The 72,089-nt window shown below is 35.9% G+C and overlaps 1 pseudogene across 1 annotated transcript; it reads right to left on the reverse strand.

The window, feature by feature from the left end:
* Nucleotides 1-20,223: 20,223 nt before the first annotated feature.
* On the reverse strand, nucleotides 20,224-21,583 carry LOC149234792 (AT-hook motif nuclear-localized protein 20 pseudogene; annotated as a pseudogene). Its single transcript, XR_016268230.1, has 2 exons — nucleotides 20,594-21,583; nucleotides 20,224-20,432 (listed from the first exon to the last, which is right to left on the reverse strand). The product of XR_016268230.1 is annotated as an AT-hook motif nuclear-localized protein 20 pseudogene (transcript).
* Between the last annotated feature and the right edge of the window lie 50,506 nt (nucleotides 21,584-72,089).

Here is a 72,089-nt window from a genome sequence, read left to right on the forward strand (position 1 = left end):
TGAAAATAAATAATCTAGGTATATTTTCCTCAACAAGATTTTGGATGATATGCTCAAAAATTTCCACCAAGAGACTCTCAAATAGAATAATCTCTAGGGTTTCACTAAATCATACATACCCAAAAAAAATAATCAATTCTATGTAATATTTCTATACTTTCCATATTCTTAATAGCAACAAGGGCACAACATTTTGATTAATGAGCATCATTCTCTTGAACAAATATGCTAATTTTTTCTGTGTTGTAGAAAATATCATATAATACCTTAAAACAAAATTTTGGAATAAATTATGGACTCTATAACCATTTTCATATAAACTTGTGAATAATAATTTATAGATTTTATTTCTTCATTGAGAGGGGCCTAGTATTTTGCTTATTGCATTCTAATAATTTGGAATTAGTGGATGAAATTAAAAAAAAATTCAAGCCACATATTTGTATTCTCTTAAAAATTTCCAATATGATTTTTTAATTTTAGTACTATGTACATGCCATTAGTAACATGCCTAGTTTTCTTAGATTTCTAGAGATAGAGAATTAGTGTTTTGCCTTGCAGATATTCATTAAGTAGAGTTATGCTATTAAAATTGGATATATTTTGTAGAATTAATTAATATTTCATAAAAGTAATCAAAATTAATTTACTTTAAGTACCATGACAAAGATCTTCCTAGTTCAGAACACATAAACAAAATTTGTTAGGTTTCTATACAAACGAGGGTGTAGCATTTTGGCTCACATTGAGCTAATACTTGGAGCTATGCTCCTAAATTTTTTAGATATTGTATGAATAAAGTATACCTTTAGTATAGTGTTTTATTGAGTTTATCATTTGCACTTGAGCTAAAAACAAAAACATTACACTAAACCATTCTTCCACATGCTTATTTTTCAAAATTAACCTTAAATATCCAAAAATAGACACTTAGGCTATATTTGAAAGTTGGACACTTAGGCTATATTTGAAAGTTGAGTAGATAAATATTCAAATAAATTAAGTTATCCAAAATGTGAAAATACTCGGAAATGAACGAGTCATGGGCCCATAGCCTATGTGGAAATTGATGTAGTAGTAGCCTTTAGCTCTCTATTAAAAAAAAAGGTTTGACGGCATTGGATAGTGATTCTAATACAACTACACTAAATATGCTTATAGAACTATGTCTATGTTTTCATATTAATTCTTTATGGGATGTGCATTCCATATTATTCTTTGTTGAGTGTGTCGTATTTCACTTCTATAATAAGTCTAAATATAATAATAAGTAACTATTGTAAGTAAATTAATGGACATCACACCCACATGAAAAGATGTGGCCTATTTATTCCATATTAACTAGTTTCTTATTTAATGATGTAAACCATGAAATTAATTATTCAATGTAATTACTATATTTGCAAATTTCCCATTGTTGGCATGAAAATTAAGACATCTTAAATTGTTTGGATACATTAATAAAACTACATTAACTGTGGATACATATAATGGCCATTCACACAACTTTAAATATACAACAATAATAGGAAAACTAAATCTATTGTTTTCCCCAGCTCCAATTTCGAAATTGCAATTCTAGGGGAATAGAACTACGTCCTGTAGTGGAAAATGCAATAAGATAGAGTCAATTATCAATTATTACTAATAAAAATACACAATGTATCTGTTGGAAATAAAAGCGGTAAAGATTTTCACAGAAGAGCGACGATAGCGCAAAGGATTGGTTTCTAACATAACAGTATGGTTGATCTACAAAACATATTTATAATATTTTTCAAAGGCATTGAAAAATACAACTTCAATTGAATTAACTACATAATCACCGAAATAGTTTCATCCAAAAAGCTCGTAGAAAATGATTGGTCAGGGAACCCAAGATTTTGTTTTACATTTTTATTTAATTGAGGGAGTATAAAGAAACAAAATATCTTTAATATTTTGATAATATCAGGAAAAGATTATAAATAAATATAAAGCCTTACTTTAAAATGGTAAAAATATCATACTAGAGATCTCACACCAATGATAGCTTCACTTGTGAGGAGGTACTATAGAATAACTAATCAAAATATAAAATAAGTCTAGTGCCTAGTTCAAGATTTATCTCGCCTTTTTTATAATAAATCAAAATAAGGTCTTATATTTAATTCTAGTTATAGTAGTAAGCAAAAGAGATGGCTCTTATGAAATTTATACCAATGATGATGGGTTAAATAGTATTACCATCAAATATAATTTTCCCATCTAGATTTTGGATGAATTATTTGATCAATTCCATGGAACTAAATACTTCTTGAAACTTGATTTTAAATCTGTTTATTATTAGATAAGAATATGAGAGAAAATTATTAGAATTTGTTTTTTTTTACCTACTGTGGCCTGCATGAATTTTGTGTTATTCGATTTGGATTATCCAATTTCCTACCTAACCATTCAAATAGTAATGAATGATGTATTTTGTCCACACTTATGAGGCTTTGTGCTTGTGTCGATCAATGATATAATTATTTATCTAATTTTTACACCTTAAGTATGTGGAGATAGTGTTAATATTAACATAGTAAAATAATTTTTAAGCCAACAAATCAGAACATAGTTTTGAGAGAAGAGAGATAGAATTTCTAAACCACATGTTATCAACAGAAGAAATTGGTAGATTAAAAGAAGAAAGAGGTAATTATTGAGTGGATTACTATAAAAAGTAACACATATTTATGAGGATTATAGGTTCAATGTGAAATTATAGAGGATCATTAAAAAACTATGCAAATACTGTTGCTCCATCATTCATATATTGAAAGAGGATTCCTTTAGATAGAATTGTGCAATTGAATACTATTTGAAGAAGATCAATAATTTTGGACAAGTAAGGATGGTTTCTTTCCATATTGAAATTTATTTCTTCATGCTCTTCCTTTTATTTTTCTTTGCAGATTGTCCCCTATATATTTTCATTTATTTATAAATTTTATTTTCGAGGTATTGCCTAATATAGTCTTACATCAACACTTTATACTACCTTGTTCAATCTTTTCATGTGACAATTGTAGGCCTTGCCTCTATATGCATAGCCGAGAAGGATACCTTCATCTATTGTAGAATCCAACATGGTTACTTATTGTAACAACAATGGTTGATTTATCCTATGTTTTTATGGATACATTATTGTTTGGGACAACCATGATTTCTAGATGTCTCTTATTTTTGGAAAAAAAAATTGTTTTTGTTTTAGATGACAAGTTAGATTTGTAATTCACTCTTCTAGTTAATTGAGAGAGTCTTATATACAATAACCTTACAATAAAAATATTCAAGATGTAATATCATTTGGTATGATAATACAACTAGGTCTTACCATAAGTGTAAAAATAATTGTCACATGTATTCTTACACATGAAAACAAATTGCCACATGTATTTTTACATTCCATATTTTAAATAACAATCGTAAAATACTTTGGGGATTGATCTTCAATACCAAACCTACCTTATTTTCTATTAAACTTAATAATTCTCTATCCCAATTACAAATTAATTAAAACTTTATATTGTTATAATGATTACATTCTCCTTAAGTGTGAAGTCCAACACAAAAAAATAAATATAAGTTTATCATACTAATTACTAGTGTGTTATCCTAAATAAAAAAGAATATACACACATTCTTTAGTTAAGATTAAAAATAATAAATTAAATGTGAAATTAATAATTATCAACAATTATAAAATAAAATAAAATAAAAACTTTAAATTTTTTGACAAATTATAAAGAAAATACCCACCTATACATTTAAAAAAAAAGTATTCTATAATTTGAAATCTAGTCTTATAGAACTTTTAAAATAATTTGAAAAAAAAAAATAAAAATAAATATATATATATATATATAAATATAAAGAAATAAATAAAAAGTATATCCTTCGCCTACCAAAAAAACATGAACGAAATAAACATGCAAAGAGATATCCGCACCTATACATTGAAATTTCAATATTTTTTAACACATAATAAAAAGACATTAAACCAATGTACATTTCATTAATAATCATAAAAAGACACAATGCTCAAGCTCGAGGTGTCGACAGATGGGCGTACATAGTTTACCACATGAAAATCTTTTAAAATGAAAGAGAAAACATTAGATTGAATATAAGGTACACCGAAATGGCCTTTGAGAGAGAAATTCATGGATCGGTGGAAATGAAAACCCGTATAATTACAGAGAAATTGTTTAGCAAGAATGGTCTAACAAGTGGGAGGGTTTCTGAGTGAAAGGATGATTCTGCGTTAGACTTCAACTTTTCAATGCTTTTTTTCTCAAGGAGTTAGCTATAGTGAGTTGTAAGTTCATATAAGGATTTATATATTCCTAATTGTTATAGTTATTCTAAACTAATAGTGTGTGTGCTTCATTACTATATAATGGAGATTTTCTATGTACTTTTATTTAATTTTGTTAGTAATAAAATACACTTACATAGCATGAGAGGGTGTTTCCTCCCCTTTTTAATTATTTTTTGGAGTCTAGTAATCTTTGTCCTTGACCATTTCCTGTCAAGTTTTGTTTTTTCTATCTAAATGGAATTTCTATTTGAAGGTCCGGTTTCCAATTTGAATGCAAAAAAATATCAATTCAATAGGTTATGTGGAAAACTTCGTGGTAGCATCATCATCACGAATAGGAGAAATTATAGGAACATCCTCAATGGATGCACTAAAGGCTCCCTACACATTGGTCATACGACGAGCAAAATCACCCTTTTTTCCTTTTTAAATTTTCTCACTCTATATTTTTTATTTAGAAAGAAGAGAGAAAGACCAACATTTTTTACATGAATGAGAACTCAGAATCAAATCCCAAGACATCTAGTTTTGAAAAGCATACTATTAGTATTAGGTACTAATTGTTCAACAAAATGGGATATACTTGACGAGGAATTGGGAAGAATGGATAGGGTACCATCGTTCCTATTAACCCTATAGTACAGACATCAATAGAATATCTTGGACATGATCTTGTTGTTGCCTCATCACTTGCATCTATCTCTATTAAGACCTGTGAGGTGTCATTTGCTGCTCAAGGAATTCAAATTAAGGTACTACAAGAAAATGCTTCTATTGATTATGATAAACAAATTGATGACATGGTTTCTAATGTCATTCGAGATGGCAGTTTTGTTGCACTCAACTTTTACTTTCTAGTAGAAAAAACATATCCATTTCAACCTCCTTATATGGATAATAGGAATGAACCTAAATATTAGCATTATTTTTCGCGTAGTAGCCCTACATTTAGATAGTTGTAGAAGAGACATGAAAGAATGAATTGTGGACATGTTCCAACCATTAGGCTTGATTGTGGTTGGACCAATGGATGGCCATGGCATCGTTTGAACATATTATTGTGTATTATTATCATTGTATCTCAATGACTTTGAAGTGATATAAAGTTTATCTTTTTAGTTATCAGTTTCCATTTTTTCCTCGGTTCTTTTTGAAGAGGGGAGTTTGTTGATGATAGAGAGTGTTCATTACCATTCCTTTTGAAATTTTGTTTTAAGGGGGTAGTTAGATAATGACATATTTTTGTTTCTTTGTTTAGTGTGATGCGCTGGTGTTCATATTAGTTCACGATTTTTTGTACCGTGTTTGAGTTACATTCTTTTATACTTACAAGACTCATTATTTGTTTGTTGCTTGATGGTGTTTCTTATGTTTGAAGCCTTTTGTACTAGTTATTTACTAGTTCCTATTTTCTCTAACGCTGTTCTAGGGAAGTTGATACAGTTTTCCACCTTTGTGCCTCTGCAACATTTCTACTTCAAATATCAACTAACCTCATTGAGGTTTCATGGTTGTCATCTTTAAATTTTTGGTACTTCAACATTTCATACTCAAGGATTGGAGCAATCCTTTTTTCCTCCCATTTAGTGGATTGTTACGGAATCCACAACTTTAGCTCCATGCTTATTTTAGAATTGGCATATTTCTCTCTTTTTGGGAGGGAATTTTTTCCTATAGGTTTTTCTCCATTTATCCACTTATAAGAGGTTCTACACGGGTACCTGTGTATGCCTTGTTGTTAGAACCCATTCTCTATTTTCTTTCTTCTTTATTTACTCCCTATGTATTTATTAATGGGGTGTGTTATAAAAGAGACAACCAAATGGTAGAGGTAGCATACCAAATTAGAAAACTACACAATAACCTTCATAAAATATAAATTTGTCTCTACAAAAATGGATCTAGATCAACAAACCAATGAACCAATGACCAAAGGTTTTCTTTGTAGATATATTGACCCCACGAATCCATTTATATATCCTTAAACATATCTAAGTTCACATAATGAGCAGTTGATCCAGCATGTCCCTGGCTGATACAACCTCAGTTGAGAAGGTATGAAACTAAATGATAAATAATTCTATGTGTTAAGTGTATGTATTTTACATGTTCCATTATCCTAATAAAATTAACATTGTGATCAATTTACCTATTGAGACAACTTCATGAGTGTTGAGTTTGCTATAGTTAGAGACCTCATTGTTTGTTTGTTGGTTGATGGTGTTGATTATATTTGAAACCTTTTTACTAGTTTTTTACTAACGCTAATTTTCTTTAAAGATTGTTTTGGAAGTTGATAGTGTTTTCTTCCCGTGTGGCTCTATAACATTTCTACTTCAGAGATTAACTAACCACGTCGAGGTTTTAGTACTTCAGCTTTCTGTATTTATTCATTAGAGCAAGCTTTTCATTTTGCGATTTATTGGATCATTATAAGATCTATAGTTTCAACTCCATGTTTATCTGAGCACTCACATATTTCTCTCCTTTGGAGAGGAGTTTTTTCCTATGGGATTTTCTCCTTTTCTATGCTTATGAGAGCTTTTACTTTGGTACCTTATCATGCCTCTTTGTTGGGACAAAAGTTTTTCTTTATGTTTACTCCTTATGTTTCACTTAATGGGTGGTGTTGAGTTTGTCTTTTCCAATGCTCTATTTCCTTATGGGCTACCTATAATGAGTTGTAGGCTCACATACTGATTTGTATATGCCATCTAGGTCACCTCCATTGCTACGTAATGGAGGTTTTCTATCTACTTTTACACAATTTTGTGAGTACTAGAATACTCTACATTAACAATGGAAATTTACAAGTAATTTATCATGCAGATTCTTATCTTGTAAAATAGGCTTTGTTACAAAACAATTGACAAATATCATGGATGACTAATACCTAAACACCACTCATGTTCATATGACATTATTTTAATTAATCAATTTAATTAAAAAGATGGAAAGAGCATAACTATAAAAATAAATTTCAAATTTTTATTTTTCACTACTCTTAAGAATGTTTTAAAACATTATTTAGAATTGAAATCCCTCCCATCCACTTAATACTTATTGATAGTTAAATTAAAACTTTGAAACATATATTATTAATTATAAAAAAAGAATTTATATGTCAATCTTATTGATAGTTAAATTAAAACTTTGGAAACATATATTATTAATTATAAAAAAGAATTTATATGTGAGTTAAATGTGTGTGATTGTGTGTAACATGATTATTGACTATGAAGTTTACATCCAATTTACCATAAATATCTTTAACTTGTATTGTAAATAAACTTTATTACAATATCAAGAATAAATATTATAGAATACTAATACCATATGCCAAAAAAACCAACTTGTATAAAACATATTTATATAATATTTTTTTAATTAATTAATTTATATATATCTATATATATATAATTTTTTATTCCTATTAAAAATATAATACTTATGGCTAATTAACTTAATGTTTTGAAAATCTTAGTTCAAAATAAACTTATTAAAACAATTATCCTACTCATCCATGCATATAATAAATTAATAGCATGTAAGTGAAAATGAAAATCAAATGGATTACGTATAAAATATCTTTAGAGTGATTTTGAGGCTACAAGTCCAATATAAGGTTTTCCTCTGCAAATATTCATATTTTGAACTAAAGGCTAAGGAAACCTCTCACAGTTTGAACAAATATTTCAGATTTTGTACGTGTTTTAATCTTTGAGCCACCTGACACCTCCTTTGGCTTTATGTCACATTAACTTACCAATAAATCCACTGGAACTCTCCCCCCTCTTTGCAGGGTTGAATAGCTCCAGATTAATTTCTCTCAGGTTTGATTAGCTCCATGTATGGACACGAAATACATCTACATACGCATGCGGAGTAAAAGTTCAAGGCCATAGATTAGCTTTAATCCATTTTTTTATAGTTCTCACTCATAGTCAGTCACCAACTACGTACAAGGTATCTATTTCGCAGAAATATAATGAGCAATGTCGATCCTGGTCAGTGTTCAAATAAATTGGAATCAAACAAACATTCAAATACCATTGGAAGGTATGAATTTCTCGGTATGTGGATTGGATGTGTTTTTATTATCGACAAAGATTAAATGCTGAGAATAGATCATTTTTTATGTTCAGTGCGAAAGAATAAGAGAGACACCCCTGTACTATTGCAAAGAATTAAATTGGATTGGAACTCTCAATTACATGTTGATTTATGTGATGTTGTTTTATATGGACGCAGGCAACTTTTATTGAAAGCTAGAGTTATAATCAAATATGGTGGTACTCTAAGAAGTTTTTAAAACAAATTATTTTAAAATTGAATTGAGCACAAAACGTGGTAATATTATAATTTTTATATTCATATAAATTAAATAATTTATAAATATATAAATATGTAGCATAACCATCAAAATTTATAAAATTTAATTTAATTATAATTTTATTGTTAAGTATTACTCATATATTATTATATAACTTAAACACATGCATATTTAATATATATAATTCATACTAATGAAAAATTATAAAAATTTACAAAATTATAATTTTATTTTAAAATATTATGAATAATTTTATTAAATAAGTTAAACTTATATATATTTAAACATGCATTAAGATTCTTAGCTACGAAGATCATTGAGATTCTCAACCTATAAATAGTTGTGTTCATTTTATTTTTTTAATTAGATTGATTTTTTTGAACGAGTGTTGTATGAAATGAGTTATATGAATTTTTGTTGAGTATCAAAACAATTTATCCACGATACATCTCACATTGAATCATTGCTAATGGATTCAATATGCCCAAAAAATCATAACAAAACTATAGTTGTTCATATTTTTTTTAATTAATTAATATAACTACAACGTAATAAATAGCCTTTTCATTTTGGAGACAAATCCAAACCTTTCATTCCTGACTATTACTGATAATATTTTAAAATATTATATGAAGGTTAAATTCCAACCATCCACCTAATAATTATTAATAATTAAATTAAAATTCTGAAAATCTTATTCCAAAATAAGTCATGGCCTAATTAATTCTTTTAATAACTAATGATAATAATAATAATTTAAAATTAAAATTTAATTAATTCACATTTTTTATATATTCTTTTTATTTTCATAATCCAAAATATATCATAAAATAAATGTTTTAATGTTTAAAATAATTTGATTTTTATTCACATATATTATCTATTTAATTTATATAATTACACTAATAATAATTAAAATTAAATTCTAAAAACCTTACTATTTGTCACCTATTTGTCGCCAATTTCATTTGGTCCCAAACGCTTCTATATATGGTGCAATAAACATATATATATATATAAAATAAGTATTAGTAATCTCGATAAAAATTTATCACCATATATATTCATAAAGCTATATAAAAGTATTGATCAAATCTCTATATCATTCATGAGGTTCCCCAAGTTCAATTCCCTTCTCATATATGCTGCTTCAGGAAAAGTAATGATCTATTTACCTTTTGGGAGGAGGAAGACATAATTTTGAACTCTTGTATTTAGTAAAATAATTCGACAAATAAATGAGTAAATATTGATGTAACTATGATTTGAATGTCCTTAACCGTATTTTTTGTTTTTTTTTGAAAATTTTGAAATTACAAACTGAAATTTGTTTTGTATTTCTTTCTAAATGTAATATATATCTTTTCTTTTCCAAAAGTATATATATATATATAATAGAAATATATTTTCTATATAAAATATTTTTATCTATTTAAAATTCAATAATAATTTTTTCAAATTAATATATGTAATAATTTTAAATTGGAATGTTTAACTAATTTTTAATAGTAAAAACTAAAAGTAATATTAAATAAACAAATTTGAGAATATTTTTATCAAAATAATATATTTTTGTAGATGTCCTTGAAGTCCTAAACCATGAAAAGTATGGCATAATAGTTTTGAAAATAAATAATGAATTTAAATAAGTATTTTTATGAATTTAATTATAAATTTAAAAATTATGTATTATTATGAACCAATTTTATTGTAATTAATTTTTTAAAATAATGTTGATTCAAAAATATTAATATTAAATATGCTTTTAGCCAAGTTGTGTAGTCATTTAATCTAATACAAGGTGTCTTCAATTAAAGGAAGATATTAGTCTTTAGAACATATCTTGAAACATTTATGGTGTGATTTCCCACAATCTCCCCTCACATGATCTAACCGTAGGATCTATAATTACCCTAATTCCACTTCCCACTATGTTTGATACATCCTCACATATATTTTCTCTTTTAAGGTTAAGAAGCTTGTATTAATATTCAAGAAAAAGAGATAGCTGATTTTTTTTCTTTTCTAATTTGAGAAATGAGATTAACAATAGATATTCAAAATTTTCATATTACTAATTGATGATACAACCAATTTGTTACTTAAACTAAAAATACAATCAATCCATTTACATGGCCAACTATTGACGAGTATAATCAAAGCATAGGAAATATTGAAGTTATAAAAAAAAATTATAAACTAGAAAGCTAATTTGCTTCACCATTTCACCTTGTGGGAAAGGGAAAGTCCACCAAGATTAGTGGAGGTGAGTGACTGTCTTGATCTGAAAGGGTCAAGGTGATGGCTACTTTATTTTTTGACAAGACATAGGCTTTCCTCTCTAGCTTGTCAATTTTGTTCAATATTTATGCCATGAAAACTAGGATCTCTTGTCATGTGTCACATTGTTTAATGAAGATTGTGCTACAAGAGCTTCAATGTGATAATATAGATTTACCACTTGCATAAAAGATTTTTTTTAAGACTAGGTAGAGGTTCCTATTTTAGGAATCCATTATTTATTTTCAATTTCAATGGGTTGATTATGGAAACACCTACATTCGTGTCAGACCTCTTCCTCAATTTCCGTAGTCGTACAACTTACTACTTTAGAGATTCCATGTGCATAATGAATCATGGCTCATCTTGCGATGGCTTGGGCTTGAGTTTGTGAGGAGGAAGGTGCAGGGTTGTCTAGGACTATAGAGGAGATATCTTTACCCCTTCTACCAGCTCCATAAAGTGACACGATAAAGTGAGGGAGTATGAATCACACTATGAATTATAGTAAATGAAATATCTAGTTAAACCAAAAGTGTGTGGAGAATAGAACTATAAAAAAATGGGGCTCAATAATTAGGAAATAAGAGAGTGAAATTTGGATTGGAGTGGTGGAGGAAGATAACCTAAAGCCAGATATCAAAACAAGAGGAAAAGATGTATATCTTTATAGAAGGTAGAGGAATAATAGAAGTGCAAGAAACTAACTGTAATTCTTGGTATTCTTGGAGATGTGCATGAGAGCTAGACCCAAAAGAAATAGAACTTGGAATTTACAAATAAAAATTAGAAATTCATAGTAATTTGAATGAAACCTAAGGTTAACTTGAGACCATAGATTCAATTTTTGGCTATCTAAACCTTTCCTTAGTAGAGTTGAAATCGTGAAACACCACTAAAAATCAAATTAGAGGAAACTTTAGCCTAAAAGTGGCTTCCTAAGGAAAAATAATAAAATAAGAGTGATGAATTTTGGAGGGAAAAGAAGAAAAATACTTTTTTAATTGTATTTTCTTATTATCTCATTATAGTTTTAGTTCAATTTCAAGTGTAGATACTCATTGGACGTGAAATTAAATTTTGCATCCAACGAGTCCCCATTATGATAAAAAATACACATACATCACAAAAGCATGTTCAAATTTTTATCAATGTGGGTCTTCTCAAAAGTATGCATAATAGGTACTCATTGGATGAAAAATTTAATTCTACATTCAATGAGTATCTACACCTGAAAATTGAGTAAACCCAAAAGGATATAAGCCAAAAATACAATTAATAAAATAGTTTTTTCCTTTTCCCTCCAAAATATTATTTTTTTCCAAATTCCATCAAAAATATTTACATGTACCTCTTTTTAAATTTGAATGGTTTTGAATGGTTTACATCTTATGAGATGGAAATTACGTGAAAATTTCAAGGGAACTTTTAGGCTCAAATTTCCTCTAATGATAGACTCAATTTGTGATCATTTCCAGAGACATCACTACTAGAGGAAAGTTTGTTAGACTCTCGACTCACATATCCCAAAACATGAAAATATAGAACCATGAAAAAAAAAATAAGATAGAAGTAAAAAACAACAATGAGTGAAGTTTCTTACAAGGATTTTCCCATGTCATAGCTTCCACAAGATATGAATCTAATTCAAATAGAGTCTTGTCTTCCTAGAAATATTACTCTCCTTCATTCCATAATTCCATTGATTTCCCATAGATTTATATGCCATAATTCTTAAATAGTTTTGTATGTCATCCCCTTATGTAGGTGTACTTCTAATGAATCTAACAACATATGATAATCATGAAACATAGTTCACGTGTCCTAACATGTCACTTCACCACCGTCATCCCCTTATGTAGGTGTACTTCTAGTGAATCTAACAACATATGATAATCATGAAACATAGTTCACGTGTCCTAACATGTCACTTCACCACCCAAATACACTACAAATTATATCTAGTGCACCATCTAAGTTGTATGTAACGACTCTCATTAATATGATGCACTCTCAATCCTATACTCATGATTGTTGATGGAAGTAAATTACAACTTTTATTTATTTGTTGGTTAAATGTAACATTTAAATCCTAAATAGTAATTAATCATTCATTAAACACATTTATAATTTGAACTTTCTATTTAAGAATGAAAATAATGATATTCTGAGCATATTTAATTTGGACCCCACACATCAACCCTATAATAACTCAATCTCTTTCACCCAAATTTCAATATAAATAGGTCTATCATCATAATAAAATTAAGGAATTGAATAAAAATTCTTTTATTTTAACCAAGCAATGCATCTCAGAATTTACAAGTCTCAAGATTTTGAATCAAAGACTCATCCACGGTAATTTAGAATTGATTAATGTAATGACTCCATTAATACAATATAATGTATAATGTCGACAAGTTAATAAAATGAAGTAGGGAAGAGAGAAGTTATGGCCGAAATAATACACGTTGATTAGAAAGAATGTTGGTTGTGGTTTTAATATGTATGACTTTGATAAACTTAGTTGACTCTTAGTGTACATGTATTTTCATCAAGGAATAATAACTTATTATGATGCATAATTAATAATAAAGTTTATTAAGAATAAAATGAGTTGAGATTAATAAATTAGAAATGATAAATTATTGCCATGATGAAATGCACTAAAATGTTTTTAAAAATGAAATATTTGTATATCTCTAAAATATAAAAATGAAATTATTTCAAAATTACTTAAAAATACGAGATATGATGGATATATTTTATGGAAAAATAACTAAGATATTTAGAATCTAGTAGAAATCGTTATGACGTGAAAGTTTGAATAGGTTGGATATGACAATCATAGAAGTAACTAAGATGAATCAAAGTTCAGGGAGGAACTTGAAAATGAGATAGGATAGAGATGTTTTATATTAGAAATAGTTTTGAAGTGAAAGTATCAAAGTGTTGGATATGATAAAGATATAACTAATAAGAATGTATCTGAGGTTTCCAATAAAACAATCTATAATACGAACTTAATAAAGATATGTGAAAACACTTTAAGTGAGTGAATAACATGCATATGTAAAGCATCTACTTAAAATATGGATAATGAATATATATTTTGGTGTCTCTAGAGAAGAAGTTGAATGTGGATATTTTAGAAGATTATTCCATTTAAAAAAAAATTATGTTTAGAGTCTACATCTTTCGATACACTATAGAAGATGTAACTTCTATTTTTTAAAAATGTGAGTATAAATATACTAATAAGTAAAATAGATGGAAGATTTATTCATGTTTTGGTTGAGTAATTAAGAATATTTTAGTTATTTATATATATATGAGAGAGAAGTATATATATATATATATATATATATATATATATATATATATATATATATGAAGGAGAAGCATAAGAGTCATTGTTGAGTACATGATAGTGATTTTTTATGTTAAATATGAATGTTGTTTCTGGTGGCTTTTATGAGTGAAGGATAATCCATTATTATCCTAGAAAATATTGATGATTATAGTATTCCTATTATGTAAACATTAAATGAAATTTTAATATTATATTATTATACTTAATATAAATTTTTAGAAATTTAATGAAAATTTATAAAATTTTTATGGTTCCTAATTAATTATATAAATATTTTGAAAAAAAAAAAAAAAAAATTAAATTACTGGGTATTATAAATACTCAAGAGGACTCATCCATTCAAATAAAGTAACGGCATAATACCAATTATCTCTGGGGATGCTTAATATATAAACATATTTAAATTATTTCAAACAATTGACTTTAATAAAATCAACAAAGAGATGTTTTAAAAATAATACGGATTCTTCGTCTGTATGATTAATATATAAAAATATTGCAAACGATTCTGTTTTATGAAAGGGATAGTACATCATACCTTTTAAGGGAAGATGATATATAAGTGTATTGAGCTATCACTTGGAATAAATATGTTAAATACAAGTATTTAATATGTATTTATTTTAATTTTTTAAATTTCAATGTAAATGTAATCATTAAAAAATCAAGTGAATTGTATATTTAAATGTACATTTGATTCATTGTTAGTCACTCTTAATGATAAATATGGTTTTATACTAAATATTATTGCAAACAAAAATTTAGTACATTAAGTTCTCAATAAAAAATAATTAGTTTATTGTTTTTATTATTAATTTAAAAACAAATATTTTTTAAATAAAATAAATTAAAATATATTGGATATAAAAATAGTTAGAATATAGTGTGAGAGTAGGTTAATTATAACGCTTTATTATGTGGAAGGTTATTTCGATTTTTTATATTTTTTGAAATTATAATGATCAGTTGTTTTTTTTTCTTTTACCATCATTTTTAATTTCAATAAAAAATGTGTAACCAAAGGGAGTGCTTAATTTCGTCAATTATTGAGGTCTCTATAATGTAAGTGTGATTTTCACTAATTATCTACACATTAGTTTGTTGAAACCCTTGTAAACTACTATCTTAATGCTTTGAGTACTATTGATATTGTATCAAATTAAATGATGTGGTAATTAGGGTTTCAATTGATTTGGAGGATAACAAAATTAGGGTTCAAATGAATTAAATTAGGATGAGAAATTGTGGTATGATACCATTTTTGAATGTTAAACACCCTAGTTGAGTGGCTACTAAAAGAAGTGTGAAAATATGAGTTTATATTGCAAGGAAGCTAATTAATTTTGTAGAGGATTAAATGCACAAGTGTCATTAAGATAAGTTTTTTAAAGAAAGGGTATGGAGTTGGAAAGAAGCACTCCAAGTTTAGTGAAGAAACATGAAATTAGGGTTTTATTTAAATTTCATAAGTAGGTGGCATACCTACAATTTGGAATGAGAAATTACTATTTAATATGTATTAAAGTATCATGGAATTGGGTTTGGTATAAGTATAGGATTTGTGATTGGTTTAGAGGATGGTGTTCATAGTGGCTATTACAAAATTTCTTTTGGGAAAGTAGCTCTTAAATTTCTATAGACAAATTTTTATATTTGGATATAATTGTAAGAAGAATTGTAAGAAGAATTTATAAATTTGTGGTGTTCTAAAGGATTTCACCACTTTATAATTACTTCTTTGTGTACAATAGACTATGTGCACTTTGTGTTTCATTAATATTGTCATGAAGAGTTTTGAAGGTGGTGTTATGGATGGTAACTCCATTGATTATATCGTGGTCAATATCACAAATGTTACCATCATGATTTAGGTTTGATGTAACCACCCCTTCACTAGAATTCCCTTTTCTCAGCTTAATTACTCCTAGATGGTATGTTGTGATGTCATGGATACCTAGATGGAGATAATTAAGGAATCATTTCTGAAGGGAAAAGGAAAATTGTAGCATTAGAGGAGGAGAAATGGAAAGAATAGGTAACACATGGTTGCAAGAAAATCCAAATCCATCAAATTTTAATGTCTCTATTGATTGTGGCCCTTTCCAAGGGTTCAAGAGTATAGGACGGAGATTCTCACATGATATGATAATTTTTGGTGTATTCTTTATGTTTTTCAATATTATAAATTCATGTCACATATATATGAGCATTGATATGGAACTTAAGTATAGACATATGTATTTTAATTGTTTTCTAGAATCCTTGTTACAAGTTGAAGTCATTGCTTAGCTAATTAAATAGTGACTTTTAATTTCTAGGGATTATGAAATATTTTAATTGAAATGAATCTTACATTAGTAAATTTTTCTATCACAAATTAAAATTTCAATAAACTATATAGTAGCTCACAAATAAAATTTCATTATAGAGCTTTACTATATGTAACTACTTGAATTTGTGAAATTTGTGGAGTAAAATATATTTATAATATTCATAATGATTTATAATACTTCATTCTATACAAACTATATTCAATTTGTTATTGTTAAGAACAATAGTCCTTTATTTCTCAAAATTGTAGTAACTCAGTAAATTGAGTAATAAAGACAACCAAATAGAAAATTCCAAGTTTATAATCTTGATTCCTAAATTTTGTTTTTAAAATCAAAAAAATAAGTTCCATTTTCGTGAATTTCAAATAAGTTATAAATCTTTTCCAGATTCATGACATCCCTCAAATAGTTTTAATTAATAAAACATAAATATTTTCTTGAATTTTATGTTTCTTAATTTTAAGATTGAATGACTTATCATTCACTATATATTTGTAAAGCATTAAATCCTTCTTTACATCTCCATTAGAAATTTTAGCTAGTATTAAGTACCTACCATTGTAACTACTACAACAATACCTTATAAACATTAAGCATGATCTTTAAAACTTATGAAAATTTTACAATATTTCTACTTTATATTTTAAGAGATGGGAATTAGGTATATTTATTATGTAAACTTTCTAAATGATTTTGGATATTAATATTTTGTTCCTAAAATTTGATAATAATTAATGGATAATGCTCATATTAATTTTGAATACACAATGCTTAACTAACTCCCAACTTTGATTTTCTAGAAAAAATTTATGAATTTAGAAACATATTTTATGATATAAATTATCTAATATATATAAACATAAACATATAATAATAATTATCATTCATCCAAGATTTTTCCTTTTGGTTTACTAATAAAGTTGTAATTAAACAAATAGGGAGTAATTAGCTTATCTTTACTTTTATGAAGTTAGAGGAAACAAAGTTTTGTCCTTCCTTATAAACTTATAATATTATGTAATGTTTGTCTATTAGGAATATGAGACATTTTATTCTCCTCATTTATAAATTTAGTAAGTTAGTCACATTATTAATGAGTAATTGATTATATGTTTAAAACATACTGAATCAAAAAAAAAATGAAATTGAAAATTTCTTACATCTATTGCAACCAAAGTATATATTAACCTTGTCAATCAAGCCATCCACTACAAGACCTTCAAGTTTTATTCAAAGAGTTGTTATTAACTTATTATTATACAAGGAAAACTAGCAATGTTATTTTTCACTCCCCTTAAAAATTTGAATGGTGAGTCCTATCATTTTCTTTTGTAGTGATAGGTGTGAAGGTATGTGTACCATGACATTATTCAACCAAAAATTTGGGAATAATTTATATTGTTCACTGGTGCTAGTTTGGAGTTTGATTGCTTCACAAGAAAAACCTTGAATCAAGCTTTTTTATACCAAAACAATTTTATGTGTAACAAATAATTTTTTATTTAGTTGAATATTTTCATACTTATTTAGTTGGATATTTTCATACATATATCATTATATTGTAATTTTTAATTAGTGGCCATAATATATACTTGCCAAAAGACTACAAAAATATTGTGAAACATTTAATAGGGGTTTATAGAAACCATATTGCTATAGTTTTGTTTTATGTAGAGATATATGGTTTTTATTTCTATTATATACCATTTTTAAAAATTATATAAAAATGTTTCATAAATAAATCCCAATAATAATATTCTTATGTCACAATCATAGTTACTCAATTCTAATACTTTTAAAGATTAATTTTATAAAAGTCATCTCACATAGTATCTTATTAAAAGGTAGTGACATTGAATATATATTTAAAATATGCTTTGAATAAAGAGAAATATTCGCATTAAAAGGGTAGTAACATTGATTATATATTTAAAAGATACATTGAATAAAGGGAAATATTTATTTAGATTACAATACTATTGTCTCTCACTATAATTTTTGGATATTTTGTTCCTCCCTTCTTCGAAATTAAACTGTAAAATATATTATGCTTCTCAAAATTTTCTTCATTTTTTTGTGTGAGAGTTTTTATATTTTAGTTGATATTTTCTTGCTCTCCCAAATTTGCATTTTTTCCGGGCCTTTCTATATTTTAGTTGAGATTTTCTTACTTGTAAAAGCATTTAGTTAAAATGAATATTAAAGAAACCTCCAATATTTACATAACGAAAATGATTGTATTGGTGAGCTTTATTGATCTCTACTCCTTTGGTAGTTATTCATGTTAGTATAAATTGCTCCACAATTAATTTATTATTGAAATTATTGAATTTTATGAAAGAATACCTTGTATGTTTTATTTTGGGTATTGGGAAAACCATTGAATGATTCAAATTTTGCTAGTCATCTCCAGATCTTTTTCTCTCTCAATATTTTTTTTTACTGACAAAACATTATTTTTTTTATTTTGTCCTTGAACAATAGTATTTGCGACATTAATTTTCCCCATGAAGTAATACTCCTATTGTAGTGTTCTTGTTAGCCTTGATATTCTAATTTTCTTTTCCATTTCACAAAATCCTTTTTGTTTGTAATTTCATGGGATTATAGAGTGAAATTGAGAATTCAATAATTGCTTAGCAATTTAACCTGCTTAGTATTGTTTTGGCCTTCTAATAGCATTAACACTCTTGAACTTTAATGGTGATTTAAGGTTTCTATTAGTAATTTAAGGTGGCCTAATATCTCCTTTATCCTTAAGTATATTACAATAATTATTACCTCAGAGGTATTTGAGGGTTTGGAGCATATAAGCCCAAATTCTTGATAGTTATTGAGAGATTTAACTATACAAGTCAGTACTAACTATTTTTTCTTGTAAATTACCGAAGGTTTTTTTGTATCCTTATTAGATTTTCTAATCTCATGTATTCATAAGTCTTCCTATAAAAAAAAAATCCAACTTCTCTAGAATATAGGAACATAAGATTCCCATCACTAACAAAGTACACTTCACATCACTAAAGCTTTCTCAAGTTTTACTATTTTGTTATTTACCAAGTAATAATAAAACTTTTAAAAGCCAAATTATTTTACTAAAACTTCCTCAAGTTTTACTATTTTGTTATTGACCTGAGTAATGATAAAACTTTTAAAACCCAAATTATTTTATGGTATTTGTGACATCAAAACAGATATAAAATACTCTTCCGCTACTTGAATTTTTTTATTTTATTTTATTAACTTAACTAATTGCTAACCTAAATTAAATCATTATATAACATTATAAAAAACAAAACTTAAAATTAAATTATCACATATCATTATTAAAAACAAATAATACTTCTTAACATAGAATATTCTTCCTCTGCCCTTTCTTTGACAATATGTTGTAGGCCAATTCCAATTAATTTTTGGATCTTATATTTCATTTCAGTGATATATTTAGAAAAATTATTACGCAATCACAATCTATTTCATATTCACTATCACAAGCTAAGCTCAATATATACACAAATACGGATAGTTATTTTATTTTACATTGCGTCTGAATCTTGGATTACATCTATATAACCGACGAAGTAAGCGACGACAGCGATTAAGATACTTACAGCGTTTGTTATTGTTTCTTCTATTTCTCTGTTCTCTATAAAAACCTAATACAACCCATTGAAGTACTGCCAACGATTTATCCATTCCCCCATTCTCCCTTCTGAATTTGAATCGAACGACCACTCCTCGCTGCTTGAAATTTTCAGCGCCTTGATCCTGTAGAGCCATCCACATGTATAAACCATTAACGAAACCCAACCAGATAATCACTACAGAAATACCAATATGGCAATTGATAATCACTGGAAATAAGATTCAGGGTCAGTGACTTCAAAATAGATTCCTGTCGACCTAAAATCGTTAGCAACAGCACCTACCTGTTACCGGGAGCCCGATAGCTCAACAACGGGGAGGCCGTGCAGAGACCCGTGATGTATAGACGCGATCATCTTGTAGAGGTACACAGTTGGTAACAAAATTTGTAGGCACGTTGTACATGACGGAAGTATCGCTCTGTAGTTGAGCAGAAACGGGCGGGGACTGAGACTGGGTAGGCGGCGGCTGTTCCTCATCCAGCGGAAGATGATGATAAGTAGCATCCATGAAGGAAGCCGCAATGATGATGACAGGACCAGAGGCCACCAGCGCACCCAGAACGTTCCCTCCCACGACCTGTCCCTGCCCGCTGGCTAAGTGAATCGTGAGGCCGGACGCCGCGGGAGGAGCAGGGGGCTGAAAAAAACCTCCCGACAATGAAAGAATCTGGAAGCGACCTCGTAGAGACACGACTGTGCCCAGCGCCGCAGGTTGGCCGAGGGTAACATTGCTCACGATTCCGCTGCCGCTTAAAACACAGATTCCCTGTTCCCTCCTGCGGGCGTAGGTGGCCACGCTCTTTGCCACGTCGCAGCCATCAGAGATCTCCAGGACATGGGCACGGAGGGCGTTAGGGTTTTCCTTGGTCATCATGACAATGGAGGGTTTGGGCTTGTTCTTGGAGCCAGCAGGCCTGCCTCTTGGTCTCTTGGGGCCAACATCATCACCAAACGGAGCTCCATGGTTTTTCAGATTTCCTCTGCATCTCCTTTCTCCCCGGCTGCTTTTTCCACTGCTCTCCTCCCCCGGAAGTGTGCAGGGCCCAGTGCTCCGATAGCGTGCCTGGTTCCACCATAGCACCACTATATATACACACGCACTCCACTCCCCCGATTCAGATCCAAAACAAAGCAGAAGTTAGGCATACATGTCGGGCAATTAGAGCCGAACTCAAATTGCAGAGGTTTAGATATCAAAGGGGAGGCATTAGTCCCGCATCTCGCAGCTGGAGCTCTCAGTGGTGCGTGCAAAATGGCGAGAAAGGAAAAGACGAAAAGATACCAAAACACAAAAACGAGGGGAAGGATCTAGAGAGGGGAGCGTGTTAAAGATAGAATGAGTGGGAACAACGTTCGCGTGGCTTGGTGCTCCATTGAGGCATGGCGGGGTCGTTATGGACCCTACCTTGTCTCATTTGCAGACAAACTTCGAAATTGGATTCTCTAGCTCACAACCCTATCACAGTACATGACTCATACAGATCGTCTGTAATTCGTAAATGCTATCTAGAAGCATTACAAGCTTAATGAGATGTCATTATCACATGAATATATATGATATTGTTTCATTTGTGTTGGGTCGTATAAATTTTTGGTATTATTATATATGGTTTTTGTTTTTAATGGTTATGTGGGGTATGTTTTCTCAAATTTTTTTTTTCAAGTGTAGTTAAGGTTAAGAATTAAAGATGTAATTTAATTTGAATAAATGTATTATGACTTCTGGACAATATGGGATATGACATAAGATTAATTTAAAGATTAATTATGATTATAATTAAGTATATTTATTTACAATTATGATGATAATTAAGTATATTTATTTATTGATTGGTTTACTCGTTCATATAGGTTATTTAAGATTGATTTTAATTTTAGATCTACAAGTATCTAAAGTGTCACAATGGATAAAATTTATATTGGAAATCATATTAAGGTTAATTTTAATAACTATTACCAATTTACAATTTCATTATATGGAAACCATTGATATAAGTACCATGATAAAGCAATTCATGAATCATACAACAATATCATAATCAACATGCATATTTAAACATAGAGATTTTAATGTTGAAATTTTTTCTTGGAGAAAAACCACAAAATTTTGTTTTTATTTGATGTAAATAAAAATATCAACTTTGATTACATCAACTTTCATGAGCACCCACTCATAGGAAACGCCAATGACCTATTTATTTTTCTCGCACTAACCAGTAGAAAGCACCAATTCCCTGATTTTGTTTACTGGAAAAAACCAACAAGAAGCATCAATTCCCTAATTTGGAAGCACCCACTTGCATGACGCATCAATCCCTTATTTGTTTCTCAAGCACCCACCTGAAGGAAGCGCCAAGTCCCTGATGCGTAGCCACTACCTTGGTGAACCTTGCAGATCTATTTTCATTCATTTCCAAAATGAGATCCATAGGTTCCCTACTATAATAATTTTCTTTCTCTCTCTTCCTTGGCTCTCACTGAACCTAATATGTAATTATCTTGTTCAACATTCCTAGCCTTTGTTTATGCATTGCAAATCTACTCACATTTAGATCTGATCACAACTTTTTCAGATCTATTATGAGTTCTTTTTCATGACATAGTCCTCTCCATCATGCTACAGGAACCTTTGGCCCTTGCAGACTCTTATAGCAACCTAAGATTTGCACCAACAATTGTTCCTCGTACTCAGCCTCCACCATGCTCAACCAACTTAGTCTTTGAGTCTTTGACCATCTTGGGCCACACATAAACTTAGCTTCTACAGCTCTCAACCATCTCAATACATTATTCAGGCACACATAGCCATACTTCGACTATGTCTAAACACTCCAATCAGACATAAAAATTCACACTCAGCTCAACATCATTTTTTTCAACTCTATTACGCATGGCTAGATGACGACCTTCATTTACTATTATGAGGCACCACGGTGCACTTCATTAATTCATTTTCCATCTTGAGGAGTGTTAGGTCTCTATACTACTAGTGTAACCCCTTATTGTTATTAGTGCGACCCCCTTATTATATTATTGTACCCATATAATCCCCTTTTTCTTATTATTATACCCCATAGAAGCCCACTATTGTTATTGTTGTGCCCATATAATATTATTGTTATGTAGGCTTTGACTGTATTGGGACCCCTTAGACTCATATATATAGAAACGAGGTCTTGTCATTTGTATCGTCCAAGAATTGTTCATTTGTATAATGTAAATGAGGTTGCCCCCTCGAGGAGGCTGATTTTTAGGTTGTTGATCTATCTTTTCTATCCTTTTGTGAGCTCGTTCCATAACGTTTGGTATGAGAGCTTTGGATTCTAGGCTTTCACTGCTCTAAACAAATCATCGTGGCATTTTTTATATAACATTAATCTACGAAGTTTCAAAAGCTAAAAAAATCGAGTTAAGCCGAAATTGTTCGGAACCTCAGGTATGAATTTTAGATCTTGTCTCACTATATTTTTGAAGATATGATGTGAGGAAGTTAGGGTTTTTGTGAGCTCTAGAATTCCATCACAAACGGGTCATCATGGAATTTTTGCAATAATTGTTTTTCTAAAATGTTCAGACTCTGAAAGTAAAACCCATTTGAGATGAAATCATGATTAAGTTCGTACCCGAATTTTAGATCTTATTTCGCTATATTTTCAGAGATATGGTCCAAGACATTTAGGGTTTTTGCATGCTCCCGAATTAAAACCCAAATAGGTGACCTGGGGAAACTCGTCGTAAGTTTCTCTCTGAGAATCAGATTGAAATTTCATAAGATGTTATAAAGAGAGGATGACTTGTAGTTTTCAGTGTATGGGGTTGGAAAGAGGACTCAGAGGGCTACCATAGGATGCAATTTGAGACCTTGGAGATATAGAATTATAGAGATACAATAGATTGAATATCGAGCTCCTACAAAGTGAAAATAAGTGTGTAGTTTTTTTAAAGTTTTGCATAAGTTTCGTTGAAAAATTAGTTTGAAGGAATTCAAAGTGGGTGGAGGCTAGGATAGATGGTATAGAAGAAAAAATTAAAGGCAACATGGTATATTTGAAGGCATATTTGACAAAGTTTCTACAAGAAATGCTTACTAATGGCGAAAGGGTACTAAAGGAAACTCATGATGAGGACAAAAGAAATGTTAATCATGATTTCATAGACTCTAACATTGGATTGAAGATCCACCATGTTCCGAAGATCGATATGAGGAATTTTGATGGCAAGGGTCCCGTAACATGGATACTACAGATGGAACAATGTTTTGATCCACATGTTGTGCAAAACACACAAAAGGTATGCATTGCAACTTTCTATTTGGAACCAAATCATTTTGTATAGTATCGATGACTTTTCTCTCGTAAACAATTTATCACTTGGGAAAATTTTATGAAATAAATGATAATCCATTATAAGCATACAAAAAGAAACACATCTTTTAGCCAATTTATAAATCTCAAACAAAAGGGTTTAATGATGGAGCACATTGAAGACTTCCAAAAATTGAATATAAGGGTAAAAGATATTCCAAAGGAGCATAGGATTGACATGTTCATAGGGAATTTAAAGGATAACATCCAACATCTGGTTCACGTTTAAGAACCTGATTCATTGGAGAAGGCATTCAGGTTGGCAAGAAAAATGGAAAGCAAAATTATGGCAACAAGGAAGCCTACCACTCACAACGATAAAGATGGTAGTGCTGTTTCTCTTAACCTTTCACCACCTACAAGGTTGACACCACAAAAATTGGAAGAAAAAAGAGAAAAATGGATTTGTTACAATTGTGATAGAAAATACACTAAAGGTCATAAGTGTGCTGAGAATAAACTAATTTACATAGATGGGAAAGAGGAGCAAGAAAATGAACAAGAAATGTCAAAATAAGAGGATATACATGAGGAACCAATCCCAGAGAAAGAAGAAATGAATCTGATAATATCTTGTAATGCATTGAAAAGAATTACCACTCCTCAGAATCTCAAGATACAAGGGCATATCAAGAAGAGAAAGGTAATAGTGTTGATTGATTCGGGTAGTACACATAATTTTATTCATTGTAAGATAGCCAAGGAATTGAATTGCTTCCTATATCCAGCACGAGAGTGTCAAGTAATGATTGCAAATGGAGGAACCATAAATTTATATGGAAAGTGCCATAATATCAAGCTATCAATGGGAGAATATGTATTCAATAATCCATTCCTTTCCATTCCAATGGGTGCTACAGATTTTGTACTAGGAGTCCAATGGCTACAATCTTTGGGTACTATATTTTTTAATTTCCAGGAACGTTTCTTGAAAATTTGTTGGCAAGGAAAGCGAGTTGAATTGAGGGGTATCACAGGGAAAACGAGAAATATAATCAGCTCTAAGAGCATGACAAGGCTTCTAATGAAATAACAATGGGGCATAATTGCACAATTATGTTCACTCGAGGTTCCCACATCAAAATCATCTATCTCTCCAAATCTCCAAAATGTTTTGCACAATAATTCCATGGTATTTGAGACTCCCAGAGGCCTCCCACCTATTTGTAATCCTGATCATGCTATTCATTTGATTCCAGGGAGTGTTCCCCTAAGCATCAAGCCTTATATATATCCATATACCCAAAAGAGTGAAATTGAACTTAGGGTTGTAGAAATTCTAGTGGTTGGTATAATTCAACCTAGTAAAGGTTCTTTCTCTTCTCCAGTGGTATTGGTACACAATAAGGATGGATCATGGCACATGTTCCTAGATTATAGGGATACCAACAAGCTTACTATTAAAGATAAAGTTCAAATTCCTATCATTGATGAATTATTGGATGAATTACATAAAGCAATTTAGTTCACCAAGTTGGATCCCCATTAAGGATATCATAAAATTAGAATCAAGACTGAAGACATTCCAAAAACAACATTTAGAACTCATGAGGGTCATTATGAATTTTTGGTCATGCTATTTGGCCTTAACAATGCACCTTCTACATTTCAAGGTTTGATGAATTCCATTTTCAAACCCTTCCTTAGAAAATTTGTGTTAGTATGTTTTGATGATATACTAATCTACAACAAGTCCTAGAAGGATCATGTTCCACATGTTGATAGGGCACTCAAACTACTGGAGGAGAAACAATTATATGTAAAAATCTCCAAATGTTTCTTTGGAGTATAAGAGGTGGAATATTTGGGTACTCAGTTAGCTTATAGCTCATCATATCATCCTCAATTTGATGGGAAAAATGAGAGTGAACAAATGTTTTGAAGGATATCTTAATTTCTTTGTATCTAATAAACAGACACAATGGGTCAAGTGGTTGCCTCTAGCTGAATGGTGGTATAACACTTCCTTCCATATTACAACAAAAATGACCCCATTTATGGAATGTTATGGATATCATCAACCGTCCATCATATCATCTTTAAAAGAAAATTCTAAGGCTCAAGCAGTGGAAGATCGCATCGAGCATCAACAAGAGGTACTCAAACTCTTAAAGGATAACCTCACTTTGGCACAGAATAGAATGAAATAATAGGGAGATCAAAATTGTAGCAAAAGAATTTTTTATGTAGGCTATTGAGTATTTCTACAACTACAACCATACAAAAAATTTCCCTCAAGTAAGCTAAGAAGGATGATAAATTATCACTGAAGTATTATGGTCTGTACAATGTGTTACAAAGGATTGATACTATGGCATACAAATTGGAGGTTCCTAAATCTTCCCGAGTGCACCCAGATTTCCATGTTTCATGATTAAAGAAGGCTATGGGTGAGAAGATCCTAGTTCAAACAATATTTCCAGAACTTAATGAGGAAGGAAAAATCATATTCGAACTAGAAGAAATCACAGAAACAAGAAATTGATAGCTACGAAACCGATCAATTTTAAAGTATCTGATCAACTTGAAGAACTTACCCGCTGAATATTCCACATGGGAGGATGAGAATTTTATACAGAAGCATCCAGAACTACTCAAGGATTGAGGACAACACCTTTTGAATGAGAGGGGCATGTTAGGTCCCTATACTACTAGTGTAAGCCCTTATTGTTATTAGTGCAACCCCCTTATTGTATTATTGTTCCCATATAGTCCCCATGTCGTTATTATTATGCCCCATAGATGCCCACTATTATTATTATTGTGTGCCTAAAATATTCTTTTAGCTAGGATCTCATTGTATTGGGACCCCTTAGACTCCCGTATATAAAAAGGAGGCCTTGTCATTTGTATCATCCAATAATTGTTCATTTGTGTAATGTAAAGGAGGTTTGACCCTCGAAGAGGATAATTTTGAAGTCATTGATCTATCTTTTCTATCTTTTTGTTAGTTGTTTTCGTAACAAGAAGAGGCATGGTGTATGCTTACATAGATTCAGAAGGCACTTCTAAGAAGTGTTACAAGGCTCAATATGAAACCTCTCAACCATTACAATCAGCATTCATTGACTGCATTAGATCCTTTAGTACAATTCTTATGTCAATTTATTAAAGCTCATTTTTGTGCTTTGTTTTGGCCTTTGGTTCTCAAATGGGATCACAAATCATTTTCATAAATTGTATTTTATTTATAGCTACTACACATCAGTACCATGGGAAATGAATATATCTTTTATGTTTGGTAAATGACTCTTTTACCATATCAGCAAGATTGAACCAATGTAGCCATAACAAACCTTCCATTGATTCCTAAGTGAATTTGGAGCCCAAAAAACCAAATTTCATTTGTGTCACGCCTTTAAGTATTTGGATCTGTAATCCACATGGCCTTGAGTCAGAACTAGTTGTTTATGCATGGAGGGGGCTTAACTAATCCATGGTTCAAATCGACATTCCCTTAAACTCTCATTCCTAAGATTTATACATGTGATATCTACAACCATTTCTTTCTTCCAAAAGCACAAATGCTCACAAACCGACCCCTTAGCATGAATCTCGAGGATATGCCACATCATTAGTTGATGTCATATTTTCCACAAGGAAGTCTCTAACTATTTGTGCATTTCACTCATATTCAACCCACTCAACCACCAAATAAGGCCATATTTTCCTACCATCTGTCACATTATCAAGATTCCACATCATCCTGTGTTCCATGTCATCGCCACTTGTCTCGTTGTCATTTAGCCATGTCAATGCCCTTTTCCACCGCATGCGACTTTCTTATTGGTCCAAGTTGTATTTCTATTGTGTCATTACCAGTTGTTTGCTACTTCTTCATAGTATGAAAGTGAAGCCTAAGGACAATGCATTATAATAGTTTCCTTTGTTACAAAAAAAATGCTTCAGGGTGAAAATTTCTTTATATGTTGTTCTGGAAAGGTTTTCATCTTCCTGGAATCTGTTCCACATTGATCCCAAGAATAACAATTTCAAGTCACACACACCTACTCAAACTTTTGTAGCACGCCAAATTTTTTTTCAACTAATGATTAATCACTTCCTATCTCCTAAATTCCATCAACTATGGGAAACTCCAAAACTTGATCCTACATGAACCCTTTTACTAGAGCTATGTAAGACAATGAATTTTTTTGTTCCATCATCACAATGCCATGTGTCACATGGAAAAGGACTACCTGGACACCCAAACGTGCCAAATCTCACTACAAGAAAAAAATCATTGGTGAGGATCATGCCTATTATGGACCTTTAAGGTCCATCACCAATGTCGCATATGGTGATGGTCCTTAAAAAAGCATTGTTGTAAGTGTATATAGTGATGTTCCTCTAAGGTTTGTCACCAAAGCCATTTTCAATGACACTTTTGGTGAGGGTCGTTGAATGGCCATCACTAATTCTCTCTTTGGTGACACTTCTCGTAAGGGTCATTAAAGGCCCATCACTAATTATCTCTTTGGTGACACTTATAATGACGATCTTTTATTTACCCTCACCAATGCTCTTTTTGGTTACTTTTGACGACGATCAAAAAATGTTCATCATCATTGATCATTCCAATGAGTTTTCGATGACGCTATATACCTGTTACTATAATTTTTGTCAAAAGGGAATGATTTAAGACCATTTTTGTCTAGTCCTTTTCATTATGTGTCCAAGGCCATATTGGTTAGAGTCAATCGATTTGTCAAGAAGTAATTAGTGTGTATCATTTCCCTTAAGTAATAAGAATATATTTTTCCTATGAGTCAACACATGATTCATCTCTATTAGGCTTATTATCTAGAAAAATCCCTTTAGATACAGTTCCACTAGTGTGTGTAGGAACTATATTATTTAATACATAATCAAGCTCTATCAATTCTATCAGTGAGAGATATATAGCACTCCTCAACACTCATGGCACACCTTAACATGCTTTTGCACACACTAACATTCCCTGGCACCTCACATGTCATGGAACATTTTTCCATGAGTAGGATGCCCAAGAACATGTTGGCATGCCCTAGGATAGCATAGCACTCACCTAGCATGTGTTGGCATTCCCTGTAGTCCCTAGCATGCCCTGGAACACCTTGTCATAATATTACATTGACATACATTAGCACTTGGCACACATTGGCACTTGGCATGTATTGGAACCTATTATTAGTGTACCTAGCATGCCCATTTTGAAAAATATAAATTCTCGACTTATTAACCCTCTTATGTGTTCATTTCCTTGAATTGTAGCTTGGTTATTTCTTTTGTTGCCTTGAAACTCCTTGACGCATATTGGCATACTTTGGTACCCTGCACATCCCAACATGTCTTAGCACTTTTCATGTCTTGGCATGTCTTGGCATTATTTCCCACATGTTAGCACACCCCAAAACTACTTAGCACATTCTAAAACTTCTTGAAATGCGCTAATATTCCCTGGCATACCTTACTAGTGCTTGTCATACCTTGTCAATCCCTCCTTGGCATGACAATTATCACTCATTCACACTTCCTAACACACCCTCATATTCATTCACTTCAATGCAATTTTACCTAGTTCTCACTTGTGTTGTTTTAGTTCTCCCTAATAGTCCTCAGCATGCATTGGCACTCTCTAGAACACCTAAGCACTCTTCGACATGCTCTGCCACTTCATAGCATGAATCACAGTCCCTGGCACACATTGGCACTTGGCACGTGTTGGCACTTGGAAAGCCTTAGCATGTTTGACATGTGTTGAGATTACTTGGTATGCTTTGGCATGGTTTAATATTAAAATTATTTTAGATTAATTATTTGAAAGTATATGAGAAGCAATAGAGGAAGATTTGGCACTTATAATGAACTAGCACTTGGCACTTGGCACCTAATGGAACCTAGTGTTGGTGTGCCTAGCATGCCCCTCACGGAAAAGGTAAATTGATGACTTATTAACCCTATTGTGTGTTCAATTCCTTGTGTTTTAACTTGTTTCTCCCTATTGTTTCCTTTACAGTCCTTAGCATGCATTGCCATACTCTTGCACATCTTGGCATGCCTTAACACTTGGCACATCTTAGCATTTTTAACATGCGTTCACACTATCTGACACATGTTAGCATGCCCTAGCATTTCCTAATACACCCTGGCAGTCATGCCCTCACATATAGAATTACATGTTTTCATGACATGGTAACATTACATTCCCTAGAACACCTTGGCACTCCCTAGTTTTCATGCCCTCATAGATAGCCTTACATTTTTTGCAATTTGGGAGCTCAACCAATTCATTAGTAAAAAGATATGGTGCCCAACTAAAAGTATCTCTTTCTCTGAAATTTCATTGTCCACGCCTTATCACAACCATAGGTTTTCCTCCCGCAAGTCCTATTCTAAACTTCTCCCAAAATCCTTGGGACACCTCGAATTCACTGACACTCCTTGGTACACACTCTTATTCGTGTATTTCCAAGAATTTTGACCTAGTTCTCCCTTGTGTTTCAATCACACTCCCTAACACTCCCCAACATCCATTGACACTATCTTCCATGTGTTAGCATGCATTTTCATTCCTTAGCATGCCCTGGAACTCCTTAGCTATCATGCGCTCACAACTACCCTTACTTTTTTTCAGACATGGGAAGCCAAATAACAACTGCCTTGACTATAACAACTTAACCAAGTTATAATTACTACAACTAGCCTATGTCTTGTTCACCTAAGAACTTCCTATAACACATCTTAGGTACTAGTGTTTCCTCACTTGGCCATAACATTCCCTAGCATCCATTCATACCACACCTTGGCACCTGCCACATCTTGGCATGTCTTAGCAGTTGGCTTTTCTTAACATGCTTAACATGCCTTGGAACTATCTAGGATGTGTTGGCTTGTATGTGACTGACCTAGGTTCAGAGGTGATTTAGCTAAGCAAATATCAGTACTACTGGCCCTTTTGGCAATAGTTCACGGAGCGTGGACTGAGGTCTCACCCGAAGTAGTATGGGAGGGTGCTAGAACTAGGTTTCCACACCCTGGGGATGTCTGATGAGCTTATGGAGGTCTGCGATTTGACCCTGCGCACATGTCGCTACACGCACTTGCTATTCCTTCACAAACTGTGATGTTGCTTTTGTGCAGCCCTACTCAGGGCACAACCTGTATAATACCCAAGTTCCTTGTTATTCAATCTGTTATTACCCAATTACTTAACTTATTTATGTAAGAATTAATTATTATTATAGCATATTCAGCAATCATATCAGTGTGTGCAATAAATAAAATAGCATAAATGTAAAGAAGGCAATGCACATTAGATACACAGAAATAGGAATCAACTTCTCTTTATTATTCTTCGATCCAGATTACAAACTCGACACCGCCCTGTGCACTCAGCTGTAGGGGACCGCACACTTAGTTGCAGACTCTAATAGGCCTCTATGCACTCAGCTACAGAGCCTCTTCCTACCACTATGACCCAATACACTTAGACCCTTACTCTATGCCCGAACCATTCATATTCTTCTCTCCAATTCACTATCTTTACACTTAGAGCCTCACTCTATTTATACAATCCCATGGTCCACAGGCCATGGGTAGGCTGACATGACTTTACATTACATTACAATACTTTAGGGTGGACATCCCTATGACTCATCCTATACTTCACACTTCGCACCTGTAATTCATGGAGTATTACAAAACCCTTGACCAAACTTGGACTTTAAGCCCCAAAACATGTTGTGGGGGATTCCGTGCCCAACAGGCCCCCAACACAATCATTGTGACTCGTCCCGAGTCACTGTGCTGGTGCGATGATCTTGGGACAGAGCCCCTGCAACTAGTCTCGTAATGCTCGGAGGTCCACGGCGCACTATTCTATAGTTTGTTGAACTTGCTGCATGCGATCTTCTGATGCTTCTTTGTGAGGATCAGCTACGTACTGTAGTGTCTAGAGTCCCTGCATATGTGCGAGCTTGCCCTCAATATCTATTGTAAAGGTGAAGGCCTCCTTAATCCATGGCTGGATGTGCACTTTGACAAGTGCCTCTTTCTATCTTGCAGCATCCACCTGCTCTTTCAGTGCACTTGCTTGCTGCCTCTTTGCTAGTTGTTGGGTGAGGATGACTGTCTGCATAGTTCTCGTCACATTATCACATTGCTCCTATAGTTCACGCGCCTCTATTTCTAGGCCCTGTATGTTGGGCTCCTCCTACAAGGATGTGGAGACATCAAAGGCTTGGTCCAACATACCGTACAGTCCTACATTGCTCGTCCAATTTCTTCTAGTCCTATTTGAATACCGCGAACACGATGCTCTCTAAATTCCAGAGGAGTGGAAGGCTGCATCTACAATCGCAGCTTAGCAATCTAGGGGTTCAAATCCAGCTACACTTGCGTTATTTCCTCATGCACGCTTTGGACTACACTTGCTAGATAGTGGATCCACATCTCTGTTGGTAGGTTTGCAAAAATGGACAACTTTGGGACTCACTGGCATGCTTCATCAACTATCTGCACAACCTACTAGTTTTATGACACCTGTTCATCACGATGTAGGTTGAGCTATTCGATGTTGATCTTTTGCTCACTCATCATCTGAATCACATGGCCCTCCCTGGAATGGAGCTCTGCTGTTATGTGATCTTGCAGCTGGTACAATGTTTCTCGTGGAAGGGCAGCCAAATGTAGGCCAAGTCCCTTGATCCTAGCCACCGCGGCTCTGTCATCCTCTTCCTCTGATGTTAGTGCTCCTTCCAGTAGCACTATGGTATTAGCCATCTTTTTGCGTAGTAGTTGTTCCACTGCTGATGTGCCTATTGCATCATAAGTGGCTACGGTTCCTTCCTTTGGGGGCCACACCTGAAGTTCCTTCAGCTGCGCCCTTAGGGCCCCCAACACAATCTACTGCTCCGACATGGCTTCCTGGAGCACTTCCTTGGTGACCTCATGAACCATGTTTCCGATGTCATAGAGGTTTCCTTCTGTTAACATGATCGGGTCAAAGGTCAATTTGGAGGCCTTGACCTTTTTCCATGGACTCGATCTCTCTGTAATATGTGGCTTTTTCAGTTGGGTAGACGTTGTGCTAGGGTCTGCACCCTCTTCTGCAGGGTTTGTGTCCTTTTCCTCCTATCCCATAGAGAATTCCTGGCCTTCCTCTTGCTACGTCATTGTGGCACTTATTGTCTGCGCTGCTGCTACAACTTCGACGACCTTTGCTTGCTTTGCGGCTGCCTTTGCTACCTTGTGGACTGCCCTTACCTCTGCTACCACTTTTTCATTAAGCCTCTTTTTGGCCTCATCCTTTCTACTTTTTGCTACTATCCTATCTAGATCCACCAAATTTGGGGTGCGCCACTTAGAAGACAATGATTCTAACACTAAAAAATTTCATCATCAATGGTGATGAAGGGGAGCTTGGTCGACTGCTGCACCAGATCCTTACGCGCCTTGATGTAAGCATTATGCATGTCCACCTTGAACTCTACAAAGCTCCCCAGACTGTTTTAAACTGTGGGGGATAGTCTTGACCTCCTAATGATCCACACCTGGACGCTTGCCTCCATGAGCACCCAGAAGATATTTGTCTCGCGAATTCGCTTTGCATCCTTGGTGGCCCAGAGTGACACATACTTTGCAACCTTTGGTAAGTCCTATTCAATGCTATGGAACTGATTGTCCTCAAGCATTTCCCGTGTTACTAGCAAAATGGACCAGAGCAACCACGTGTAGTGGAAGGTCTTGCCCTGCTACTGGGCTTCCTTGCAATTGGTCAGGAATTCCTCGCAGAGGAACTCAACCTAGTTGAATTGGACCCCTCTATGCATTGTTCAGCCAATGCAACTACTGGACATGGTACTTCATCATCACGACATTTCCTCATTACTTTCTCAGCCATGAGTTAGGTGGCTATGCGCACCCCCTTATCTTTGGTGTTGTTGATTGCGTAACCCCTCTTTACCTTCTCGAGCTTAGATTTATTCTTCATGGCTTCCACCAGAGCCAAATCACCACTTTTTCCTGCTATTGTCATGGGGTCCTTTCCCTTACATAGAAGCCAAGAAATTTGGTCGATGAGATCTGTCGTAATGGGAATAGGCTCCTCCAGCCATTGGCACCCATCATGCACCAGGTACAACAACTGCCTAATGATGAAAATAGTGATGGGCGTGTAGTGAAAGTGTGGAATGCACAACAGATGAAGCAATGCGGCCATCTCCACATCACGCAACCATTTTTTTAGTTGTAATGTTCTGAATTGCCCTTCCATGCTCTACTTCATGAGGCTCTCCATCTCTATATGTTGGAACTTCTCACTATCCGTGAGGTCCCAATCTTCAAACTTCAATATGGGCACGTGACCTAGGTGTGAGCCCTCAAACACAATTCCATCATGGAGGAGTGGGGTATAGAGTGCGCTCTTGGGGGCATCTAGATCCTTTGGTATCTTTGGTTTCCCTTTTTGTGGAAGGATGTACTCGGGCAATTTCACTGTAGAGTGCACCGGTTGGATGTCCTCTTCCATGTCTTTTGTTTCCTCTGTCTCATGGACTAGAGCCTATAGGTCCTCATCCTCATCATCTATCTCAATGGCTTGCCCTTTTATTCCATTGAGAGTTTACCGAACCGTTGATTCTACGGGGACATACAGACTCGTCCCAATGCCTACTTATCTTTCTTGGCCTCGGTGTCTAAGACGATTTCAGGATTTCCAGCATGTCCACAGCATCTCTGGGAACATCCTGCACCATGGGGTTCTACACTGCTTCGTCAACGGTAATTTCTATAAAGCCCACACCTCTCCTGGTAGCCATCATCCTATTTGAACTATCTGTGGTCATTCATGAACTTCGAGGCTCAAATATTGCTCGGTGCTCAACACTATGTACTCTAATCAATCACTCAAATCTCAAGTGAATAGGTGTTGTCTTGTGGTTAGCCCTTGGAGTTTTATAGTGCCTTTTGAATTCAAATTTTACCATTCCCCCCAATTCTGGGTCTTAATGCTTTCTTGGCGGTAGATTGTCCCAAATATTTCCCTTAATTCATGTCTTAAATGCCCACCATCTGCTCCCTTTTTCCTTAAATCGGACATCCTGTAATGACCATTGACACCAACAATCACTTCCCAGCCTACCTGCACGGCAGTGAAGTACCCCTGTGAACAGGCGTGAACCTTGGGACATGCTGATTCTACACTCATCTCCCTTATCGTGTAACTCCAAAGTAGACTCTTTTATAGTCCTGTGCTCTCTTTCAACTGCCTAGAGCACTAAGACTATGCTCCCTAGGGATTTTCAGGTGGTCGCACCACCTGTGCAAGACTTCAACTCACCTTTCAGTATAGTTTGTGGAAAATCCTCAATTTCCTTCACAACATCTGGTGCCCCGCATTCTACTGTATGTAGTGCACTCCTCTCGTTACTGCATTTGGTGAGGTGCGATCGTAGCCATGGCAACAAAGTCATAAATTCTCAGCAACAATCTTCTAATGTAGTGGTATGATCATTTCTATTTGGCCTTGTCATCCTTAGTTTATTGAAGAGACATGCTTGCGTGATCTCGTTTTCCAGCCTCTTGATCTCAACGTCCATCAAAATGCTTTTCTTCCTCAATCATACCCAGTCCTTTTCGAGTTCATGAAGTCTAAGGTTCCCTACCCGAATGGATTCCTGAATCCTAATACGTTCGACCTTGTGTAGCTATGTGATTTCTTCATCCTGGTCATCGCGCACCATCACAACTGCAGGAGCCATTACGTGTGGATTCCTTTTTGTATTTTCTTCAGAAATTAAGGATTCTACTCTATTCCACACCTTTGGAATCATCTCCGTGCTCAGGGTTTTGCACATGGTCCTATAGGCCCATCAAAGAGTTGGCACACGCAGGTCCCAATCAGTTCGTCTTGCCTAGTGAACCTTGTTTAGCACTCCACACACCCTATCAAATGCTTCATCGTGGATAATTGGTAGTGCACATTGCCTTTCCTGCCACTACAATTTGTTCCAATTCTCTATTCTGGGGGTGGTGTGCACTTGTACGAGTTGTACAACATTTGTCTGTACCCATTGAGAAAGGTGGGCACGCAAGTTGTTCAGCCCCTCATAACTGGCTTTCATTTAGAGTTGGGGTTTTCTAAAATGTAGGCGCATCATCCTTCTGCATCCGCGACAGTCCTTAAAATTTCCTTAATGTGTACCCCACCATCGTGTGGGAATTGCATGCAGTACCCATTTTAGAGCATCAAATCACTACTGTTAATCCATCAAATGTCAATAGCTCCTTTGCCTCTGTTGTCATGCAATGCAGTGATCTAACCATCATGTTGCAATTAAGCATTGTTACTTCATGCAACCAATTCTTCCATCGCTCTACTTCTTCATCTGAATTTGAAGTGCAAGAGCTTTTGCGCTCCCACAAAATTCTTCCATCTACAGTCAGATTCACCCAATATTGTTCTCGCGTAGTTATCTTGTAAATACAATGATATCATCATCACTATCATCGTCATGCACTGGTTCAGTGCATCACACTCCTTTGGCTAGATCTATCGGTACTACTACGCGTACTAAATTTTCCTCAAAGATCATCCTGTGCTTCTTTAGATTTATGACTCTGTTCATATTTGTGGCCCAGTCTATTCCTAGTAGTGTGGGGTAGGGATTACTATCATTGAAAATCTCTATCACTTCAAAATCTACCTGTGCACTATAACCTTCAATATCAACTGTTACCCTTTGCAATCTTCCCATGGGAAAAATCTTTTGTTGGTTCGCCATTCATAACTGAATAGGGGACCATTGTAGTGCGGTTCTGCCCATGCATTCCCATGTTAGCTTTGGTAGTACATTCACGTCTGAACCCAGATCCAAGATTACATGATCCATTTCATACGCACCGATTTGCACAGTCAACTTCATTTCCCTTCCTGTGTGCAATGCATGCTTTCCAAGTTTCTGGACCATGTGTGGTTCTCCTGACCCCGCGCACCTAGTGATAAGTTCTTGTAGTCCTTTGACTTCCTTGCTGTCATTCAGTAGTTTCATGCATGCCTCCAGAAAGGTAGTGAGCATTGGAGGATCCATTCCTGGTTCTAGTTGATCCTTACTAACTGAAGTGGAGGCCTCTCTGAAGCTCTTTTCAGCTTCCATTAATGTCTCCTTCGCATGTTCTAAATCGAATTCGGGTTCATTTTTAAGAGCCTTCCGAACCCTCGCACTTTCTTCTGGCTGCTTCCCTTTACTATCTCCCGTGTTCATATCACTCTTGAGCATATTGTTTACATTTGGGTCTTCTTCGCATGGCTCAGACCTCATCATTTGTAAATTCTAAGTTGGAGGAGGTTGGAGTACCCCTTTTCACGCATCCTCACTATCAGCAAAGGGCAATCTTTTGCCTCATGATCAAACTAAGTACAATACAAACATGATGTCCTTTTCAAGTTTGTACAATTGTGGGCATACTTCCCTGGCCCTCTGCAATTGTAACAAATTAGTTTCCTGCAACCCCTTCCTGGTCCCATCCCACCTCGACCTCGACTACGCCCCTGAAATCCAACACATGCCATCCCTGCATTTGGGTTGAGGGCTTGCGTTTCGGTCTGCACCCTATAGGTAGGAGTCTGATCCATCATTAGTCCGTAGCTTCCGTAGGTGCGTTCATTATTTCCTACCGACCTACAGAAATTACAAAACAATTGTTGGGACGTCTACATATACATCTGAAATAGATGACAATTATCCATAGTGTGTTTTCCCCCTATTTGACAGATCGTGCACCATAATGCAGATGTTGCGCTCCACCATGCCTGTGCCTCTGGTATCAATGGCATCGACCCTCCTCCTGCCAAGTAGTTTGCGAACACTGGACAATGGTCCTTGTCATGCGCTTGGCCTTTACATTTTATGCACCATACCTCCTCATGCGCCTACGGCTGAGGTGTCCTATCCTGTTTCAAACTTTGCATTTCCAGACATAGATTCTGCAGTTGTGCATGGATTTGTTGGACTCCCAACCCAGTGTCTTGTATAGGGGTCTCATCTAATCTCATTGCCATCTCCAACACTTCGACATGGGTGGAAAGTTTTTGCTATGATAGCATCATCCTTAACTACGGTGCCAGAGATGCTATAAACCATGTGTGATGATGTCCATCTATCAACATCATATTGGCTTCGCGAATCGTACTCTTCAACCTTTGGTCTAGATCCCAAGGGGTCTCACCCAGGAGCATCACAATCTCCTTAAACCCGATGATTGATTGTGTTTTTATTTTGGCCTACTAAATTCCCCATTTAGCGCGGCTTAGATCTCTTCGATTCTTGTGTTTGGGTGGTTATTAGAATTCTTGGTATACTATGTTAATGTGCAATCCTGTAGCGTGCTCACGAGTGTAGCATTCTTAATATTGTCATCGACGATTCCTTGTGCTTCCCATACTGCTCTTACCATGAACCAGAATTGGTCTGGATCTTCATTCTACACTCCTATAAATACTGGTAGTTTGATTGCACTTGTCATACTGAACTATGGTGGTGGCAGAGGTGGGGTGGGTGGAGATGGAGGTGAGGAGGGTGAGATGGGTGGCAGTGTAGGCGAAGGTGGTAAATGCAAAATACATTGTCTTATCAGACTAACTGCACTTCTCGGAGAAACTTTCGTGAGCTCTTCCTCACTTTCTCGTGAGGGTGAAATTAAGGGACTGGTTTCCAATTCTTCACTACTTTCGCTTCTGTAGATCTTCCCACTCCTTGTAGTACCAAACATTAATTTATTCACATAACCTGCTTTTCACAAAATAACATCTTAATCCAAGTGTTCAAAAAATTAATATACTTACCTCATGGTCCCTTGAGGAAACATCGCTCCACCCCATTGTAGTTGATGGTCATGTCTATTGCAAACTCAGTGATAGATCCTCCTATTATTGGGTTGAGCCAATGGCCCACAGCTTGTGCAATCTTATCTCCTGATGCTTCTAGTCTGCGCACTAATTTCGGAGTCCACACTATTGGTTTGTCAAGCCTACACCTTCCCTGGTTGTCTTCTAACTTTGATCCACTCATACATCTCAGAAGGAAAGGATTGAAAGAAAATTTTGTGGATTTCCATATACAAGTAGTGCTCCAACCACTATTCCTTAGATACTCGCGGAGTTCTGTTTTCCTCTGTCGTGAACTCATGAATCTTCTTGTCCAACCACTCTTCAATTTATTTCTTTCTTGGATTCCAGTGGCACAACATCAGACATCCCTTATGCAGATCTTGGTCCAGGCGATAGAACCATTTGTTGGCTTGTATGTGCCTGACCGAGGTTTAGAGGTGATTTAGCCAAGAAAACCCCAATACTATTGGCATTTTCGGCAACAGTCCACGGAGCTCAAACTGAGCTCTCACCCGAAGTAGTATGGGAGGGTGCTAGAACCAGGTTTCCACACCCTGGGGATGTTTGATGAGCTTCTATAGGTCCACAGTGTGACCCTGTGCTCACATCGCTACGCTCACTTGCTATTCCTTCATAGCCTGTGATGCTGCTTTCATGCAGCCCCACTCGAGGCGCAACCTATATAATACCCAAGTTCCTTGTTATGCAATCTGTTATTACCTGATTACTTAACTTATTTATGTAATACTTAATGATTATTACAGCATATTCAACAATAATATCAGTGCGTGTGGTAAATAAAATAGTATAAATGTAAAGAAGGCAATGCACAATAGATACACAAAAATAGGAATCAACTTCTCTTTATTATTCTTCGATCCAGATTATAGACTCGACACTGACCTACGCACTCAGCTGCAAGGGTCCGCGCACTCAGCTGTGGACTCTACTTGGCCTCTACGCACTCAGTCGCATAGCCTCTTTCTACCACTATGACCCAATACACTTAGACTCTTACTCTATGCCCGAACCATTCATATTATTCTCTCCAATTCACTATCTTTACACTTAGAGCCTTGCTCTATTTATACAACCCCATGGTCCTTAGACCATGGGTAGACCAACATGACTTTACATTACATTACAATACTTTAGGGAAAACATCCCTATAACTCATCCTACACTTCGCGGTCCGCGCCTGCAATTCACGTAGTCTCACAAAACCCTTGACCAAAACTTGGGCTTTGAGCCCCAAAACATGTTGTGGGTGGATTCCATGCCCAACAAGATGTGTTAGCTCTTTCTGGAATTCCTTGGCACCTTGTAACTCCCTAATTTCCATGCCCTCATAAAGAGATTTACTATTTTTGTGACTTGGGAACCCATCCAAGACATTGGAAAAACATTTTGTGCCCAACCCAAAGTCTTCCTTTGTCTGAAATTGGTTTGAACAACCCCTTATAATTGTAACCATATGTTTTCCTCCTACATTCCTATTCTAACCTTCTCCTAACACACTTTTTCCTTGAGACACATGGAATTCATTGACACTCCTTGGCACACACTCTTATTTGTTCATTTCCATGCATTTTGACCTCTTTATCCCTTGTGATGCCTTAACACTCCCTAACACTCCTCAACATGCATTGACAATGTCCTACATGTGTTAGCATGCCTTTTCATTCCTTGGCACGCCCTGACACTCCTTAGCTATCATGGCCTCACAACTACCCTTACTTTTTTTGGGACTTGGGAACCCAACCAAGTCTTGCCTTGACTACAACAACTTGACCAAGTTACAGTTACTACAACTAGACTATGCCTTTCTCACCTAAGAATTGACTATAAATCATCTTAGGCTACTCACGTACAATTTCAACTTATCCCACTTAACCAGTTACAAGTTACCAAGTCAGGGCTCATGTCCAACCATGGCCATAAAACAACTGAGAAACACAGTTTACATCTTGACATGCCATAACACTTGGCATGTCTAACAATCCTTTGGCACTATGTGGCATGTGTTAGCACCCCTTTCATTCCTTGGTATGTTTTGACACTCCCTAGCACACCCTACCACTCCCTGACATGCCTTGGCATTGCCTACCATATAACCTTGTCACTCCCTCCTTAACACACCTGAAACTCACTGACACTCCCTATCACACACTCTTATTCGACCTTCATTTCCATGATTTTTGAACTAGTTCTCTCTTGTGTTTCCATGGCACTCCCTAACACTCCCTAGCATACATTGACACACCCTAGCACCTGGCACATCTTGGCATGTCACCTTGGCACTCTAGCATTCCTTGGCACTACCTAGCACACCTTGTCACTCCTTCCTTAACACACTTAGAACTCACTGACAATCCCTATCACACACTCTTATTCATTCATTTCCATGCATTTTAAACTAGTGCTCCCTTGTGTTTCCATGGCACTCCCTAACACTCCCTAGTATGCATTGACATGCCCTAACACCTAGCACATATAAGTATGTTTCCCTAGCCTTTAGTGCGCCTTAGAACTAGTTATAATATCTTGTCACTCCCTACTTAGCACACCTGGAACTCACTGACACTTTCTGTAACAAAATCTTATTCATTCATTTCCATGCATTATTTTGACCTAGTGCTCCCTTATTCTTCTCGGGAAATTTGTAACACTTCCTAGCAAGCGTTGGCACACCCTGGCACTTGGAACTTGGCTACATATTTCCCTGTCACCTTAGAATTCCTTAGCACTGCCTAGCCCACCGTGTCACTCCCTCCTTAACACACCTAGAACTCGCTGACACTCTATCACACAATATTATTCATTCATTTCAATGCATTTTTACCTAGTGCTCCTTTGTGTTTCCCTAGCATTCACTAACACTCTTTAGCATTCATTGGCGCAACTTTTCACTTGGTAAATCTTGGAATGATTCCCTAGCACTCTAGCATGCCTTGGCACTACCTAGCATACCTTATCACTCCCTCCTTAGCACACTTGGAGCTCACTAGCACTCCCTATCACATACTCTTACTCATTCATCTCCATGGAATTGAAACTAGTCCTCCCTTGTGCTTCCTGCACTCCCTAAAACTCCCTATAATTCATTGGCAGCACACCCTAACACCTATCATAGCTTGCCATGCCTTAGAGATTGGCATGTCTTGGCATGCCTAACACACCTTCTGATTGTCTAACATGTGCTAGCACTTCTTGGCATTCCCTAGCACACATTGGCACTCCCTAGTTGTTATTCCCTTATAGATAGCCTTACTTTTTTTATGACTTGGTAAACCAACCAAGTCATTGAAAACATATCTTTGTGACTAGCCCAAAGTCTCTCCTTTTATGAAACTACTTTTTCCATTCACTTATCATAGCCGTAGGCTTGCCTCCTACAAGTTCTATTCTAAAATTCTTATAACACACTTCGTCCTTGGGCTATGTGGAATTCACTGACACTCCCTGACACACACTCTTATTCATTCATTTCCATGCATTTTGACCTAGTTATCCCTTGTGATTCCCTAGCACTCCCCATTAACACTCCTTGGCATGCATTCACACTATTTGACATGCGTTAGCACACCTTTTCATTCCTTAGCATGCCCTGACACTCAATTATCATTACCTCACAACTACCCTTACTTTTTTTGCAACATGGGAACCCAACCAAATCCTGCCTCAACTACAATAGCTTGACCAAGTTATAGTTACTACAACTAGACTATGCCTTGTTCACCTAAGAACTTTATATAACTCATCTTAGGCTACTCATGTTGAATCTCAACTCATACAACTTAACACGTTATGAATACAAGGCTCACATCCAACTGTGGTCGTAAAACAACTAAGCAACATAGTTTACATCTTGACATGCCATAACACCTAGCACATCTGACAATCACTTGGCACTATGTGGCACATGCTAAGATCTGCTGCATTCCTTGGCACTCCTTATCCCATCCTAGCCCTCCCTGACAACTAGCACACCCAGTACTCTCTAACACTTTCTGTCACACTCGTATTCATTCATTTCCATCCATTTGAAACTAGTGCTCCCTTTTGTTTCCCTAGCACTTGGAACTAACACTCACTAGCATGTGTTGGAGCCATATCTTGGCACTTGGAACATCTTATCTTGCCTTAGAACTTGCCATGTCTTGGCATGCCTAAAATTGCTTGGAATTTTCTAGCATGTGTTAGTACTTCCTGGCATTCCCTGGAACACCTTGGTACTCCCTAGTTGTCAAGCCCTCATAGATAGCCTTACCTTTTTTGTGACTTGGGAACCCAACCAAGTCATTAGAAAATTAATGTTGTAGCCAACCCAAACTTTCCCTTTGTTTGGCATGTGTTAACATGCATTTTCATTCCTTTTCATTCCCTAGCACTCCTTAGCTATCATACCCTCACAACTACCCTTACGTTTTTTGAGAGTTGGGAACCCAGCTAAGTCTTGAATCGACTACAACAACTTGACCAAGTTATAGTTACTAAAAATAGACTATGATGTGTTCACCTAAGAACTACCTATAACTCATCTTAGGCTACTCATTTCTAATTTCAACTCTTCCCATTTAACAAGTTAGTAAGTGAAGGCTCATGTGCAATTGTGGCCATAACACAACTTAGCAACATAGTTTACTTCTTGACATTCCATAACACCTGGCACATCTAACAATCCCTTAGCACTATGTGGCATGTGTTAGCATCCCATGTATTCCATTGCATGCCTTGGCACTCCCTAGCACACCCTAGCACTCAGTGACATGCCTTGGCACTCTAGCATGTCTTAGCACTACCTGGCATATAACCTTGTCACTCCCTCCTTAACACTCTTGGAACTCATTGAAACCCTTATTTGTTCATTTACATGCATTTTTAACTAGTTCTCCCTTGTTTTCTTGTGGCACTCCCTAACACTCTCTGGCACATATTGGCACACTCAAGAACCTCGGACATCGTGGCATGTCACCTTGGCACTCTAGCATTTCTTGGCACTACCTAGCATACTTGTTCTTTCCCTCCTTATCACACCTATAGCTCGTTGACACTCCCTATCACACACTCTTATTCATTCATTTCCATGCATTTGAAACTATCACTCCCTTGTCTTTCCCTAACACTTTATACCACTCCTTCGCATGCGTTGACACACCCTAGCACCTGGAACATCTTTGCATGTTTCCTCAACCTCTAACATTCCTTAGCATTTCTTAACATACCTTGTCACTCCCTCCTTAGCTCACCTGTAACTCATAGACACTTCTTGTCACAAACCCTTATTCGTTCACTTGCATGCATTAATTTGACCAGTGCTCCCTTGTGTTTCTCTGGTACTCCCAAACACTTCCTAGCACATTTTGGCACAACTTGGCACTTGGCACATTTTGGCTGCATGCCACCCTATCACTTTAACATGAGTTAGCACTACCTAGCATACCATGTCACTCCCTCCTTAGCACACCTGAAACTTGCTGACACTCCCTGTCACACACTCTTATTCATTCATTTCCATGCATTTTGACCTAGTTCTCCCTTGTGTTTCCATCGAACTCCCTAATACTTCCTAGCACATGTTGGCACACCAAGGCACCTAACACATCTTAGACTCATGTTGCCATGTAACTCTAGCATGACTTAGTGTTTCCTAGCATACCATGTCACTCCCTCATTATCACACCTAGAACTCCCTTTCACACACTCTTATTTGTTCATTTCCATGCATTTTAACCAAGTGCTCCATTGTGTTTCCCTAGTACTCCCTAACACTCCTTAGCGTGCATTGGCACACCTTGGCACTTGACACAACTTTGTATGCTTACATAGTATTCTAGCATGCCTTGGAACTACCTACCACACCTTTTCACTCTCTCCTTAGCACAAATGTAACTCACTAACACTTCATTCTCATGCATTTGAAATTGGCGCTCCCTTGTGGTTCCCTAACACTTCACCCTCACACTCCCTAGCATGCCTTCAGGCCACACCTTGGCACCTGGCAAATCTTGGCATGCCTATCATGCCTTGGAATTGTCTAACATGTGTTAGTAGTTCCTGACATTCTCTAACACACCTTGGTACTCCCTAGCTATCATTCCTTGGTAGATAGCCTTACTTGTTTTGCAACTTGGGAACCCAACCAAGTCGATAGAAAAATAATGTTGTACCCAACCCAAAGTCTCCCTTTGTCTGAAACTACTTTGTTTATCTCCTTATTATAACCATAGGATTGCCTACTACAAGTATTAGTTTGACCTTCTCCTAACACACGTTATCCTTGAGACAGTTGGAATATTTTTTGTGTTGGTTGATAAATTCTTATCATAGTCCCATCTAACAAGCTTTTCAAGCTAATATTGACTAGATCACAAGTTATGCAATCTAAGTAGACATGGTGTTGAGGTATAAAAGGTGTCTTTTGAACTCCTTTTTTTCCTACATTAATTATCAATCTAGGTACGATTTTTTATTTCAAGAGTGTACTCAGGAAATTTATTTCAAGAGTAATGCTTTCTAATTTGTAGTATAGTGCTAAATATGAAAGTAAACAGATGCTTGAAATAAAATCTAATTGCAATCAAAAGAAACTTAATGCTTTGAAACTTAAATCATTCACTCAGAAAACTACAACAATTTATTAGTCAAGGATGCAGTAGTGATAACTCTTTCCTCTGTCAACTGATAGATTACTAATGCTGCTAATAGAAATATAGAAAAAAAATCACTACAAAATACATAAAAGAAAAACCAAATACTTGCAGGAAATAAATAATACCTATGAATGAATAGCAATGTTAAATGGAAATGAAAAGCAACGTTAAATAGAAATGAACAACAATGTTAATTTAATAGAAATGAACAACAATGCTAAGTGGAAATGAACAACAATGCTATCTTAATGGAAATGAACAACAATGCTTAAATGAACAACAATCTATAATGAACTGTGAGGCTTTATAACTGAAATGAATAACGATATAAGTGGTGAAGGATAACAATCTTGTTATGATAGGAAAAGAACAACAACATGATTCAATCACAGCTTATGCAATAAAATGATTCCATAAAGTATTAGAACTTGTAAGGACAGGAAACTGTAAAGCAATGCGATTCAAGGAAACGAAAAGTAAATCAAACCATCACACGACTGGAACTATAAAATAATGGTATAGGTAGCAAGTGGATCCACTAGGGCCGGGCCCTTAGCCACTAGTGAAGCACCGTTGGGCTAATTCAGTAGGAAGGAATGGAACGGCAACTGATTTATGTATTAATCATGTATAAAAAGTTTACAAGAAATCGTACTCTGTTTTAACCAACAAGAGTCAGTGATCAAGGTAACAGCACAACAACAAGTTTTGAAAAATGATAATACATGACCCCTAGGCTACAAGCGCTGTCCATTTTTATAATGGCCAGGTAGATATATCAAGAATATAGATAAGTTCTGAAGCAGCGATCCCTCAGGATCAAAGGATCCTGAGGGATTCGCTCTATCTTTGATTTCCAGTTTATCATTTTGTCTTCTTGCGCTGATGTTGTGCTTTCCCTTTCTTCTCCTGGACTATGCCCTCCAATCTTGATCTCCTTGTCTGGATACAACTTCCTGGGGAAGGGACAGCAATTGCTTCTGCTTTTCCTTTTCCTCCCAAATAGTGATTTTCCATTTCCTTCATTTTCTGTATACAAAAAGACAATAATCAGTTATTTTGTATCAATCACAAATCTCCTTAATTCTACCATAATTCTTTAACATATTACCATTTTAGAATGTAAAGGAGTTACGATTCAAAGGAAAAGATAAAGAATTAAATGGTAAATGCATACCTTTTCTATCGCTCAACACACCACCTTACTTACCCTTTTTCATGCCCTCATGAAAACCATGTAATTTACACGCAAGGCAGTTAGGGAATAGGATGGAGAGGGATTTTCATGAAGTGGTCTAAAACCATGATGTGTAGCTAAAACTTCAAAAGTCCGCCCCATTTTCCCTTCAGGTAATTCGTAGATGGCCTTATATTTGGTTGCACGATACCAGATAATAAGGCTTCGAAATCTACAACCTAGCCAATACAGTCCTTTTCTCAAGATGAGGTTACCATAGGTAACTAGGGGATCAGCAACTAACTTAAAATTTTTGTAATTAAATGGATCTATGTCCTAAATATTCTGATTGGAAGCCTTCCATTGCAGTTTAGCTACTGCTACGGCATGGTCTTTGATAGACAGGAAATATTCTACCCCTTGCTAGACAATGTCTTTGTGGATGGGTCCCAATGTCTGGATCACACCCTCCTTTTTCATTAGGCTTTTATGCTTAATCCACAATTGTAATGGGCTTTTCAGTTCACCCCTAACCCAGAGGTCTAACCCATTTTCTTGTCTCTGAAAGGTATTATGGGCCTTGAGCTATTTTAACTGGTTGGCAACAAGTGAAATGAATGCTTGAAACTGGATATCACCCACAAAAGGACTAGGATTCTTTTCCATTTCCTTTTCCAAGATAAAATTATACAAATGAAAATCACAGAGTAAACTTTGAACTTCGAGTCCATAGTGTTTGCAACAATTTATAAAATCATCAACAGTGTTCAATTCTATAGGTTTCCCTGCCTTAACAGCTTTAATTTTTAATTGCAAATATCTTTCTAATAAAAACAAAGCATAATTTTTGACAAGGGCCCTACATGCTAGGACATCTATATATAGAGAATGGAGAACATTGATTTGACTCCTTACAGATTTTAGTCTATTTGTTACCTTTTTTACTTTTTCTTCTGCCCTCTGACATTCGTTGAAGGCCTCGCTCTATGATGCATTGATGTTCTTTAGTTGCTGCTACAACTTTTGATATTTTTCTTGAGAAATAGTCTATTCTGTGAGCTTTTCTATAGTCTGTTGAGCTTGTGCCAGATCCTCTTGGAGTTTTACTACCCTAGGGTCATTTTGCATCAAAACACCTTTGGGTTGAAGATTTACCTGGATCTTCTTATTGCAACATCTGGTTCCTATAGTCTGTGTCCCTTTATCATAAATAGTTTGGTCCGTCGTGATGCTAGAGGATAGTGCCTCTATCTGGGCATCCTTATTATAGACTGGTGTACCTTCTGTTTCGGCTGCTACATCTGTAACAACCGCATGCTAGTCCTTGCTGTCCTGAATGGAGTCCCCGTGGCCTTTATTTTATGGGGTATCGTTCGGGTGGCTAGATATTTTGTTTTCTGGGTTCTTTTTGAGATTTTCCCCATTTTTAGGGCCCTTATCTACTGTCTGAGTTGTTTTATTACATTTATTAGCCTTTTTTGTTCCTTTTGTTAGGGCCTTGATCTACCTCTGGCTAAGAAAGGCAGGTCTAGGGTAACATCAAACCACGCTTAACCTGGTAGCTAGCCCTACCAGGTCGGGAGAGGGCTCTCTCCTTGTCAATATTAGGAAAATATAGAAAATAAGGCTTGAGATGACTGATGTAAAGACTAATTTTAGGCTAGGTATATGCTTGAAGGAGTTTGATTGAATTTTATGTTGGTTTGCTCGATCAAATGTGAAAGGCAGTTTTGGGTCCGGGGAATGAACTCAGTATTGCAGAGATTTCTGTGGGGTGAGGTAGGCAAATGATTTAGTACTTTGAATTAAGTGAAATGGAGAGTCTTAAGACTAGTGAGGAGTTAGACAAGGCATGAATGTGTCATGAGTCCTCTCCAAATAGTAGAAAACATGTAAAACTAAACAAACCCTAAGGTAGAGTAGTGCGATATCAATGAATTCCACCTATATACTTGATTTATTTAGTTAAGCTGAAGAGAGAGAGATGATGGCATACATAAACACATGATAACTTGAATCACAGAAGGAAAAGCAATACTAAATCACCTTGCCACAAGAATCCCACAAAATGTTGCAAACCTTGGTCTATTTCCTTGCCAAACTGCAAAGATGAATGTACAATAATGCTCAGAGCATTCACAAGAGTCCAACCTTTGAAAATGACTGAAAAATACATGATATAAACCTACAAAACACCTGTACTATTTGCCAGGGGTCAAATCCATGAGCCTAGGAGATGTTTCAACAAGATCTAAACTAGGAACTAAAAAATAAGTAGTGGAACAACTTGCCTCTAAAATTATGGAAATTGATTCATTCAATTCAAAACTACCTATACATGATGCATCTACCTCCTTGAGTCAATTTTCATCATTTTTACATCAAAGTACATTCATCTACATCAATTTACATCATGAGTTTGACCATGAGAGAGAAAAAGTCAAACTGGGAAAAAACTAGGTGAAAACAGTGTTTTTTAGGCAAAATTGACACTTTTTCATCCTATGCATAGTGCCACTTTTCCTGTGCGTAGCGCTTTTTTCCAGCTGCATTTGGGGGCTTTCCCCTTAAACAAATTTTCTCCAAGTGGGCTTGTTGGAAAGGTATGCCGATTTACTTTCAACGAAAAGTAGAATTTTTGAATTTAGTGTCCATTTTCCCCTCCAAAAATAAGTTCTCCCAACACTATTTCCAGTGTGGCCAAAAAGTGGTAGAGAGGGCATTTTTTGGGTGTTTCTGGCCCTTTTGGAGGTCGAAATCTTGTCAAAATTTCCTAGTAATTTCTAGGTATGCATAATTTTTATGAGGAATCCAAAAATGCAAATTTTTCCTACAGAGGAGCTCCCTATCAAAAGCAAGCACTAGGTGGCGCTACGCACCTACCGGAGAAGCCTGTGTTAAAAATTTCTATGCATAGCGCCACTGATTCTGCGCATAGTGACGTTTTCAGTTCAAGTTTTGGAGGCCTTACTAGTGTCCAAATTGGGTGCACGATAGTGCATTGGAAATCTTACTGATTCTACTTTCCAACCAAACTTGAATTTTTCAATTTGAAATTCATTTGCTCTATCAAAGTTCAAATCTCCCAAGACTGGTCAAAATGTGCAAAATGAAGCTACCTAAAGGCAGAGTGCTATTGCAGTCAACTTTTGAAGGTCTTTCTCAACTCCAAATTTAGCTCATGATAGTTCATTTGAAATCTCTTTGTGTGTAGTTATCATTTAACTCATCAAGCAAGTCATTTGGTGAATCAAGCTAGGAGAAATCTGGATTTTACCAAGGTCATTTCACAGGTGCATCAATTCTCCTGAGGCAACTGTATTTTTGAAATTTCTCTAAAACCATGACACCTGTGTAAAAGGTGAAGAATCCTTTTATTCCTTGATCTATTTTGAACAAAAAACTCTCTCACTTTCTCCAAATTCATTTTTTTGTGCTCATAATCATCATTTGAGTAAAACCTATCCCGATGTGTGGAACAGGGGATTTGTGGAAATGAAGTGAAATAAAGGGGATAAGGGACTTATAAATTCTTTAGAAAATTGTGGGAAGTAGGGAGGGATGTTAGGAAATAGGGGAACATGGAATTTCAAATATTGAGTCAGGGGAAGGGGTCCAAAGTGCTAAACATAGGCTTAGCCTAGAAAATTGTCAAATTGTAGCAAGAAACTAGGGTTTGTGGGAAAATGAGGAACTTGAGGGATATCAGTGATGGGAAGTGTTTAATAAGATACATTAAGGATAGGGGAAGGTGTATGAACATCAGGATACAAGTTTTGTTGACGATTTGATCATCCAAGAGAAATTACCTTCAAAACCCTAGGAGAGGGAAATGAGCCTTACACAAGTACAACTGAAGCATGAACAAGGTGTAAAATGACCCATTCGAACCTAATATGATGATGAAAACCCTCTGAATGATGGTACGCTCAGCTGAATGGTGACATGAACCTCTTGGGAAGAATCACTAACAGTTTCATCATCCCTCTCATATGATGAATCTGTTTCCATGCTTGCAAATGTGGAGTGTAGAATGATGAGTATGAAGAGATTTTTTTGAAGTATAGGGTGACTACTATTTCTATTTTGGGGATAAAAGGGTTGAATGATAGTATAAGTGCAATGGAGGGTTTTGATGATGGCAATAGAGTCAATAGGGTTTTACGGAATGATAGGGTTTGAGAATTGAGAATTAGGGTTTGGGGAATAGTGGGAATTATGTATAGGGCTTAGGGTTTGGTCATAGGGGGTAAGATGAGTGTCAATGGGAGAGGGAGAGAGGAAGGGAATAAGGGAAATTTGGTGCAGGGGGATGGGATGTGGGAAAATTATGCAAGGGATTAAAAACAACAAGAATGACAAAAACTACAAAACCCTAGACAGTTTTGTCAAGGCAACTTTGAAGCAATTAGGGTTGGATTTTTCACCATTCAAAACACCATTAAGGATGAAAAAACCTCTTACTATGGCAAATGGGAGGATGTATTGACTTGAACAAATGTTATTTGCAAAATTTATAGGCTTGGAAAATCGATGGGATGAGTTTTGAGCTTGGCTGACTAGTGTGCTGCCCTAATGCCCAAGTGGGTAGTGCTTGGAAAGTGCGCCACACCCATTGAAAAATCTTTTGAAATTCCTGCACCTGGTGAATAGCGCCTAGCAGGTGCACCACAACAGTGCCCATGTGCACCACGCAAAGCAAAAAACCTTGAATTTTGCTGCAAATTTTGTCCTTTCTCTCCTCAAACATGATTGTCTCCTTGTTCTCTCTCACCTTTGGCACAACTGAAGTTTTTTAACACAAATGATCCCTTTATATAGAACTGACTTTAATTTTTCATTTAGAAAAGCCACTTTCTAAAGTTTCTTTTCACTTTTCTTTTAAAAACCTTGTTTCTTGCAGTTTGGCTCTCTGTTTTGTCATTTTATGAACTAATGCTTGGATTTTCTTGTCTCTTTGTAGTAGTTGGAGTGCCGGAGTTTGGCAAGGTGACCCAGGGCTGCAGATGATGCTTTATTACATATGAAAACATTAAAATTAAACGAAATTTTTACACGGAATTGCAAAACCCTATTTTCACCTCAAAATAGAGTTTTGAGCTAAAAACCCATTATGGAGCAAATCATCAGTAGAATTTGTAATTTTACGAACTTATTAAACATCTTCATGTGCCTTCTAACCTCTTATTGAGCTTTTGAAGGCCATGGTGACAAAACCCTAGACCTAATGAGACCTGAAAACCCTAAAATGACTTCTGCCAATGAAATGAAATAAAAATGACAGTAGATGACTTGTGCATATGAAAATAGGCCAGCAAATGAAAGGCATGAGGGAAATTGACAATGAACCACTACCATCAAATGATCAATGACCTAATGGAGTGTAGCTGATCAGATGAGACACCTAATATACATGCAAAAAGATAAATTTTGATCACTGATGGAGTGATGAAGATACTGACACTAACATTGGCTCCAATGGGGATGGTAGCTCCTAGGAAGTGCCAAGAACCATAGATCCCTGGAAGGTAGATCAGTGCCTTCTTCCATTGGGCAATGAAGTCAATAACTTCCACAAACTAAAACCAATATGTTGACTCAAAACTAACACAATTATAAAGACTAAAAACTGAATTGATACTTAAACACAACCGATAAACTGGAAAATATGCTCAAAAATGAGCTTATTCAATAAAACCTAATCTAACTGTTCCATTCATCACCTGATCAAATGAAATGAAACAACTAATGCAACCAAGTAAGTATTTCAGCTGCTGTTTGAATTCTTCGAAAGTGCTTTCTTATGAACCATAAGAGAGCACTACTGAAAGAGAACTCCCATGAAAACTTGTAAACAGATCTGTTGAATAATATAAATTTTCTATTTGACTCCAAAAACATTGCATAAGGATCTCAAAATTCATGCACACTGGGTTGCTTTTCCTCATACCATGAATGCAAACTTTCATCTGAGCTTTGTGACGAGACTCCTGCTGATAATGACAAAGAAATAGGTTGTTGCATCAAGTTTGTATCAATGCTTGTTTTAATCTCACAGGTAGTTAATGGAGAAGGACTTTGACTGCAGACATCATCTAACACATCGGCTATTGGATCGAAAAAAACTTGAAAATACTGTTGCAACCCACTTCCTGTTGGTTTTGATGAGATAACATGATTTTCTATAGGCTACTCATTTGAAGATATAGTATGGAAATTTTCCTTCAAAAACTAAAATGATTTAAAACGGAAAGGTGTGGAATCATCTGGCATCATTTGATCATATGGTCCAACTTCCAAGTCTTCATTTTCAACTTTCCAATCAATGGCATTCGAAGGCTGCAACTCTAGATATGAAAAGTCTTGAAGAAGGATTTCATTGCCCTCAAGATGGTCTAGATCAAAAGTTATCGATGGCTGATTTCTGATTGCTTGAAAGTTGTCTCTAATGAACTGAAATGATTGAAAACAAAAAGGCAAAGATCCTTCACTTCAAAATTTGCTGCACTTTCCTCCTCAATTTAATAGCTGACATGCAACAGTTGACCATTGTGTTCAAGCTGCTGAAATTGAACTTCCTCGTCCCACAAACTATCTGCTGATAATTTGTCTGCAAGATTAGTTTCTGTTTGGAGAACATAATCATCATCATCATACTGATCAAACTAAGGAAAATCATCAATATAAAAGACATCAGCAAGCATACATGTCATATCAAGAAATATCTCTTCTCCAAGATGATCTATAAAACTATGATTATCAAATCTATGACAACTAGGATAAGAAAGGAAATTTTTTGGATCAGCCTCTTGTTCCTCCTCAATCAGCGAGCCATGGTCTTGCAAATCATCATTCATTCCTTGTGGTGGTCTTCTGCATCATCTCTTCCACTGCACTTACCAAAATGTCGAGCTTTACCTCTAAAGATGTCGATTCCTCTCGATCTATGTTCTTCACCTCTTCTTCCTTCAACTTTTCCATTCTGATCAGAAAATTAGCCTCTACATCTACTGTGATGTTTTGCATTTCTTCAAGTGTTGCAAGGTTTGTTTCTCTTAGCTAAAACTCCATTTCCGGATCAAAGGCTTCTGGGTAGTGAAAGAGAGCGGATCCAGGAGGAGGTCCTATATTAATTGGCATCGAAAAATAGACTTGGTTAAATCTGGCAAAAAACTATTGTACTATCTCCCCTGGCAATCTTTTCAGCTAGTTATACTCTTCTATAATCAAGAAAGGGCTCTGTTTGATCACCCACCTGTCAAGGAAAACTTTGACAAACTACTGGAAATCTAAAATGCTCTCATCAGGTAGGGTTTTGAACCAACTCTTGACTTTGCCTTGGAAAGAAAGAGCAAAAAGCCTAATACTAACATCTTCTTCATCAACTTCAAAAAGGTCAAGAAAAGACTCAAAATTCAATACATGTCTCTCAACAGTGATGTTATTACAGTCACCATCAAATCTTGGTAGATATAGGTCATGATTTTTAGGGAAAGCATGGGATATAGAAGGTAAAATAAGAGGCTTATATCGATCTGGAATTTTACAAGGTGTAGGAGTGTGTACATAAGGAGTAGAATCAGTCTTGGTCTCTTAAGGCACATTAGTTTGAAGAAGGTCATCAAAAAATTCAGAAGAAGTGTCTTGATCGACATCAAAGGCATACGAATCTTTGGTATTTATAATCTTCAAAGGGAAAGAATCAACTGTAAGTCTTGGATCTTTTCTCAAATGCAATATACTTTGCAAAGCCTTCTTGACATTCTTGGGAAAAGAGAAGAAATAATTTATAACAAAGAACATAATGTCTTGGATGAAATTCCAACTTCAATACCTGATATTTCCATATTGTCCTTTCATGTTTTTGTTGGTCGGGTTCATCCTCTAGTGGAGTCCTTGGATCTGATCTTGAAACTAATTTAGAGTCTCCAAGTGAATGATTTCAACCTTTCAGTGTCTGATCGTTGTCCACCATCAACAATAAGATCTAACTTGATACATTTTACTGGGGAATGTAAAATTTGCAAGTCAGCTGTTCAATTTCATAAACTAAACTGGAGATTGACTGAAGCGACGTTCATCTAATTATGCACTCGCAAAGGAAGAGCAGTTCGAAGGTTACCTGGCTAAATTCAGTCTCTGTCTATAGTTCATATAGCAAACAAAAATAACAAGCAAACAAACTTGTTTTCCCCAGTATGCTCGCCACTATGTTAGGGCCTAAATCTACCTCAGGTTGAGAAAGGCAGGTCCAGGGTAACACCAAACCACGCTTAACCTGGTAGCTTGACCACTAGGTCGGGAGAGAGCTCTCTCCTTGTCAATCTTAGGAAAATATAGCATATAAGGCTTGATATGACTGATGAAAAGACTAATTTTAGGTTAGGTATATGCTCAAAGGAGTTTGATTGAATTTTATGTTGGTTTGCTGGATCAAATGTGAAAGGCAGTTTTGGGTTTGGGGAATGAACTTAGTCTTGCCAGTATTTCTGTAGGGCAAGGTAGGAAAATGATTTATTACTTTGAATTGGAGAGTCTTAAGACTAGTGAGGAGTTGGAGATTTCATGAATGTGTCATGAGTCCTCTACAAATAGTAGAAAACATGTAAAACTAAACAAACTCTAAGGTACAACACTGCAATATCAATAAACTCCACCTTTATACTTGATTCATTTAGTTAAGCTGAAAAGAGAGAGATGATGGCACACATAAACACATGATAACTTGAATCACAGAAGGAAGAACAATACTAAATCACCTTGCCACAAGAATCCCACAAAATGCTACAAACCCTGGTCTATTTCCTTGCCAAACTGTAGAGATGAATGTACAATAATGCTCAGAGCATTCACAGGAGTCCAACCTTTGAAAATGATTGGAAAAACACATGATATAAACATCCAAATCACCTGTGCTATCCATCATGGGTCGAATCCATGAGCCTAGGAGCTATTTCAACAAGATCTAAAGTAGGAACTGGAACATAGGCAGTGGAACAACTTGCCTCTAAAATTATGGAAACTGATTCATTCAGTTCAAAACTACCTATACATGATGTATCTACCTCCTTGAGTCAATTTTCATCATTTTTACATCAAATTACATTCATTTACATCATTTTAAATCATGACTTTGACCATGAGAGAGAGAAAAGTCAAACTAGGAAAAAACTAGGTGAAAAACAGTGTTTTTTAGGCAAAATTGACACTTTTTCATCCTGTGCATAACACCACTTTTCCTTTGGGTGATTGTTGTTTCTCTTTTGGGGATAAAATGGTTGACTGACAATATAAGTTCAAAGGAGGGTTTAGATGATGGCAGTAGAGTTAATAGGGTTTTAGGGAATGATAGGGTTTGAAAAATGAGAATTAGGGTTTGGGGAATAGTGGGAATTATGTAGAGGGCTTAGGGTTTGGTGATAGGGGGTAAGATGAGTGTCAATGGGAGAGGGAGAGAGGAAGGGAATAAGGGAAATTTGGTGGAGGGGGATGGGATGTGGGAAAATTATGCAAGGGAGTAAAAACAACAAGAATGACAAAAACTACAAAACCCTAGACAGTTTTGTCAAGGCAACTTTGAAGCACTTAGGGCTTGATTTTTCACCATTCAAAATACCATCAAGGATGACAAAAGCTCTTACTATGGTAAATGGGAGGATGTATTGACTTGAACAGATGTCCTTTGCAAAATTTATAGACTTGGAAAATCGATGGGATGAGTTTTGAGCTTGATTGACTGGTGCGCCATGCCAACGCCCAGGTGCGTAACGCTCGGCAAGTGCACCGCACCTGTTGAAAAATCCTTTGCAATTCCTGCACCAGGTGCATAGCACCTAGCAGGTGTACTACGCCAGTGCCTAGGTGCGTCACGCCAAGCAAGAAAACTTGAATTTTTCTGCAAATTTTGTCCTTTCCCTCCTTAAACATGATTGTATCCTTGTTCTCTCTCACCTTTGGAACAAATGAGGTTTTCTAACACAAATGATTCCTTTATATACAATCGACTTTAATTTTTCATTTAGAAAACCCAATTTCTAAAGTTACTTTTCACTTTTCTTTTAAAAACCTTGTTTTTTTTCAGTTTGGCTCTCTGTTTTGTCATTTGATGGACTAATGCTTGGATTTTCTTGTCTCTTTGCAGTAGTTGGAGTGCTGGAGTTTGGCAAGGTGACCCAGGGTTGCAGATGATGCTTTATTGCATATGAAAACATTAAAATTAAATGAAATTTTGACATGGAATGGAAAATCCCTGTTTTCACCTCAAAATAGAGTTTTGAGCTAAAAACCCTTTATGGAGCAAATCATCAGTAGAATTTGTGATTTTATGAACTTTTTAAACATCCTTGTGCCCGTTGACCTCTTATTAAGCTTTGGAAGACCATGGTCACAAAACTCTAGACCTAGTGAGACCTAAGAACCCTAAAATGATTTCTGCAAATGAAATGAAATAAAAATGATAGCAGATGACTTGTGCATGTGAAAATAGGCCAGCAGATGAAAGGCATGAGGGAAATTAACAATGAACCACTACCATCTGATGATCCATGACCTAATGGAGTGCCATTGATCAGAAGAGACACCTAATATGCATGCAAAAAGAGAAATTTTCATCATTGATGGAGGGATGAAGATACTGACACTAACATTGGCTCCAATGGGGATGGTAGCTCGTGGGAGGTGCCAAGAACCATAGGTCTCTAGAAAGCAGATCAGTGCCTTCTTCCATTGGGCAATGGAGTCAATAACTTACACAAACTAAGACCAATATGTTGACTCAAAAATAACTCAAGTATAAAGACTGAAAACTGACTCGATACTTAAACACAACCGACAAACTAGAAAATATGCTTGAAATGGAAGTTATGCAATAAAACCTAATCAAAATGTTCCATTCATCACCTAATCAAGTGAAATGAAACAACCAATGCAACCAAGTAAGTATTCCAGCTGTTATTTGAATTCTTCGCAAGTGCTTTCTTATGAACCATAAGAGAAAACTACTGAAAGGCAACTCCCATGAAAACGTGTAAGCAGATCCGTTGAATAATATGAATTTTCTATCTGACTCCAAAAACACTGCATAAGGATCTTGAAATTCATGCACATTGGGTAGCTTCTCCTCATACCATGAATGCAAACTTTCATCTGAGCTTTGTGACGAGACTCCTATTGATAATGACAAAGAAACAGGCTGTCGGATCAAGTTTGTGTCAATACTTGTTTCAATCTCACAGGTAGTTAATGGAGAAGTACTTTGACTGCAGACGTCATCTAACACATCAGCTATTGGATCGTGAAAGAGTTGAAAAGACTGTTGCAACCCACTTTCTATTGGTTCCGATGAGATTACATGATTTTATACGGGCTACTCATTTGAAGATATACTATGCAAATTTTCCTTCAAAAACTAAAATGATTCAAAACATAAAGGTACAAAATCATCTGGCATCATTTGAGCATATGGTCCAGCTTCCAAGTCTTCATTTGCAACTTTCCAATCAATGGCATTCGAAGGCTGCAACTTTGGATATGGAAAGTCTTGAACAAGGATTTCATTGCCCTCAAGATGGTCTAGATCAAAACTTATCGATGGTTGATTTTTTATTGCATGAAAGATCCTTCACTTACTTCAAAATTTGCTGCACTTTAGTCCTCACTTTCATAGTTGATATGCAACGGCTGATCATTGTGTTCGAGTTGCTGAAATTGAACTTCCTCGTCCCACAAACTATCTGCTGATAATTTGTCTGCAATATTAGCTTCTGTTTGGAGAACATAATCATCATCATCATACTAATCAAACTGAGGAAAATCATCAGTATCAAAGACATCATCAAGCATATATGTCATATCAACAGATCTCTCTATTCCAAGATGATCTATAAAACTATCATTATTAGATCTATGACAACTAGGATAAGAAAGAAAAGTTTTGGATCAACCTCTTATTCCTCTTCAATCAGTGAGCCATGGTCTTGCACATCATACTCATTCCTTGTAGTGATATTCTGCATCATCTCTTCCACTGTACTTACCAAAATGTCGAGCTTTACCTCTAAAGATGTCAATTCCTCTCGATTCATGTTCTTCAACTCTTCTTCCTTCAACTTTGCCATTCTGATCAGCAAGTTAGTCTCTGCATCTACTGCGTTGTTCTACATCTCTTCAAGTGTTTCAAGGTTTCTTTCTCTCAGCTGAGACTCCATTTCTGGATCAAAGGCTTCTGGGTAGTGCAAGAGAGCGGATCCAGGAGGAGGTCTTTTGTTAATCGGCATCGAAAAATATACTTGGTTAAATCTGGCAGAAAACTGTTATACTGTCTCCCCTGGCAATCTTTTCAACTGGTTATACTATTCTACAATCAAGAAAGGGTTCCATCTGATCACCCACCTGTTGAGGAAAACTTTGACGAACTACTGGAAATCTAAAATTCTCGCATCAGGCAAGGTTTTGAACCAACTCTTGACTTTGCCTTGCAAAGAAAGAGCAAAAGGCCTAATACTAGCATCTTCTTCATCAACTTCAAAAAGGTCAAGAAAAGACTCAAAATTCAATACATGTCTCTCAACAGTGACGTTGTTACAGTCACCATCAAATCTTGGTAGATATAAGTCATGATTTTTAGGGAAAGCATGGGATATAGAAGGTAAAATCAGAGGCTTATATCGATTTGGAATTTTACTAGGTGTAGGAGTATGTACAAAAGGAGTAGAATCAGTGTTGGTCTCTTGAGACTCATCAGTTTGAAGACAGTCATCACAAAATTCAGAAGAAAGGTCTTGATCGACATCAAAGGCATGCGAATCTTTGGTATTTACAATCTTCAAAGGGAAAGAATCAACTGTAGGTCTTGGGTATTTTCTCAAATACAATATACTTTGCAAAGTCTTCTTGACATTCCTGGGAAAAGAGAAGAAATAATTTATAACAAAGAACATAATGTTTTGGATGAAATTCCAACTTGAATGCCTGATCTTTCCATATTGTCCTTTCATGTTTCTACTGGTCAGGCTCATCCTCCAATGAAGTCCTTGGATTTGATCTTGAAACTGATTTGGAGTTGCCAGGTGAACGATTTGAACCTTTCGGTGTCTGATCATTGTTCACCATCAAAAATCAGATCTAACTTGATACATTTTACTGGGGAATGTAAAATTTGCAAGCCAGCTGTTCAATTTCCTAAACTAAACCAGAGATTGACTCAAGGAGCATTCATCTACTTATGCACTCGCAAAGCAAGAGAAGTTCGAAGGCTACCTGGCTAACTTCAGGCTCTGTCTGTAGTTCATAAATCAAACAACAATAACAAGAAAACAAAGTTGTCTTCCCCAGTACAGTCGCCACTATGTTACGGCCTAAGTCTACCTCAGGCTGAGAAAGGCAGGTCTAGGGTAACATCAAACCACAGTTAACCTGGTAGCTAGCCCTACCAGGTTGGGAAAGGGCTCTCTCCTTGTCAATCTCAGGAAAATATATCAAATAAGGCTTGAGATGACTGAGGTAAAGACTAATTTTAGGCCAGGTATATGCTCAAAGGAGTTTGATTGAATTTTATGTTGATTTGCTGGATCAAATGTGAAAGGCAGTTTTGGGTCTAGGGAATGAACTCAGTCTTGCAGAGATTTCTGTGGGGCGAGGTAGGAAAATGATTTAGTATTTTGAATTAAGTGAAATAGAGAGTATTAAGAATAGTGAGGAGTTGGAGAGGGCATGAATGTGTCATGATTCCTTTGCAAATAGTAGAAAACATTTAAAACTAAACAAACCCTAAGGTAGAGCGTTGCAGTATCAATGAATTCCACCTTTATACTTGATTCATTTAGTTAAGCTAAAAAGAGAGAGATGATAGCACACATAAAAACATGATAAATTGAATAACAGAAGGAAAAACAATACTAAATCACCTTGCCACAAGAATCCCACAAAATGTTGCAAACCCTGGTCTATTTCCTTGCCAAACTGCAAAGATGAATGTGCAATAATGCTCAGAGCATTCACAAGAGTCCAACCTTTGAAAATGATTCAAAAAACACATGATATAGACCTCCAAACTACCTGTGCTATCCATCAGGGTTTGAGTCCGTGAGTGTAGGATTTGTTTCAGTAGGATCTAAACTAGGAACTGAAAAGTAGGCAGTGGAACAGCTTGCCTCTAAAATTATGGAAACTGATTCATTCAGTTCAAAACTACCTATACATGATGTATCTACCTCCTTAAGTCAATTTTCATAATTTTTACATCAAAGTACATTCATTTGCATCAATTCACAAAATGATTTTGGCCATGAGAGAGAAAAGGTCAAACTGGGAAAAAACTAGGCTAAAAACAGAGTTTTTAAGGCAAAATTGACACTTTTTCATCCTGTGCGTAGCACTTTTTTCCAGCTGCATTTGGAGGCCTTCCCCTTCACCAAATTTGCTCCAAGTGGGTCTGTTGGAATGTTCTATCTGTCTAAATTCTAGGAAAAGTATAATTTTTTAATGTGGTGTCCATTTGATGCTCCAAAAAATAGTTCTCCCAACATTGCTTCCCGTGTGGCCAAAAAGTGGCAGAAAGGGCAATTTTTGGGTGTTTTTGGCCCTTTTGGAGGTCCAAAACCTATCAAAATTTCCTAGTAATTTCTGGGTATGCATAATTTTTCATGAGGAATACAAAAACACAATTTTTTCCTACAGAGGAGGTCTGTATCAAAAGAGAGCGCAAGATGGCGCTACACACTTGCCGGAAAAGCCTGTGTTAAAAATTTCTATGCATAGCGCCACTAATTCTGTGCGTAACATCATTTTCAGATCATGTTTTGGAGGCCTTCCTAGTGTCCAAATTAGGTGCACAATAGCTTTTTGGAAATCGTATTGAGTCGAGTTTCCATCACAACTTGAATTTTTTAATTTGGAGTTCATTTGCCCTGTCAAAAGTCAAATCTCCCAAGACTGGTCAAAATGTGCAAAATGAGGCTGCCTAAACGCAAAGTGCTGTTGCAGTCAACCTTTGAAGGTCTTCTTCAACTCAAAATTGAGTTGATGATAGCTCTTTGGAAAGATCTTTTTGTCTAGTTATTATTTGACTCATCAAGAAAGTCATTTGGCCAACCAAGCTAGGGTAAATCTTGATTTCCCCAAGGTCACTAGAGAGGTGCATCAATTCTCCTAAGGCAGCTGTATTTTTGACATTTCTCTAAAACCATGACACCTGTGTAAAAATTGAAGAATATTTTTATTCCTTGGCCTATTTTGGACAAAAACCCTCTCACATTCTCCAAATTCATATTTTCGTGCTCAGAATCATCATTTGAGTAAAACCTATCCCGATGTGTGAACAGGGGATTTGTCGAAATGAAGTCAAATGAAGGGGATATGGGGCTTGTAAATTCTTTAGAAAATTTTTGGAAGTAGGGAGGGATGTTAGGAAATATGGGAAAGTGGAATTTCAAACATTGAGTGAGGGGAAGGGGTCAAAAAGTGCTAAACACAGGCTTAGCCTAGAAAATTGTCAAATTGTAGCAAGAAACTAGGGTTTGTGGGAAAATGAGGAATTTGAGGGATATCAGTGATGAGAAGTGTTTAATAAGGTACAATAAGGATAGGGGAAGGTGTATGAATATCAGGATACAAGTTTTGTTGATGATTTGACCATCCAAAAGAAATTACCTTCAAAACCCTAGGAGAGGGAAATGAGCCTTATCCAAGTACAACTGAAGCATGAACAAGGTGTAAAATGACCCATTGGAACCTGACATGATGATGACAACCCTCTGAATGATGGTACACTTAGCGAATTGGTGACATGAACCTCTCGGGAAGAATCACTGACAGTTTCATCATCCCTCTCATATGCTGAATCTATTTCCATGCTTACAAATGTGGAGTGTAGAATGATGAGTATGAAGAGATTTTTTTTAAGTATAGGGTGACTATTGTTTCTCTTTTGGAGATCAAAGGGTTGACTGATAGTATAAGTGAAAACAAGGGTTTTGATGATGGCAATAGAGTTAATAGGGTTTTAGGGAATGATAGGGTTAGAGAAATGAGAATTGGGGATTGGGGAATAGTGGGAATTATGTATAGCGCTTAGGGTTTGGTGATAGGGGGTAAGATGAGTGTCAATGGGAGAGGGAGAGAGGAAGGGAATAAGGGAAATTTGGTGCAGGGGGATGCGATGTGGAAAAATTATGCAAGGGAGTAAAATCAACAAGAATGACAAAAACTACAAAACCCTAGACAGTTTTGTCAAGGCAACTTTGAAGCAATTAGGGTTTGATTTTTCACCATTCAAAACACCATCAAGGATGACAAAACCTCTTACTATGGCAAATGTGAGGATGTATTGACTTGAATAGATGTTATTTGCCAAATTTATAGGCTTGGAAAATCGATGGAATGAGTTTTCAGCTTGGCTGACTGGTGCGGCGTGCCAACTCCCAGGTGCGTAGTGCCTGGCAAGTGCGCAATGCTTGTTGAAAAATATTTTGCAATTCCTATGCCCGGTGCGTAGCGCCTGGCAGGTGCACTACGCCAGTTCCTAGGTGCGGCACGCCAAGCAAAAAAACTTGAATTTTGCTGCAAATTTTGTCCTTTCTCTCATCAAACACGATTGTCTTCTTGTTCTCTCTCACCTTTGGAACAAATGAAGTTTTCTAACACAAATGATCCCTTTATATACAATTGACTTTAATTTTTCTTTTAGAAAACCCACTTTCTAAAGTTGCTTTTCACTTTTCTTTTAAAAACACTATTTTTTGTAGTTTGGCTCTTTCTTTTGTTATTTGATGGACTAATGCTTGGATTTTCTTGTCTCTTTGCAGTAGTTGGAGTGCTGGAGTTTGGCAAGGTGACCCAGGGCTGCAGATGATGCTTTATTACATATGAAAACATTAAAATTACATGAAATTTTTACATGGAATGGAAAAACCCTGTTTTCACCTCAAAATAGAGTTTTGAGGTAAAAACCCTTTATGGAGAAAATCATCAGTAGAATTTGTGATTTTATGAACTTATTAAACATCCTCATGTGCCTGTTGACCTCTTATTGAGCTTTTGAAGACCATGGTGACAAAACCCTAGACCTAATGAGACCTGAAAACCCTAAAATGACTTCTGCAAATGAAATGAAATAAAAATGACAGCAGATGACTTGTGCATGTGAAAATAGGCCAGCAGATGAAAGGCATGAGGGAAATTGACAAAGAACCACTACCATCAGATGATCCATGACCTAATGGAGTGCATCTGATTGGATGAGACACCTAATATGCATTCAAAAAGAGAAGTTTTGATCACTGATGGAGGGATGAAGATACCAACCCTAACATTGGCTCCAATGGGGATGGTAGCTCTTGGGAGGTGCCAAGAACCATAGATCTCTAGAAAGCAGATCGGTGCCTTCTTCCCTTGGTCGATGGAGCTAATAACTTCCACAAACTAAAACCAATATGTTGACTCAAAACTAACTCAATTATAAAGACTAAAAACTGACTTGATACTTAAACACAACCGACAAACTGGAAAATATCCTCAAAATAGAGCTTATTCAATAAAAACTTATCTAACTATTCCATTCATCACCTGATCAAGTGAAATGAAACAATCCATGCAACCAAGTAAGTATTCCAGCTGCTATTTGAATTCTTCACAAGTGCTTTCTTATGAACCATAAGAGAGAATTACTAAAAGGCCACTCCCATGAAAACTAGTAAATAGATCCATTGAATAATATGAATTTTCTATCTGACTCCAAAAACACTGCATAAGGATCTCGAAATTCATGCACATTGGGTTGCTTCTCCTCATACAATGGATGAAAACTTTCATCTGGGCTGTGTGACGAGACTCCTGCTAATAATGACAAAGAAACAGGCTGACGTATCAAGTTTGTATCAATACTTGTTTCAATCTCGCAGGTAGTTAATGGGGAGGGACTTTGACTATAGACATCATCTAACACATCAGCTATTGGATCGTGAAAAACTTGAAAAGACTATTGCAACCCACTTTTTGTTCGTTCCGATGAGATTACATGATTTTCTATAGGCTGCTCATTTGAAGATATACTATGCAAAGTTTCCTTCAAAAACTGAAATGATTCAAAACAGGAAGGTACAAAATCATTTGGCATCATTTGGTCATATGTTCTAGCTTCCAAGTCTTCATTTGCAACTTACCAATCAATGGCATTCAGAGGCTACAAATCTAGATATGAAAAGTCTTGAACAAGGTTTTCATTGCCCTCAAGATGGTCTAGATCAAAACTTCTCAATGGCTGATTTCTGATTACACAGAAGTTGTCTTTGATGAACTGAAATGATGCAAAACAAAAACGCAAAGATCCTTCACTTACTTCAAAATTTGCTGCACTTTAATCCTCACTTTCATAGCTGATATGCAATGGCTGATCATTGTGTTCGAGCTGCTGAAATTGAACTTCCTCGTCCCACAAACTATCTGCGAATAATTTGTCTGCAAGATTAGCTTATGTTTGGAGAACATAATCATCATCATCATACTAATCAAACTGAGGCAAATCATCAGTATAAAAGACATCATCAAGCATACATTTCATATCAACAGATATCTCTTCTCCCAGATGATCTATAAAACTATCATTATCAAATCTATGACAACTGGGGTAAGAAAGAAAAAGTTTTGGATCAGCCTCTTATTCCTCCTCAATCAGTGAGCCATGGTCTTACACATCATACTCATTCCTTTTGGTGAGCTTCTGCATCATCTCTTCCACTGCACTTACCAAAATGTCAAGCTTTACCTCTAAAGATGTTGATTCCTCTGAACCTATGTTCTTCACCTCTTCTTCCTTCAACTTTTCCCTTCTGATCATCAAATTAGCCTTTACATCTACCGTGTTGTTCTACATCTCTTCAAGTGTTGCAAGGTTTCTTTACCTCAACTGAAACTCCATTTTTAGATCAAAGGCTTCTGGGTAGTGTAAGAGAGCTGATCCAAGAGGAGGTCTTATATTAACCAGCATCAAAAAATAGGCTTGGTTAAATCTGGCAGAAAACTGTTGTACTGTTTCCCTTGGCAATCTTTTCAGCTGGTTATACTCTTTTATAATCAACAAAGGGTTATGTCTGATTACCCACCTATCGGGGAAATCTTTGACGAACTGCTGGAAATCTAAAATGCTTGCATTAGGAAGGGTTTTGAACCAACTCTTGACTTTGCCTTGCAAAGAAAGAGCAAAAAGCCTAATACTAACATCTTCTTCATCCACTTCAAAAAGGTTAAGAAAAGACTCAAAATTCAATACATGTCTCTCAGCAGTGATGTTGTTACAGTCACCATCAAATCTTGGTAGATATAAGTCATGATTTTTAGGGAAAGCATGGGATATAGGAGGTAAAATCAGAGGCTTATATCGATCTGGAATTTTACTAGGTGTAGGAGTATTTATAGAAGGAGTAGAATTAGTCTTGGTCTCTTGAGGCTCATCAGTTTGAAGACTGTCATCACAAAATTCAGATGAAGGGTCTTGATTGAGATCAAAGGCATATGAATCTTTGGTATTTACAATCTTCAAAGTGAAAGAATCAACTGTAGGTCTTGGATCTTTTCTCAAAAACAATATACTTTGCAAAGCCTTCTTGACATTCTCGAGAAAAGAGAAGAAATAATTAATAACAAAGAACATAATGTCTTGGATGAAATTCCAACTTGAAAACCTGATATTTCCATATTATCCTTTCATGCTTCTACTGGTTAGGTTCATCCTCCAGTGGAGTCCTTGGATCTGATCTTGAAACTGATTTAGAGTCACCAGGTGAATGATTTCAGGGTTTCAGTGTCTGATCGTTGTCCACCATCAACAATCAAATCTAACTTGATACATTTAACTGGGAAACGTAAAATTTGCAAGTTAGCTATTCAATTTCATAAACTAAACCGGAGATTGACTGAAGCAGCATTCATCTACTTATGCACTCGCAAAGCAAGAGTAGTTCGAAGGCTACCTGGCTAGCTTCATGCTTCATTTGTAGTTCATAAAGAAAACAAAAATAACAAGGAAACAAACTTGTCTTCCCCAGTACGGTCGCCACTATGTTAGGGCCTAAATCTACCTCAGGCTGAGAAAAGCAGGTCTAGGGTAACATCAAACCACGCTTAACCTGGTAGCTAGCCCTACCAGGTCGGGAGAGGGCTCTCTCCTTGTCAATATCAGGAAAATATAGCAAATAAGGCTTGAGATGACTGATGTAAAGACTAATTTTAGGATATGTATATGCTTAAAGGTGTTTTATTGAATTTTATGTTGGTTTGCTAGGTCAAATGTGAAAGGCAGTTTTGGGTCCGGGGAATGAACTCAGTCTTGTAGAGATTTCTGTGGGACGAGGTAGGAAAATCATTTATTAATTTGAATTAAGTGAAATGGAGAGTTTTAAGACTGGTGAGCAGTTGGAGAGGGCATGAATGTGTCATGAGTCCTCTGCAAATAGTAGAAAACATGTAAAACTAAACAAACCCTAAGGTACAACACTGCAATATCAATGAATTCCACCTTTATATATGATTCATTTAGTTAATCTGAAAAGAGACAGATGATGGCACACATAAACGCATGGTAACTTGAGTCACAGAAGGAAAAAAAATACTAAATCACCTTGCCACAAGAATCCCACAAAATGCTGCAAACCCTAGTCTATTTCCTTGCCAAACTTGAGAGATGAATGTACAATAATGCTCAGAGCATTCACAAGAGTCCAACCTTTGAAAATGACTGAAAAAACACATGATATAGACCTCCAAAGAACCTATGCTATCCATCAGGGGTCGAATCCATGAGCCTAGGAGCTGTTTCAACAAGTTCTAAACTAGGAACTGAAAATTACGCAGTGGAATAACTTGCCTCTAAAATTATGGAAACTGATTCATTCAGTTCAAAACTACCTATACATGATGTATCTACCTCCTTGACTCAATTTTCATCATTTTTATATAAAAATACATCCATTTATATTATTTTACATCACGAGTTTGACCACGAGAGAGAAAAAGTCAAACTGGGAAAAACTAGGCAAAAAACAGAGTTTTTTAGGCAAAATTGACACTTTTTCATCCTGTGCATAACACCACTTTTCCTGTGCATAGCGCTTTTTTCCAGCTGCATTTGGATGCCTTCCCCTTTACCAAATTTACTACAAGTGGGCTTGTTTGAAATATCTATCTGTCTACATTCTAGGGCAAGTGGAATTTTTGAATTTGGTGTCCATTTGACCCTCCAAACATCAGTTCAACCAACACTGCTTCTTGTGTGGCCAAAAAGTGGCAGAGAGGGCATTTTTTATGTGTTTTTGGCCCTTTTGGAGGTCCAAAACTTGTCAAAATTTCCTATTAATTTTTGGGTATGCATAATTTTTCATGAGGAATCCAAAAATGCAAGGTTTTCCTTTAGATGAGGTCCCTCTAAAAATCAAGCGCCAGGTGGCACTACGCACCTGCCGGAAAAACCCGTGTTAAACATTTCTATGCAGAGCGCCACTGATTGTGTGCATAGCACTGTTTCGAAATTAAGTTTTAGAGGCCTTCCCGATGTCCAAATGAGGTTCTCGATAGCTCGTTGGAAATATTATTGAGTCTACTTTCCAACACAACTTGAATTTTTTAATTTGGAGTTATTTTTCTCTGTGAAAGGTCACATTTCCCAAGAATGGTCAAAATGCGCAAAATGAGGATGCCTAAAGGCAGAGTGTTGTTCCAGTCAACTTTTGAAGGTCTTGCTCAACTCCAAATTGAGCGGATGATAGCTCATTGGAAAGATACTTACGTCTAGTTATCATTTAACTCATAAAAGAAGTAATTAGGCCAACCAAGCTAGGAGAAATCTTGATTTTTCCAAGGTCACTTCAGAGATGCATCAATTCTCCTGAGGTAACTGTATTTTTGACATTTCTCTAAAATCATGGTACCTGTGTAAAAATTGAAGGATTTTTTTCTTCCTTGGCCTATTATGGACAAAAACCTCTATCATGTTCTCCAAATTCATGTTTTCTTGCTCAGAATCATCATTTGGGTAAAACCTATCCCGATGTGTGGAACAATGGATTTGTCGAAATGAAGTGAAATGAAGGGGATAAGGGGCTTCTAAATTCTTGAGAAAATTTTGGGAAGTAGGGAGGGATGTTAGGAAACAAGGGAAAGTGTAATTTCAAAGATTTAGTGAGGGGAACGGGTCCAAAAGTGCTAAATGCAGGCATAGCCTAGAAAATTGTCAAATTGTAGCAAGAATCTATGGTTTGTGGGAAAATGAGGTATTTGAGGGATATCATTGATGGGAAGTCTTTAATAAGGTACATTAAGGATAGGGGGAGGTGCATGAACATCAGGATACAAGTTTTGCTGATGATTTGACCATCCAAGAGAAATTACCTTCAAAACCCTAGGAGAGGGTAATGAGCCTTACTTATTTACAACTGAAGCATGAACAAGGTGTAAAATGACCCATTAGAACATAACATGATGATGAAAATCCTCTGAATGATGGTACACTAACCTAAATGCTGACGTGAACCTCTTGGGAAGAATCACTGACAATTTCATCATCCCTCTCATATGCTGAATCTATTTCCATGCTTACAAATGTGGAGTGTAGAATGATGACTATGAAGAGATTTTTTTAAGTATAGGGTGACTGCTATTTCTATTTTGTGGATAAAAGGGTTGACTGATAGTATACGTGCAAAGGATGGTTTTGATGATGGCAGTAGAGTTAATGGGGTTTTAGGGAATGATAGGGTTTGAGAAATGAAAATTAGGGTTTGGGAAATAGTGGGAATTATGTATAGGGCTTAGGGTTTGGTGATAGGGGGTAAGATGAGTGTCAATGGGAGAGGGAGAGAGGAAGGGAATAAGGGGAATTATGTGCAAGGGGATGGGATGTGGGAAAATTATGAAAGGGAGTAAAAACAACAAGAATGACAAAAACTACAAAACCCTCGATAATTTTGTAAAGGCAAATTTGAAGCAATTAGAGTTTGATTTTTAACCATTCAAAACACCATCAAGGAGGACAAAACCTCTTACTATGGCAAATGGAAAGATGTATTGACTTGAAAAGATGTTATTTACAAAATTTATAGGCTTGGAAAATCGATGGGATGAGTTTTGAGCTTGGCTGACTGATGTTCCGCACAAACGCCTAGGTGCATAGCGCCTGGCAAGTGCGCCACACCCATTGAAAAATATTTTGCAATTCCTATGCCCGGTGTGTAGCGCTTGGAAGTTGAACCACGCCAAGCAAAAAAACTTGAATTTTGCTGCAAATTTTATCCTTTCTCTCCCCAAACATGATTTTCTTCTTGTTCTCTCTCACCTTTGGCACAAATGAAGTTTTCTAACACAATTGATCGCTTTATATACAACTGACTTTAATTTTTCATTTAGAAAAACCACTTTCTAAATTTGTTTTTCACTTTTCTTTTAAAAACCATGTTTTTTGCAGTTTGGCTCTCTGTTTTGTCATTTGATGGACTAATGCTTGGATTTTCTTGTCTCTTTGCAATAGTTGGAGTGTTGGAGTTTGGCAAGGTGTTGTTGGGAAAAGTATCCAATACGGAATGACCCTATCCCACTCTAAGGGTGATAGTACCTCAGCAACAACTGAATGCAAAGCTATTCAAGATTACTTCTTTATGAGATGAGAGAGAGAAGAGAAAAGGGATCCACTAACCGTTATCTTCCGCTAATGGTTGATCCAATCTTCCCTCTTTGCTGCTTGCTCCTAACTCCTTGCTCTTTCACCGGCCCAGCTACACAAAGATCCTGTAAAAGCACAAGGAAAGGAAACTACAAGAAGCATACATCCATAACTGATTCAAGGATTAGAATAAATCAAATATACAAGCATCAATTCACCATAGAGATACATGCATATAGAAGAACCTCAAATACTTTATTAATAGAAGAAGTAAAGTTCTGAGAGTGTTACAACCATAATAGGCCCAATCCAGCAACACCTCCCAGCAGAAAGAAATCTCCTCTTCACCTCCTTCAAAGCAATCACCCAATAGTTCTATACTCAAACCAACAGCACTTCCTTACTTGCACAAAATTCCAGCCTCCTTAGACCTCATGAGAGAGCTCTATATATAGGAGTTTTGGAGAAATGATGAGTCAGCTTGAGGCTGGAATGAAGCTGACTAGTGTCCTCTCCCACTTCAGTTATACTTCAGTTCTTGAGTCCACTTGGAGTTTCTTGCTTCCACTTGGAGATCTAGACCCTCTTACTCATCACAAGGTGAATTCCCTGATCCAAGTGTCATTTTGGAAGCTTCCTGGGCATTTGACACCTTGCAGAATGACTGTGCCACTTGGCCAATCTCGCCCAACGCAGGTAGCCTTCATTGCTTTTGACATTCAGCGCAGGTACAGAGTGGAGCAGTTGACATTCAGCACAGATGCTCAGTGGAGCAGCTGACATGATCCAGAAATAGCTTGTTTTTGAGTGTTTTCAGGTGGAGAACTGATTTTCAGTGCTGTGGTTTGCTGACCTTGTTCCTCTAGGGGTAGGAACAACATGTTTAGGGACTTTGGATCCCTTAGATTATTGACATTTCATGCTTCATGCTGTTAGGCACAAAAATGTCTATAACAGTTGCCCCCTAAAGTATGAGGTCGTTTATCGGGTGAAATGCTTTATCAGGAGGATCCGAAGTTCATTCAATCGCTGAGAGGTGCCCTGTAATAAAATACAATACAATACATTATT

Source organism: Pinus tabuliformis, chromosome 8 (assembly GCF_031772625.1).
Source record: "Pinus tabuliformis cultivar Carrire ecotype Pingquan chromosome 8, CPIR1, whole genome shotgun sequence".
Taxonomy (NCBI): Eukaryota; Viridiplantae; Streptophyta; class Pinopsida; order Pinales; family Pinaceae; genus Pinus; species Pinus tabuliformis.